Here is a 71,403-nt window from a genome sequence, read left to right as displayed (position 1 = left end):
CAGGATTCCAAAATTAATAATGTTAAGAAGACGAAGAAGAAGAAGCCACCGAGTAAGAAGAAAGATGTTAAGACTTCTGCTGCAACTGATTCAACCGATTCATCGAAAGCTGTTGGTGAAGAAGTTTCTAAAAAATCACCTTCCAAAGGGAAGAAGAAGACTAATGTAAAGGTTAGTAATTGACTACGATTCTATGAAGCATTGACACCGATACATGGCACCTGACACGACACAGACGGTAGATAATGTAGTAATTTAAGAAAATAGAAGTGATTGAATGAATGTGTCAGACACTAGAAAATTTATGTATTGTTAGTACAAGGTTTTAGATTATGGCTGCTTAGTATAGTAGTTACCATACAATCACTGAAACATGAAAAAATAATTGTTGTGGCTCCAATGCTGATGTAGTGATAACAAGTTTCGTAAAACGTTTATTATGTTTGGATATTTAATAGGGAGTGGAGTGGAATGTCAGTAAGTCTTAGCTCAACCGATACATATTGATATTGCTAGGTTGTACACTTTCACCCGGGTTCGAACTTGGGACCTTGCAGTTGTGTGTGTGAATTTCTGGTGGTAATTGCCACTTTGCATATAGAGTGGTGTGGTATTCATGTAATAAACATGTATTTTTATTGTTTGGATATTTTAATGATTGAACGGAGAACAACAAAATGCTCAATTTTATTATTTCCCTAATTAGATGGGGAGAAAAAACAAGGTATTAGATGGGATGGGGTTCGTCCCATTATATCAAATTTTAAAGCATTAAAATAAAATATATCAAATTTTAAAGCATTAAAATAAAATATGCTTTTAATGATTTAATTTCGTCCCATTTGTCAATCAAAAACATAGCCTTAGTATTGTGGCCAAATTTGTGAGGCACCATTTTTTGGGTCTTAACCCTTTGATTCCCAGGGGAAAAGGGCTCTTGTAATCCGGTTTGCAATTTGAAACACCGATATAGTGCTCAGTGTTGTTTTAATTTTAAGCGTAGATGCTAACATGGGTTTGTTCAGGAGAGTTCGGCCGTTAGCACTTCAAAAGAAATACAGGATGGTTCTGCTTCTACAAGGTCAAAGAAAAAGGACGTAAACTCTAGCCAGGTTGATCTTGAGAAGCCGCTAGGAAATTTTACGGGAAAACCACTGTATCCACCTACGGGAAAGTCTGTGATGGTCGTGGAGTCTGCTACGAAGGCAAAGGTTATTCAGAGATACCTTGGTGATATGTATGAAGTATTGCCAAGCTATGGTCATGTAAGAGACTTGGCTGCAAGGTCTGGATCTGTGCGGCCCGATGATGACTTTAGTATGGTGTGGGAAGTTCCATCATCTGCCTGGACTCAGCTGAAGAGCATCAATCTTGCCTTGAGCGGGTACATTCTCACATCTACTTACTCTAGTTTTCCAGCAGCACCGGTTCATTATATTAGTACAATTCTCCGTGGGTGCACTAATCATGGTTGATGTTCAATATTTGTTATGTTATTAAACAAATTACTTATGATTAATTGCAATGGATTGTTCACTTGCATGCTTTTATGCACAAGTGTCTGACAACCTGTCTCTTGCTTAATTCATTTTATGTTGTTTCACAGAGCAGAAAATCTTATTATTGCATCAGATCCTGATCGCGAGGGAGAGGCTATCGCTTGGCACATAATTGAGATGTTACACCAACAAGGAGCTCTGCGCGATAATGTTTTTCTGGCTAGAGTTGTCTTTCATGAAATAACCGAGCAATCTATAAAAACTGCTTTGCAAGCACCGCGAGAGATTGATGTGAATTTGGTTCATGCTTACCTTGCACGGAGGGCCCTCGATTATTTGATTGGGTTTAATATTTCACCATTACTATGGAGGAAGTTACCGGGTTGCCAATCAGCAGGAAGAGTTCAATCTGCTGCACTTTCTCTTATATGTGATAGAGAAATGGAAATTGATCAATTTAAACCCAAGGAGTATTGGACTATGGAGGCCAAGTTTGATAGGAAAGAGCGGATATCAAACAAGGACGTAACATTTCGTGGTCGCTTGACCCATTTTGATTCTAACAAGTTGACTCAATTTTCAATTACCTCTGATGGGCAGGCAAGGGATATTGAAGGCAAGGTAAACTCTGCAGAGTTTCAGGTTATTAGCATGAAAAAAAACAAAGTTCGAAGAAATCCTCCAACACCTTATATAACATCAACACTTCAGCAAGATGCTGGAAATAAATTGAAATTCTCAGCAAGTCAGACAATGAAGGTACTAATTTTAATTTATTCCTATCCTATTTTCCTACTTGACATTGACATAACAATTAAGTATTAACCATGCCTGTAATGAACAATATTTGGTTTTCCTCTGGAATTATGATTTGATTATGTTTACATTTTAGATTTTTTAGAATTACTTTTATCGTTAATCTCTATTGAATTATGAATGCAGATTGCTCAGAAACTCTACGAGGGAGTTGAATTGTCTAATGGTAAAGCAGTGGGGTTGATAACATACATGAGAACTGATGGATTCCATGTAGGTATCGCTTTGGTTGCATGAATATATGGTGAAACATTGTGAACTACTCATTGTGCATTGTATATAAATATTATATTTATTTATTATTAATTGTCCACCGAAGCCGATGTCATCTCAAAATATATCCCCCTCCTTGTGTTGTATAGTAATTATGTCATCGGCTTTGATGTCGTCGGCTTCAATGTCATCAGCTTCGATGTCATCGGCTTACCGTATTTAACATTGCGTCTCTATAATAATTATGTCATGAATTGTGGCTAATTAAATATGTAAACTAATCTCCTGTTATCTTCCACATGAGACTGCAATTTTGATTTTTACTAGTGGGTTCACACATGTGGTTGTCATTTATATTTATTTAGAAGTCTTTCTGTCAATCCAATAATTTTGTTTGTGGGTAATCGTTTCTATTTTTAACAGTTGGATTTTTCTTTCTTAGATTTCTGATGAAGCTGTTGCCAATATTCGCTCCCTGATAATTGAAAGGTGATGTGTGCATCTCCATACTTAATTCTGCTTAATGTTGCGAACGGAGCTTCAATACTACTGAATATAAAATGAGTTTATTAGCATGCACCTTACTAGAAGCTTATTTTCTTATACGGATTTTTCATGCATTTCATGCGTAAGAAAGTGGCCCGGGGATGAAAAGTGCAGTTCTGTTCTATCTACATTTAAGTCATTTATTGTTATTTTTATTTAAATTCGAATGCTTATTTTGTGTTTAAGCAAGTTTTAATATTTTTTGTGCGGTTTAAATTTACTGGGTGCAGGTATGGACAAAATTTTGTTGCACAAAGTCCACCTAAGTATTTTAAAAAGGTGAAAAATGCACAAGAAGCCCATGAAGCCATTAGACCAACTGACATACGTTATTTACCATGTAATATGAGATGTGCTTCTTTCATAAATATTTTAACTTATTGATTAACCAAGGGCTACAGCTAACAACATTAATTTTTGATGACTTGTAAGCAATGCTGGCTGGGGTGTTAGATGAAGAATCCTTGAAGCTTTACACACTTATTTGGTCAAGAACAGTTTCATGTCAGATGGAACCAGCTATTCTTGAGAAGGTTAGAATACAAAATATCCATCGGGATAAAGTATAAAATGTTTGAAGTCGTTTTTTTAACTAGCTGCTTTTTATAATTTTTGCTTGGATGATTTGGTGTAGATTTATTTAGAAGTCACACTTTCGAAGTGATGGGACTTTCTTTTCTTCTGCTTTTTAAATGGTAAAATATTTTTATTAAGGTACCACAAATTTTTATTTTATTAAAGAACCGCCAAAACAAATACTTTTATTAAGGAAGAAAAAAGTATAACGAAAGGGGATAAGACATCTTCGCAAGAAAAGGAAGCCAGACTGGAATCTAGGAAATTGGAACATGTAACAAAACCTTTTTATCTATGTTGTTAATCTGAGATAGCAGCGCGCAGCGCTGAACCCCAAAATCCCTCTGGTCACTATTATAAGTAAAAAACCACTTTGGGTTCATTGAAAAATAATTTTCCGCAATTTGTGGCTGCTACAACCACCATTGCTGAAGGAGGCGTGCAGGGAGATGGCGTCGCGCCAAACCTACCATTGCTACGCTATTGACAACATAGCTTTCTGTAAATGTATGAAATCACTAGTAGCGCTAATAGACCACGAACAGAACATGTATGGGTGGCTACAAAAAGAAACCTCTCTAAAAAAAGTCTGATATTACTTTGTGTTAGATTGTGTCTGTCCTAAATAAAGATCATTAAAATAATATATGATCTTGAAATATACTCTGTGTTCATCCACGTGCTTCAATCTGATATTATTATTCTTGATCCGATATATTTCCTAATGTATTTATGGTTCCAGATACAAGTCGATATTGGAAATGCTGATAAGTCTATCATGTTACGGTCTGCTAGCTCAAGGGTTGAGTTTCCTGGATACCAGGCAGTTTTCACGGTATAGTTAGTTCTTGCATATACGTTATATTGTGAGGTGATGTTATTTAGTCTTGTGATGGTTTGTAATCATTCATTTACCAGTATATTGTGCTTCACAAGTAATGGGTTTTATTTAGTTATTTATTAATTATGATAATTGTTAATTTCCATCAAATTAATTATTGTTGTTAATTTGTTCTCATAATTTTTATTGTTATCAACAATGGACTATAGTATTATTTTCAATTCATGTACCAGTTAGCTGCAACGGGGCAAATGTCTATTATCTGTAGATTTTAAATTTAAAGGTTGTGTAGAAATAAATTTTGAAGTTCTGCTACATGCTTCAAAGCATACATTAGCTATCCAAAATCATGTTTTGACCTTGAACATTATATCTAATATTGAATATTAAAATGTTTTGCAAAGATTTTCTGTGCTGTTTTGCTATATTTCTACCAAGTCTCCACACCCAATTTTAAATTTTTATATATTGAAGTGTAGAGATGCATGTGGTTCTATATTGTGTCGTGTGTATTACTTGATAATTTTTTTTATGTTCCTGTTAAATACCAGTGCTTTAAAATGTTTAACCTCTAGGTCTTTGAATGGTTTTGTATCTCCATCAATTTAAGCTAAAGTTGAGAATGCCCACATGTACCTGTGAAAGAGTAGGACAGTAAAACCAATGTTCCCGACTTATGTATGGTTCTTTTTCACTCCTAGGACATTGTCACTGAAGCTGGACAAGATAGAGACAGTGATGGATCCAATCATGATCTAGCTTTTGAGGTTCTAAATTCCTTGAAGGTAATATTTCTTGAAATTTATTGTTGTTTATGCTATTGAAAATAATTTCACGCCTCTCCATTTACGTGCCAGTTTGTGCCTTGTAAGTTCATTTTATACACTGCTTTTCTTGGCTTCCTTATGCTGCTCATTAGGTTTTAAAAGGACAGTCTTGGCATACAGACAAGACAGCAAGGCTCCTTGTAAAATGTAAATTGTAGCAGTTTCTTGTCTTCCACATTCTATTTTATTATTTTCCTATTTGGGCAAGCCAACTCTTCTAAAAGCTTTTGCTGGATGGTAAAATTTTTCTTCAAATATTCCTTGTGCAATAGCCCTTTGGATTTAAAGTTTGTCTATGTAGATGTCCATTTTACCTTGTGTAGAAACTAAGCTTGATTTGAAAGTGTTAAGAGTCTCACATCGGATATGAGATGGCCCGAGCATGGGTTTATAAGTAGAGGCAATCCTCATCTTACAAGCCGGTTTTGTAGGGATGAATTAGGCCCAACTCCAATTCTATGAGAAAGAATGGGGTAGCAACTATTGAACTTTGATCACTTAGTCAATAGGTTATAGGGGGAATTAGTTGCATGTCAAGGATCAACTTTAGTGGAGGCTCAATAATGTGTTTATGTCGCTGAAAATTTGCTATTCATTTTGCTAATTGTTGATACCTTGCCTTATGCTAGGTTTTTATGTATCTATTTTGTGTTTCCAATCTATGAATTCCCATTTATGGTGCAGAAAGTTGTACATATCAATCCGAAATTGGACTTGCACCATTGACAGATTAAAACTATTTCCTGATTGCATTGTTTTTTGGACATAATTACTCCTCATTTACGCTCCAATATTTATTGATGCCATAAATTATGCAACACCTTTCTCTTCATTGACTTTTTTTTATATAGACAGAGGATCTGTTACATCTTGTTGAAACTGAGGGGAGTCAGCACCATACACAACCACCACCACGTTACTCCGAAGCATCATTAGTAAGTCATTTTTTATGCTTCAGGAGTAGTATTGACCATGAATGTGCTGATTTCAGCTGTTACTACTCTTTTGTTGTACTCCCTCCGTGCCATATTATAAGCAAAAAAAATATTTTCACACTTCTTAAGAAAAGTAAAATATGGTAATTTGAAGTATGACTTTTTGTGTTTTCCTTGGAATAAGTTTCATAGGAAGATGTAAAAAGAATTTCTATTGCTTATTGATTACAGTATAGGGAAAAGAAGAAAGAGAGTAAATTAAATGCAATTTGTATTTAATTTCTTGAGAATAAGTAAAAAGTAAATCTTGAAAATGATAAAAGTTGTTTTTTTCGCTTATAATTTGGGACATTAAAAAGTGATTATTTTTGCTTATAATATGGGACGGAGGGAGTATGTAATATATGATTGATATTGGAATCCTAACTATGGGTTGTATATTTTGAATAGATAGAGATTGCATTTTAACATGCCTGGAATTATGTTATATACATACTTTGAGCAATGCTATTGTTAAGCTTCAAAATGTTGGTTTTTATGTTCCCATATATCGTAATGTCTTGAGCCAGTTCCGAAAGATGTGCAAGTCTATAAGATTTCAATTTATTTGTAGTTTAATCGTAATAGTTGGTCTTAATTGATGCTTGCTTTTTGTTTATTGGATTTTCTTTTCCTTCTAACAGTGTACTTTTATGATTACTCATTGAAACTTTCAGTAACTTGCATCTGTTAATTCATCTGAAGATAGAAAATTGTGCATAATGAGATACTGTTTTAAACATATTTATCTTGTGGTTGGCTGTTAACTAGTGACAGTCCCTCATGCCATCGACTTGTGCACAGAGAGGCTACGTTGTGTGTTTTGTTACAATGAACTTGTGCACAGATATGCATATATTGAATTCTTTATCATGTAAATATTTATGATTTATAATTTCATATTATCTTCTACGTTATGTGAAATAAATAGATCTATTGGCACATATTGAGTTCAACATGAATTGGAGCTCTTTGAAATATATATGCTTTGTTTGGCAAGGAGGAGATAGAGATATCTAATTTCTTTTACACCTTGTCTTTTTTGTTGTATCTTTTTAGCATTTCCCTTATGATATTTGCATGTCACAGGTTAAGAAGCTTGAAGAGCTTGGGATTGGAAGACCTTCAACATATGCAAGCACATTAAGAGTTTTACAGGTATTTGACTTGGGGACATTAAGTTACAAGTTGCGATCATCAATAATTATCAATGTTTTAAAAACCAGTAAGAGCTCCGGGTCATGGTTCACCCGGTTGAACTGTTGTTGGTTGAACCGGATAATTAATAAATAAGATCGAAATTTTTTGTTGTTCATTGGAAAAGGAACGTCACTAGAGACAAGGTTTTTGGAGATAGAAGTTGCATGGATGGAAGGGGAGAGAATTAAGAGAAAGTGGAGTGCGATGTTGCTCAAATGAGTTACTTATATTTCACAATGAGGTTCAAACTTATATACAAGAGAGAATCCTAAAATAAGGAAACTAAATCTATCATAATAAATAAAAATCAACACTCCACCTCAAGCTGGAGCATATATATCGTATGCATCCAGCTTGTTACATATATAATCAATACGAGGCCCCCGTAGAGATTTAGTGAGGATATAAGCTAACTGATCATTTGAGCTCACTGAAGAGGTTTTAATGATGCCAGAAAGAATCTTTTCTCTAATAAAGTGACAATCAACTTCTATATGTTTAGTCCTCTCATGAAAAACTTGATTTGAAGAAAGATACAACGCAGACTGATTATCACACATAATTTCCATAGGACCTAGTTCACAAAACTTTAGCTCTTGTAACAAATGCTTCAACCATAAGAGCTCACAAGTAGTGTGGGCCATAGCAGGGTACTCTGTCTCTGTGCTTGACCTTGCAAGAACAGTTTGCTTTTTACTTTTCCATGATTAAAACACAATAACCTGAAGTAGACCTTCTATCATTCACATCACCGGCCCAATCTGCGTCTGAATAATATCCAACAGTATCAGTAATGTATGACCTCTGTCTGAATAAACAAGTCCTTTTCCAGGTGACCCTTTAATATACCTCAAGATTTGAACTACAACATTCCAATGACTATCACAAGGTGAATTTAGGAATTGACTCACAACACTAACAGCAAACAAAATATCTGGTCTTGTCACGGTGAGATGGTTTAGTTTTCCAACTAACCTTGTATATCTACCTGGATCAGGATGTGCCCCCCCCCGATTCTTAGAAAACAGGTTGGGTTCGTTACCCATCTCTTTATTATTTTGGCTTCTCTGCCATATATCAATCTAGCATAGTGGAGTGGATGACCCTTAAAGCGTATACCCACCAGCTGAAGTTGGATGTATTACTGGATACAATTAAAGTGTATACCCACCAGCTGAAGTTGGATATATTACTGGATACAATTAAAGCGTATACCCACCAGCTGAATTTGGATATATTACTGGATACAATTAAAGCGTATACCCACCAGCTGAAGTTGGATATATTACTGGGTACAATTACAGCGTATACCCACCATCTGAAGTTGGATATATGAATCATATGACGTTATGTTGTTCTCTCAGGCTCTTTATAATTGTTTTCAATAGCCTGTTTCACAGCAGCAGAAATAGTTTCGGCATAGTCTTTATAAAACACTATGACTTCCCTATCAATGCTATCATCCTGAAAAAAAACAAAAAAGAGCCAAAATCAAATTCAACAAAAATCCATATATATTTAGATTTCAAATGATCGAAATGTTGCAGTGTAAAGTTTTTTAAATTTTAAGTATATTCAGGATAGAATTGTTAGTGGCAGGAAATGTGGTTGAATACCAACAGAAATTGGGATTCAATGGTAGAATCCCAACAGATATTAATTCAGGAATCTACCTTGCAACTTCACATAAAATCATCAGTGTTACCCTTACTAGTCCATGGTACTTCAAGTGATATGCTGTTTAAATATTGTAATCACCGAAAATTATTTTACCTCATTTTATATATGATCCAAGAGTATGATGATCCAAAAGGTCGTCATACTCCATATACAGCATCAATGAAATTGCATAAACGCATATTCTAAAACCACTATTCTAAGCCTGAGTACTTATGCATAATATTGTTTGAACCCAAAGTAAGAAACAGTAAGATTGTCATGAAGGCAAAAATTGCTGGATTTACAATAAGAAAATGTTACAATCACTAACCACAAATGTCTTCAAATAATCCAAAAGCTTCTTAGCAGCTTCACAGATCTGGTTGAACTTAGGACCATTGACTCTGCCCAAGTTCTGCAGAATTCGGAAGGAGAAATTAGATTAGAATAAATAGTTGAAAAAGTATTATAAAGTAACTTAGTTTTTAGATGTTACAATCACTAACCACAAGCTCCTCAGCAGCTTCACGGATCTGATCAGCCTTAGCCTCATGTAGAACTTCAATTCCGGGCAAGTTCTGCGGAATTCGGAAGGAGAAATTAAATTATAAATAGTTGAAAAACTATTCTACAGTTGACAGATTATGAAATAATATCAAAAGTAAATTATATTGGTTAACGAAGGAATTTATGAAATAATATATCAAAAGTAACTTAGATTTCAGATGTTACAATCACTAACCACAAACGTCTTCAAAAAATCCCCAAGCTTCTCAACAGCTTCACGGATCTGATCAACTTTATCCTTAGTTAGATCTTTGAAGTTCTGCAGTAAAATAACAACAACATTACGCAACTGATTATTGAAGTTCAGAACTTCAATAATCAGTTGCGTAATGTTGTTGTTATTTTACTGCAGAACTTCAAAGATCTAACTAAGGATAAAGTTGATCAGATCCGTGAAGCTGTTGAGAAGCTTGGGGATTTTTTGAAGACGTTTGTGGTTAGTGATTGTAACATCTGAAATCTAAGTTACTTTTGATATATTATTTCATAAATTCCTTCGTTAACCAATATAATTTACTTTTGATATTATTTCATAATCTGTCAACTGTAGAATAGTTTTTCAACTATTTATAATTTAATTTCTCCTTCCGAATTCCGCAGAACTTGCCCGGAATTGAAGTTCTACATGAGGCTAAGGCTGATCAGATCCGTGAAGCTGCTGAGGAGCTTGTGGTTAGTGATTGTAACATCTAAAAACTAAGTTACTTTATAATACTTTTTCAACTATTTATTCTAATCTAATTTCTCCTTCCGAATTCTGCAGAACTTGGGCAGAGTCAATGGTCCTAAGTTCAACCAGATCTGTGAAGCTGCTAAGAAGCTTTTGGATTATTTGAAGACATTTGTGGTTAGTGATTGTAACATTTTCTTATTGTAAATCCAGCAATTTTTGCCTTCATGACAATCTTACTGTTTCTTACTTTGGGTTCAAACAATATTATGCATAAGTACTCAGGCTTAGAATAGTGGTTTTAGAATATGCGTTTATGCAATTTCATTGATGCTGTATATGGAGTATGACGACCTTTTGGATCATCATACTCTTAGATCATATATAAAATGAGGTAAAATAATTTTCGGTGATTACAATATTTAAACAGCATATCACTTGAAGTACCATGGACTAGTAAGGGTAACACTGATGATTTTATGTGAAGTTGCAAGGTAGATTCCTGAATTAATATCTGTTGGGATTCTACCATTGAATCCCAATTTCTGTTGGTATTCAACCACATTTCCTGCCACTAACAATTCTATCCTGAATATACTTAAAATTTAAAAAACTTTACACTGCAACATTTCGATCATTTGAAATCTAAATATATATGGATTTTTGTTGAATTTGATTTTGGCTCTTTTTTGTTTTTTTTCAGGATGATAGCATTGATAGGGAAGTCATAGTGCTTTATAAAGACTATGCCGAAACTATTTCTGCTGCTGTGAAACAGGCTATTGAAAACAATTATAAAGAGCCTGAGAGAACAACATAACGTCATATGATTCATATATCCAACTTCAGATGGTGGGTATACGCTGTAATTGTACCCAGTAATATATCCAACTTCAGCTGGTGGGTATACGCTTTAATTGTATCCAGTAATATATCCAAATTCAGCTGGTGGGTATACGCTTTAATTGTATCCAGTAATATATCCAACTTCAGCTGGTGGGTATACACTTTAATTGTATCCAGTAATACATCCAACTTCAGCTGGTGGGTATACGCTTTAAGGGTCATCCACTCCACTATGCTAGATTGATATATGGCAGAGAAGCCAAAATAATAAAGAGATGGGTAACGAACCCAACCTGTTTTCTAAGAATCGGGGGGGGCACATCCTGATCCAGGTAGATATACAAGGTTAGTTGGAAAACTAAACCATCTCACCGTGACAAGACCAGATATTTTGTTTGCTGTTAGTGTTGTGAGTCAATTCCTAAATTCACCTTGTGATAGTCATTGGAATGTTGTAGTTCAAATCTTGAGGTATATTAAAGGGTCACCTGGAAAAGGACTTGTTTATTCAGACAGAGGTCATACATTACTGATACTGTTGGATATTATTCAGACGCAGATTGGGCCGGTGATGTGAATGATAGAAGGTCTACTTCAGGTTATTGTGTTTTAATCATGGAAAAGTAAAAAGCAAACTGTTCTTGCAAGGTCAAGCACAGAGACAGAGTACCCTGCTATGGCCCACACTACTTGTGAGCTCTTATGGTTGAAGCATTTGTTACAAGAGCTAAAGTTTTGTGAACTAGGTCCTATGGAAATTATGTGTGATAATCAGTCTGCGTTGTATCTTTCTTCAAATCAAGTTTTTCATGAGAGGACTAAACATATAGAAGTTGATTGTCACTTTATTAGAGAAAAGATTCTTTCTGGCATCATTAAAACCTCTTCAGTGAGCTCAAATGATCAGTTAGCTTATATCCTCACTAAATCTCTACGGGGGCCTCGTATTGATTATATATGTAACAAGCTGGATGCATACGATATATATGCTCCAGCTTGAGGTGGAGTGTTGATTTTTATTTATTATGATAGATTTAGTTTCCTTATTTTAGGATTCTCTCTTGTATATAAGTTTGAACCTCATTGTGAAATATAAGTAACTCATTTGAGCAACATCGCACTCCACTTTCTCTTAATTCTCTCCCCTTCCATCCATGCAACTTCTATCTCCAAAAACCTTGTCTCTAGTGACGTTCCTTTTCCAATGAACAACAAAAAATTTCGATCTTATTTATTAATTATCCGGTTCAACCAACAACAGTTCAACCGGGTGAACCATGACCCGGAGCTCTTACTGGTTTTTAAAACATTGATAATTATTGATGATCGCAACTTGTAACTTAATGTCCCCAAGTCAAATACCTGTAAAACTCTTAATGTGCTTGCATATGTTGAAGGTCTTCCAATCCCAAGCTCTTCAAGCTTCTTAACCTGTGACATGCAAATATCATAAGGGAAATGCTAAAAAGATACAACAAAAAAGACAAGGTGTAAAAGAAATTAGATATCTCTATCTCCTCCTTGCCAAACAAAGCATATATATTTCAAAGAGCTCCAATTCATGTTGAACTCAATATGTGCCAATAGATCTATTTATTTCACATAACGTAGAAGATAATATGAAATTATAAATCATAAATTCCACAGCAAAAGCGCATTGGGAAACGATAATTTGGACACCACGCAATTTCAGCGTGAAATCAAACATACACTTAAACCACATTGCATAACATCAATCAATTGAAACTTAAACTTCGCACACATTAGACAATCTCAATCGTCGCATTAAACTAGTATCATTTACATTTCAAACTCAAACTACATTGCAGGCATTAGACAATCTCAGCCATTAGATTAAAGTCATTAAACTATTATTTACATCAAATAAACAACAAATTTTTTTCTTCCAATTATCCAAACACTTAACATTTTTATCATTTCAATATACTTATCTTTTCCAACAAATTTTCTTCTTGCATCCAAACAAGCCTAAAAGGATAATGCACATATAAAAAATGATAAATCCAAAAAACAAAATCAACTAAAACACATTAAATAAAATTAATTAATACATTTGTTTTTAATTCAGGTTTATAATAATAATATAACAAGAACTAACTCAATTTTCAACACTACAACATCTTAATAACAATTTGAAATTACAACAAAAATTAAAAATTTGGGGAAAAATTGAAACCCTACACAATGGTAACTTTAGCACCTGCAGTTTCAAGTTGTTTCTTAGCATCATCAGCTTCATCTTTAGAAACAGCTTCTTTGAATTTCTTCGGTAAACCTTCAATCAATTCCTTAGCTTCTTTCAAACCTAAATTCGTCAAAGCTCTCACCGCTTTAATAGCTGCAATTCTAGCATTACTAGGAACTTCTTCAATTACAACATCGAATTCAGTTTTCTCTTCAACGACAGCAACTTCAGCGGCGGCAGGAGCAGCAACAGCGGCGGCGGGAGCAAATGAAACGGCGGTTACACCGAGTTTGTCTTGGAGATAATGGACTAAGTTTTTGGCTTGTTCGAGAGTTAGAGATGAGATTTCGTTACCGAGTTTTTCGACTTCGGCGGAGACGGCGGTGATTGGACGGAGACGGGTGGTGCGATGAATGAGGGGGGTTTGGGGATGAGAAATGGAGGGATGTGATTGGTTTAGAGGTGGGGATGGGAAAAGAAAGTTTGAGAGGTGAGATTGTTGTTGTTAAAGCGGTTGTTAGTGCCATCGTTGTTGTTTGTTGTTAGAGAGAAAATTGAAGTGTTCAAAGAAGAGAATGAAAGAGTGAGAGAATGAGAAAAATGAAGATAAGGGAATGGATATAATGAGTGAAATGAAAGGCTTAAGAAGATGGATAAAAAGAATATAATAAAAAAATAGAAATGAAATTTAATGTTATAATGTGACAAGAAAAATATTAGTATAAAGTTTGAAAATTAAAAATGAAATAAATATAAGAATAAAAAAGGGGCATTAGAAGAATCGAACTACGGACCTCTCGCACCCAAAGCGAGAATCATACCACTAGACCAAATGCCCAGTTATGTTTCTAATTAAGTTTAAGCATATATAATTATAGGATTTGTTCAAATGACTGACATATTTGCTATCTTAAGGTAATTTTTTTGACAATAGTATTTTTCATGGTATATTAGATTTGTGATATCCGGTGAGCTTAGCTCAGTTAGTAGGAATATCGTATTATATGTGTAGGAGTCTGAGTTCGAACCTGAGACACTCCACTTATTCATCTTTAAGGTGGATTTTCTAGACACTAAGCTACTTGACAAATTTTTTTTTTTTTTATAATTATGTTAAACTAATATTGAGATTATAGTAATAAGTAATAACCTATAAAATGGATGTTTCTTTTGAAATTAGATTCAATATTTTGCAAGCATTCTCTCTGGATATATAATGGTTGGATTAAGATTAGACAATTTAAATTTTAATGTAATTTTTAATTTGTATTACTGTAAAAAATAATAAATTAATTGCTTAAAAAATAATAATAAATTAATAATGAATTGGTCTAAGTGGTAAGTGTTTAAGACCCTTAAGTATATGGTTTGAAGCAGTGTTTTAAAAACTGAACCGGACCGGCCGGTTGAACCGTGAACCGGACACACTACCGGTCCAGTCAGGATGTTGGACCGCATATGCAATTAAACCGGTCAAAAACCGGTCAAACTCAGCAGAGAAGGGGTTCAAACTCAGCAGAGGGATTTGAACCAACATCCTCTTGATAAGAAAATGCATACTCTTACCATCACAACTGCAAGTGTATTTGTGACTTAATTCTCACGCTATAAACTATATATATAATATTTTCTTTACTACAAATAGTATATCTTATTTTCTTAATACTTAAGCTTAAAAGTGGAGTTTTACGGTATATTTAATTTTAAAGTGTGGAATTTATGTTTTCGGTATACATAGTAATAATATTTTAAATTTTCTATCATTCTATATAATTTTCGCTCGTAAAAATGTATGCATAAAGAATTTGATGACTATCTCTATAATTTGAATTTTAAAGAATAAACTTGTAAAAAATTATGTTATTTTAAAATTTTCACATTTTTTAGGTGTTTTGATTTTTTTAAAGTCCGAGTAATCTGATTTGACCGGTTTAATAACTATACATTTTTATTATAGAGACCGGTTCATTCTATCGGTTTAATTCGGTTTAATCCGATTTGACATGCGATTCGACCAATGACCCAATGGTTCGACCAATGAACCAATGACCCAGTACCCTCACCGGTTCGATGATCGGTTCGGTTTTTAAAACACTGGTTTGAAGTTTGATTTTAGATTCATGCATATATAGAAAATTCGGCTAGGAGAAGAGAACGCTCTTTGTATGCCTCACATATTTTTCGATAAAGATTAGTCACACCTAATAGTGATAGAAAAATATATCTCATCTTACTTATGGAAGAATATTTTTATAGAGAATGAGTAGATAATGCATATGATTGATATACTTTATTATAATAAAGAGATGAAAATGATTTCAGAATTTTATCTAAGCTCTATGAATTCTTCTTTCAATATCTTTTTTTGAGTCTCAAATACAGTTTAAGTGACATAGTCTTAAATATAGTTTAAGTGAGTCTGACAGAATTACAATATCATCATGATTTTGTTGAAGTTTTAGATTGTAATTTTTGACAAAATAATGGCCACATACTATAATTTGGCTAAACGTACCCACCACCAAAATGTACACCAACACTATTACTCCTTTTATTTACGTCTTGAAGTTGAAGGTAGTTGCTAACTCATTTACTCTTTTTATCTTACGGTAAGTGTAAAATAATTGATCAAGTAAATGTATAAATTGACAAAAGGAAGTTAATATAATATTGCAAATAGGGCTAATGCTATGGTGGACCACCTTCACAAGTGGTCCACCGTGGACCATTGATCTACCGAATATGAATTTTACGAAAATTCACTGTTGGATTGAAAGTTTATATCGTATAGATTATCCATAAATTTTTTAAAATTTTTTGAAAATCATTTGATATTTTATTGAAGTTTTCCCCCTAAAAATTGGATAATTTAAAAAGAATGGAGCAAGTAGTTGTTGGTGAATCAAACGTTTGAGGTATATGTTGAATGTTGATTTATTTATACCAAAAGGTCCAAAATAAATACAAACAAAGACAATATTACCCTTAAATTTTGTCTAAATGTAAGAAATGTAGGAAAATGTGACTCTAGAGAATCTAAATCCCATTTCTTCATGGGTTAATTAGTGTGCTATTAAATTTTTGGGCTTACTTAGATGAATCACACAAGTCATTGCTTCCACTTTATACAATTTTGTGATTTGTGTTAAGAGAATTCAATGACATTTTATTTTTTTCCCCGAGTTTTTTAAAAGTCCCAAAATTCATAGTATATGACCTACGAAAACTATAAAAAAAAACAATCGAAATGAATAAGTTGTTTTTCGATCTCTTTTGTTTAAAGAATCTTCTATCCAACATATATAATATGTCTTTGGGTCAATTTAGGCAAGAATTCAGTGACATTTTATTTTTTTCCCCGAAATTTGAAAAGTCCCAAAATTCGTAGTCTAACCCATGAAAACTGTAAAAAAAATATCGAAATGAATAAATTGTTTTTCGATCCCTTTTTTTAAAGCATCTTCTATTCAAAACCATATATTATGCCATTGGATCCATTTGTGAGAGAATTCAATGACATTTTATTTTTTTCCCCGAGTTTTTTAAAAGTCCCAAAATTCATAGTATATAACCTACGAAAACTGTAAAAAAAAACTATCGAAATGAATAAGTTGTTTTTCGATCTCTTTTGTTTAAAGAATCTTCTATCAAACATATATAATATGTCTTTGGATCAATTTAGGCAAGTATTCAGTGACATTTTATTTTTTTTCCCGAATTTTGAAAAAGTCCCAAAATTCGTAGTTTATAACCCATGAAAACTGTAAAAAAAATGAATAAATTGTTTTTCGATCCCTTTTTTTTAAAGAATCTTCTATTCAAAACCATATATTATGCCATTGGATCCATTTGTGACAGAATTCAATGACATTTTAATTTTTTCCACGAGTTTTTTAAAAGTCCCAAAATTCATAGTATATATAACCTACGAATACTGTAAAAAACAACTATCGAAATGAATAAGTTGTTATTCTATCTCTTTTGTTTAAAGAATTTTCTATCCAACATATATCATATGTCTTTGGATCAATTTAGGCGAGAATTCAGTGACATTTTATTTTTTTCCCCGAATTTTGAAAATGTCCCAAAATTCGTAGTCTATAACCCACGAAAACTATAAAAAAAATCTTTCGAAATGAATAAGTTGTTTTTAGGTCCTTTTTATTTGAATAATATTCTATCCAACACATATAGTGTGTCTTTTGATGCGTTTAGGCGATAACTCAATGAAGTTTTATTTTGTTTACCGAGTTTTCAAAAAACTTCAAAATTCATAGTCTAAACCCACGAAAACTGTAAAAAAAATATCGAAATGAATAAGTTGTTTTTCGATCCTTTTTTTTTAAAGAATCTTCTATCCAACACATATATTATGCCATTGGATCCATTTGTGAGAGAATTCAATGACATTTTATTTTTTTCCCCGAGTTTTTTAAAAGTCCCAAAATTCATAGTATATGACCTACGAAAACTATAAAAAAAAACAATCGAAATGAATAAGTTGTTTTTCGATCTCTTTTGTTTAAAGAATCTTCTATCCAACATATATAATATGTCTTTGGGTCAATTTAGGCAAGAATTCAGTGACATTTTATTTTTTTCCCCGAAATTTGAAAAGTCCCAAAATTCGTAGTCTAACCCATGAAAACTGTAAAAAAAATATCGAAATGAATAAATTGTTTTTCGATCCCTTTTTTTAAAGAATCTTCTATTCAAAACCATATATTATGCCATTGGATCCATTTGTGAGAGAATTCAATGACATTTTATTTTTTTCCCCGAGTTTTTTAAAAGTCCCAAAATTCATAGTATATAACCTACGAAAACTGTAAAAAAAAACTATCGAAATGAATAAGTTGTTTTTCGATCTCTTTTGTTTAAAGAATCTTCTATCCAACATATATCATATGTCTTTCGATCAATTTAGGTGAGAATTCAGTGACATTTTATTTTTTTCCCCAAATTTTGAAAAAGTCCCAAAATTCGTAGTCTATAACCCACGAAAACTATAAAAAAAATCTATCAAAATGAATAAGTTGTTTTTAGGTCCTTTTTATTTGAAGAATCTTCTATCCAACACATATAGTGTGTCTTTGGATGCGTTTAGGCGATAATTCAATGACGTTTTATTTCTTTTACCGAGTTTTGAAAAAACTCCAAAATTCGTAGTCTTACCCACAAAAACTATGAAAAAAAATCTATCGAAATGAATAAGTTGTTTTTAGGTCCTTTTTATTTGAAGAATCTTCTATCCAACACATATAGTGTGTCTTTGGATGCGTTTAGGCGATAATTCAATGACGTTTTTTTTTTTTACCGAGTTTTCAAAAAACATCAAAATTCGTAGTCTAACCCATGAAAACTGTAAAAAAAATATCGAAATGAATAAATTGTTTTTCGATCCCTTTTTTTAAAGAATCTTCTATTCAAAACCATATATTATGCCATTGGATCCATTTGTGAGAGAATTCAATGACATTTTATTTTTTTCCCCGAGTTTTTTAAAAGTCCCAAAATTCATAGTATATGACCTACGAAAACTGTAAAAAAAAACAATCGAAATGAATAAGTTGTTTTTCGATCTCTTTTGTTTAAAGAATCTTCTATCCAACATTTATAATATGTCTTTGGATCAATTTAGGCGAGAATTCAGTGACATTTTATTTTTTTTCCCCGAACTTTGAAAAAGTCCCAAAATTCGTAGTCTATAACCCACGAAAACTATAAAAAAAATCTATCGAAATGAATAAGTTGTTTTTAGGTCCTTTTTATTTGAAGAATCTTCTATCCAACACATATAGTGTGTCTTTGGATGCGTTTAGGCGATAATTCAATGACGTTTTATTTTTTTTACCGAGTTTTAAAAAAACTCCAAAATTCGTAGTCTAACCCACGAAAACTATGAAAAAAAATCTATTGAAATGAATAAGTTGTTTTTAGGTCCTTTTTATTTGAAGAATCTTCTATCCAACACATATAGTGTGTCTTTGGATGCGTTTAGGCGATAATTCAATGACGTTTTTTTTTTTTTACCGAGTTTTCAAAAAACATCAAAATTCATAGTCTATAACCCACGAAAACTGTAAAAAAAATATCGAAATGAATAAGTTGTTTTTCGATCCCTTTTTTTAAAGAATCTTCTATCCAACAGATATATTATGCCATTGGATCCATTTGTGAGAGAATTCAATGACATTTTATTTTTTTCCCCGAGTTTTTTAAAAGTCCCAAAATTCATAGTATATGACCTACGAAAACTGTAAAAAAAAACAATCGAAATGAATAAGTTGTTTTTCGATCTCTTTTGTTTAAAGAATCTTCTATCAAACATATATAATATGTCTTTGGATCAATTTAGGCAAGAATTCAGTGACATTTTATTTTTTTCCCCGAATTTTTAAAAGTCCCAAAATTCGTAGTCTAACCCATGAAAACTGTAAAAAAAATATCGAAATGAATAAATTGTTTTTCGATCCCTTTTTTTAAAGAATCTTCTATTCAAAATCATATATTATGCCATTGGATCCATTTGTGAGAGAATTCAATGACATTTTATTTTTTTTCCCTGAGTTTTTTAAAAGTCCCAAAATTCATAGTATATAACCTACGAAAACTGTAAAAAAAAACTATCGAAATGAATAAGTTGTTTTTCGATCTCTTTTGTTTAAAGAATCTTCTATCCAACATATATCATATGTCTTTCGATCAATTTAGGTGAGAATTCAGTGACATTTTATTTTTTTCCCCAAATTTTGAAAAAGTCCCAAAATTCGTAGTCTATAACCCACGAAAACTATAAAAAAAATCTATCAAAATGAATAAGTTGTTTTTAGGTCCTTTTTATTTGAAGAATCTTCTATCCAACACATATAGTGTGTCTTTGGATGCGTTTAGGCGATAATTCAATGACGTTTTATTTCTTTTACCGAGTTTTGAAAAAACTCCAAAATTCGTAGTCTTACCCACAAAAACTATGAAAAAAAATCTATCGAAATGAATAAGTTGTTTTTAGGTCCTTTTTATTTGAAGAATCTTCTATCCAACACATATAGTGTGTCTTTGGATGCGTTTAGGCGATAATTCAATGACGTTTTTTTTTTTTACCGAGTTTTCAAAAAACATCAAAATTCGTAGTCTAACCCATGAAAACTGTAAAAAAAATATCGAAATGAATAAATTGTTTTTCGATCCCTTTTTTTAAAGAATCTTCTATTCAAAACCATATATTATGCCATTGGATCCATTTGTGAGACAATTCAATGACATTTTATTTTTTTCCCCGAGTTTTTTAAAAGTCCCAAAATTCATAGTATATGACCTACGAAAACTGTAAAAAAAAACAATCGAAATGAATAAGTTGTTTTTCGATCTCTTTTGTTTAAAGAATCTTCTATCCAACATTTATAATATGTCTTTGGATCAATTTAGGCGAGAATTCAGTGACATTTTATTTTTTTTCCCCGAACTTTGAAAAAGTCCCAAAATTCGTAGTCTATAACCCACGAAAACTATAAAAAAAATCTATCGAAATGAATAAGTTGTTTTTAGGTCCTTTTTATTTGAAGAATCTTCTATCCAACACATATAGTGTGTCTTTGGATGCGTTTAGGCGATAATTCAATGACGTTTTATTTTTTTTACCGAGTTTTAAAAAAACTCCAAAATTCGTAGTCTAACCCACGAAAACTATGAAAAAAAATCTATTGAAATGAATAAGTTGTTTTTAGGTCCTTTTTATTTGAAGAATCTTCTATCCAACACATATAGTGTGTCTTTGGATGCGTTTAGGCGATAATTCAATGACGTTTTTTTTTTTTTACCGAGTTTTCAAAAAACATCAAAATTCATAGTCTATAACCCACGAAAACTGTAAAAAAAATATCGAAATGAATAAGTTGTTTTTCGATCCCTTTTTTTAAAGAATCTTCTATCCAACAGATATATTATGTCATTGGATCCATTTGTGAGAGAATTCAATGACATTTTATTTTTTTCCCCGAGTTTTTTAAAAGTCCCAAAATTCATAGTATATGACCTACGAAAACTGTAAAAAAAAACAATCGAAATGAATAAGTTGTTTTTCGATCTCTTTTGTTTAAAGAATCTTCTATCAAACATATATAATATGTCTTTGGATCAATTTAGGCAAGAATTCAGTGACATTTTATTTTTTTCCCCGAATTTTTAAAAGTCCCAAAATTCGTAGTCTAACCCATGAAAACTGTAAAAAAAATATCGAAATGAATAAATTGTTTTTCGATCCCTTTTTTTAAAGAATCTTCTATTCAAAATCATATATTATGCCATTGGATCCATTTGTGAGAGAATTCAATGACATTTTATTTTTTTCCCTGAGTTTTTTAAAAGTCCCAAAATTCATAGTATATAACCTACGAAAACTGTAAAAAAAAACTATCGAAATGAATAAGTTGTTTTTCGATCTCTTTTGTTTAAAGAATCTTCTATCCAACATATATCATATGTCTTTCGATCAATTTAGGCGAGAATTCAGTGACATTTTATTTTTTTCCCCAAATTTTGAAAAAGTCCCAAAATTCGTAGTCTATAACCCACGAAAACTATAAAAAAAATCTATCGAAATGAATAAGTTGTTTTTAGGTCCTTTTTATTTGAAGAATCTTCTATCCAACACATATAGTGTGTCTTTGGATGCGTTTAGGCGATAATTCAATGACGTTTTATTTCTTTTACCGAGTTTTGAAAAAACTCCAAAATTCGTAGTCTTACCCACAAAAACTATGAAAAAAAATCTATCGAAATGAATAAGTTGTTTTTAGGTCCTTTTTATTTGAAGAATCTTCTATCCAACACATATAGTGTGTCTTTGGATGTGTTTAGGCGATAATTCAATGACGTTTTTTTTTTTACCGAGTTTTCAAAAAACATCAAAATTCATAGTCTATAACCCACGAAAACTATAAAAAAATATCGAAATGAATAAGTTGTTTTTCGATCCCTTTCTTTAAAGAATCTTCTATCCAACACATATATTATGCCATTGGATCCATTTGTGAGAGAATTCAATGACATTTTATTTTTTTCCCCGAGTTTTTTAAAATTCCCAAAATTCATAGTATATGTCCTAAGAAAACTGTAAAAAAAAACAATCGAAATGAATAAGTTGTTTTTCGATCTCTTTTGTTTAAAGAATCATCTATCCAACATTTATAATTTGTCTTTGGATCAATTTAGGCGAGAATTCAGTGACATTTTATTTTTTTTCCCCGAACTTTGAAAAAGTCCCAAAATTCGTAGTCTTATAACCCACGAAAACTATAAAAAAAAATCTATCGAAATGAATAAGTTGTTTTTAGGTCCTTTTTATTTGAAGAATCTTCTATCCAACACATATAGTGTGTCTTTGGATGCGTTTAGGCGATAATTCAATGACGTTTTATTTTTTTTACCGAGTTTTAAAAAAACTCCAAAATTCGTAGTCTAACCCACGAAAACTATGAAAAAAAATCTATCGAAATGAATAAGTTGTTTTTAGGTCCTTTTTATTTGAAGAATCTTCTATCCAACACATATAGTGTGTCTTTGGATGCGTTTAGGCGATAATTCAATGACGTTTTATTTTTTTTGCCGAGTTTTGAAAAAACTCCAAAATTCGTAGTCTAACCCACGAAAACTATGAAAAAAAATCTATCGAAATGAATAAGTTGTTTTTAGGTCCTTTTTATTTGAAGAATCTTCTATCCAACACATATAGTGTGTCTTTGGATGCGTTTAGGCGATAATTCAATGACGTTTTTTTTTTTTACCGAGTTTTCAAAAAACATCAAAATTCATAGTCTGTAACCCACGAAAACTGTAAAAAAAATATCGAAATGAATAAGTTGTTTTTCGATCCCTTTTTTTAAAGAATCTTCTATCCAACAGATATATTATGCCATTGGATCCATTTGTGAGAGAATTCAATGACATTTTATTTTTTTCCCCGAGTTTTTTAAAAGTCCCAAAATTCATAGTATATGACCTACGAAAACTGTAAAAAAAAACAATCGAAATGAATAAGTTGTTTTTCGATCTCTTTTGTTTAAAGAATCTTCTATCAAACATATATAATATGTCTTTGGATCAATTTAGGCAAGAATTCAGTGACATTTTATTTTTTTCCCCGAATTTTGAAAAGTCCCAAAATTCGTAGTCTAACCCATGAAAACTGTAAAAAAAATATCGAAATGAATAAATTGTTTTTCGATCCCTTTTTTTAAAGAATCTTCTATTCAAAACCATATATTATGCCATTGGATCCATTTGTGAGAGAATTCAATGACATTTTATTTTTTTCCCTGAGTTTTTTAAAAGTCCCAAAATTCATAGTATATAACCTACGAAAACTGTAAAAAAAAACTATCGAAATGAATAAGTTGTTTTTCGATCTCTTTTGTTTAAAGAATCTTCTATCCAACATATATCATATGTCTTTCGATCAATTTAGGCGAGAATTCAGTGACATTTTATTTTTTTCCCCAAATTTTGAAAAAGTCCCAAAATTCGTAGTCTATAACCCACGAAAACTATAAAAAAAATCTATCGAAATGAATAAGTTGTTTTTAGGTCCTTTTTATTTGAAGAATCTTCTATCCAACACATATAGTGTGTCTTTGGATGCGTTTAGGCGATAATTCAATGACGTTTTATTTCTTTTACCGAGTTTTGAAAAAACTCCAAAATTCGTAGTCTTACCCACAAAAACTATGAAAAAAAATCTATCGAAATGAATAAGTTGTTTTTAGGTCCTTTTTATTTGAAGAATCTTCTATCCAACACATATAGTGTGTCTTTGGATGCGTTTAGGCGATAATTCAATGACGTTTTTTTTTTTTTACCGAGTTTTCAAAAAACATCAAAATTCATAGTCTGTAACCCACGAAAACTGTAAAAAAAATATCGAAATGAATAAGTTGTTTTTCGATCCCTTTTTTTAAAGAATCTTCTATCCAACAGATATATTATGCCATTGGATCCATTTGTGAGAGAATTCAATGACATTTTATTTTTTTCCCCGAGTTTTTTAAAAGTCCCAAAATTCATAGTATATGACCTACGAAAACTGTAAAAAAAAACAATCGAAATGAATAAGTTGTTTTTCGATCTCTTTTGTTTAAAGAATCTTCTATCAAACATATATAATATGTCTTTGGATCAATTTAGGCAAGAATTCAGTGACATTTTATTTTTTTCCCCGAATTTTGAAAAGTCCCAAAATTCGTAGTCTAACCCATGAAAACTGTAAAAAAAATATCGAAATGAATAAATTGTTTTTCGATCCCTTTTTTTAAAGAATCTTCTATCCAACACATATAGTGTGTCTTTGGATGCATTTAGGCGATAATTCAATGACGTTTTATTTTTTTTACCGAGTTTTAAAAAAACTCCAAAATTCGTAGTCTAACCCACGAAAACTATGAAAAAAAATCTATCGAAATGAATAAGTTGTTTTTAGGTCCTTTTTATTTGAAGAATCTTCTATCCAACACATATAGTGTGTCTTTGGATGCGTTTAGGCGATAATTCAATGACTTTTTATTTTTTTTGCCGAGTTTTGAAAAAACTCCAAAATTCGTAGTCTAACCCACGAAAACTATGAAAAAAAATCTATCGAAATGAATAAGTTGTTTTTAGGTCCTTTTTATTTGAAGAATCTTCTATCCAACACATATAGTGTGTCTTTGGATGCGTTTAGGCGATAATTCAATGACTTTTTTTTTTTTTACCGAGTTTTCAAAAAACATCAAAATTCATAGTCTGTAACCCACGAAAACTGTAAAAAAAATATCGAAATGAATAAGTTGTTTTTCGATCCCTTTTTTTAAAGAATCTTCTATCCAACAGATATATTATGCCATTGGATCCATTTGTGAGAGAATTCAATGACATTTTATTTTTTACCCCGAGTTTTTTAAAAGTCCCAAAATTCATAGTATATGACCTACGAAAACTGTAAAAAAAAACAATCGAAATGAATAAGTTGTTTTTCGATCTCTTTTGTTTAAAGAATCTTCTATCAAACATATATAATATGTCTTTGGATCAATTTAGGCAAGAATTCAGTGACATTTTATTTTTTTCCCCGAATTTTGAAAAGTCCCAAAATTCGTAGTCTAACCCATGAAAACTGTAAAAAAAATATCGAAATGAATAAATTGTTTTTCGATCCCTTTTTTTAAAGAATCTTCTATTCAAAACCATATATTATGCCATTGGATCCATTTGTGAGAGAATTCAATGACATTTTATTTTTTTCCCCGAGTTTTTTAAAAGTCCCAAAATTCATAGTATATAACCTACGAAAACTGTAAAAAAAAACTATCGAAATGAATAAGTTGTTTTTCGATCTCTTTTGTTTAAAGAATCTTCTATCCAACATATATCATATGTCTTTCGATCAATTTAGGCGAGAATTCAGTAACATTTTATTTTTTTCCCCAAATTTTGAAAAATTCCCAAAATTCGTAGTCTATAACCCACGAAAACTATAAAAAAAATCTATCGAAATGAATAAGTTGTTTTTAGGTCCTTTTTATTTGAAGAATCTTCTATCCAACACATATAGTGTGTCTTTGGATGCGTTTAGGCGATAATTCAATGACGTTTTATTTCTTTTACCGAGTTTTGAAAAAACTCCAAAATTCGTAGTCTTACCCACAAAAACTATGAAAAAAAATCTATCGAAATGAATAAGTTGTTTTTAGGTCCTTTTTATTTGAAGAATCTTCTATCCAACACATATAGTGTGTCTTTGGATGCGTTTAGGCGATAATTCAATGACGTTTTTTTTTTACCGAGTTTTCAAAAAACATCAAAATTCATAGTCTATAACCCACGAAAACTATAAAAAAATATCGAAATGAATAAGTTGTTTTTCGATCCCTTTCTTTAAAGAATCTTCTATCCAACACATATATTATGCCATTGGATCCATTTGTGAGAGAATTCAATGACATTTTATTTTTTTCCCCGAGTTTTTTAAAAGTCCCAAAATTCATAGTATATGACCTAAGAAAACTGTAAAAAAAAACAATCGAAATGAATAAGTTGTTTTTCGATCTCTTTTGTTTAAAGAATCATCTATCCAACATTTATAATATGTCTTTGGATCAATTTAGGCGAGAATTCAGTGACATTTTATTTTTTTTCCCCGAACTTTGAAAAAGTCCCAAAATTCGTAGTCTATAACCCACGAAAACTATAAAAAAAAATCTATCGAAATGAATAAGTTGTTTTTAGGTCCTTTTTATTTGAAGAATCTTCTATCCAACACATATAGTGTGTCTTTGGATGCGTTTAGGCGATAATTCAATGACGTTTTATTTTTTTTACCGAGTTTTAAAAAAACTCCAAAATTCGTAGTCTAACCCACGAAAACTATGAAAAAAAATCTATCGAAATGAATAAGTTGTTTTTAGGTCCTTTTTATTTGAAGAATCTTCTATCCAACACATATAGTGTGTCTTTGGATGCGTTTAGGCGATAATTCAATGACGTTTTTTTTTTTTACCGAGTTTTCAAAAAACATCAAAATTCATAGTCTGTAACCCACGAAAACTGTAAAAAAAATATCGAAATGAATAAGTTGTTTTTCGATCCCTTTTTTTAAAGAATCTTCTATCCAACAGATATATTATGCCATTGGATCCATTTGTGAGAGAATTCAATGACATTTTATTTTTTTCCCCGAGTTTTTTAAAAGTCCCAAAATTCATAGTATATGACCTACGAAAACTGTAAAAAAAAACAATCGAAATGAATAAGTTGTTTTTCGATCTCTTTTGTTTAAAGAATCTTCTATCAAACATATATAATATGTCTTTGGATCAATTTAGGCAAGAATTCAGTGACATTTTATTTTTTTCCCCGAATTTTGAAAAGTCCCAAAATTCGTAGTCTAACCCATGAAAACTGTAAAAAAAATATCGAAATGAATAAATTGTTTTTCGATCCCTTGTTTTAAAGAATCTTCTATTCAAAACCATATATTATGCCATTGGATCCATTTGTGAGAGTATTTAATGACATTTTATTTTTTTCCCCGAGTTTTTTAAAAGTCCCAAAATTCATAGTATATAACCTACGAAAACTGTAAAAAAAAACTATCGAAATGAATAAGTTGTTTTTCGATCTCTTTTGTTTAAAGAATCTTCTATCCAACATATATCATATGTCTTTCGATCAATTTAGGCGAGAATTCAGTGACATTTTATTTTTTTCCCCAAATTTTGAAAAAGTCCCAAAATTCGTAGTCTATAACCCACGAAAACTATAAAAAAAATCTATCGAAATGAATAAGTTGTTTTTAGGTCCTTTTTATTTGAAGAATCTTCTATCCAACACATATAGTGTGTCTTTGGATGCGCTTAGGCGATAATTCAATGACGTTTTATTTTTTTTGCCGAGTTTTGAAAAAACTCCAAAATTCGTAGTCTAACCCACGAAAACTATGAAAAAAAATCTATCGAAATGAATAAGTTGTTTTTAGGTCCTTTTTATTTGAAGAATCTTCTATCCAACACATATAGTGTGTCTTTGGATGCGTTTAGGCGATAATTCAATGACGTTTTTTTTTTTTTACCGAGTTTTCAAAAAACATCAAAATTCATAGTCTATAACCCACGAAAACTGTAAAAAAAATATCGAAATGAATAAGTTGTTTTTCGATCCCTTTTTTTAAAGAATCTTCTATCCAACAGATATATTATGCCATTGGATCCATTTGTGAGAGAATTCAATGACATTTTATTTTTTTCCCCGAGTTTTTTAAAAGTCCCAAAATTCATAGTATATGACCTACGAAAACTGTAAAAAAAACAATCGAAATGAATAAGTTGTTTTTCGATCTCTTTTGTTTAAAGAATCTTCTATCAAACATATATAATATGTCTTTGGATCAATTTAGGCAAGAATTCAGTGACATTTTATTTTTTTCCCCGAATTTTGAAAAGTCCCAAAATTCGTAGTCTAACCCATGAAAACTGTAAAAACAATATCGAAATGAATAAATTGTTTTTCGATCCCTTTTTTTAAAGAATCTTCTATTCAAAACCATATATTATGCCATTGGATCCATTTGTGAGAGAATTCAATGACATTTTATTTTTTTCCCCGAGTTTTTTAAAAGTCCCAAAATTCATAGTATATAACCTACGAAAACTGTAAAAAAAAACTATCGAAATGAATAAGTTGTTTTTCGATCTCTTTTGTTTAAAGAATCTTCTATCCAAGATATATCATATGTCTTTCGATCAATTTAGGCGAGAATTCAGTGACATTTTATTTTTTTCCCCAAATTTTGAAAAAGTCCCAAAATTCGTAGTCTATAACCCACGAAAACTATAAAAAAAATCTATCGAAATGAATAAGTTGTTTTTAGGCCCTTTTTATTTGAAGAATCTTCTATCCAACACATATAGTGTGTCTTTGGATGCGTTTAGGCGATAATTCAATGACGTTTTATTTCTTTTACCGAGTTTTGAAAAAACTCCAAAATTCGTAGTCTTACCCACAAAAACTATGAAAAAAAATCTATCGAAATGAATAAGTTGTTTTTAGGTCCTTTTTATTTGAAGAATCTTCTATCCAACACATATAGTGTGTCTTTGGATGCGTTTAGGCGATAATTCAATGACGTTTTTTTTTTTTACCGAGTTTTCAAAAAACATCAAAATTCATAGTCTGTAACCCACGAAAACTGTAAAAAAAAATATCGAAATGAATAAGTTGTTTTTCGATCCCTTTTTTTAAAGAATCATCTATCCAACAGATATATTATGCCGTTGGATCCATCTGTGAGAGAATTCAATGACATTTTATTTTTTTCCCCGAGTTTTTTAAAAGTCCCAAAATTCATAGTACTGCCTACGAAAACTGGAAAAAAAAACAATCGAAATGAATAAGTTGTTTTTCGATCTCTTTTGTTTAAAGAATCTTCTATCAAACATATATAATATGTCTTTGGATCAATTTAGGCAAGAATTCAGTGACATTTTATTTTTTTCCCCAAATTTTGAAAAAGTCCCAAAATTCGCAGTCTATAACCCACGAAAACTATAAAAAAAAACTTTCGAAATGAATAAGTTGTTTTTAGGTCCTTTTTATTTGAAGAATCTTCTATCCAACACATATAGTGTGTCTTTTGATGCGTTTAGGCGATAGTTCAATGACGATTTTTTTTTTTACCGAGTTTTGAAAAAACTCCAAAATTCGTAGTCTTACCCACGAAAACTATGAAAAAAAATCTATCGAAATGAATAAGTTGTTTTTAGGTCCTTTTTATTTGAAGAATCTTCTATCCAACACATATAGTGTGTCTTTGGATGCGTTTAGGCGATAATTTTGAAAAAGTCCCAAAATTCGTAGTCTATTGAATTATCGCCTAAACGCATCCAAAGACACACTATATGTGTTGGATAGAAGATTCTTCAAATAAAAATGACCTAAAAACAACTTATTCATTTCGAAAGTTTTTTATTATAGTTTTCGTGGGTTATAGACAACGAATTTTGGGACTTTTTCAAAATTCGGGGAAAAACATAAAATGTCACTGAATTCTCGCCTAAATTGATCCAAAGACATATTATATATGTTGGATTGAAGATTCTTTAAACAAAATAGATCGAAAAACAACTTATTCATTTCGATTGTTTTTTTTTTACAGTTTTCGTAGGTGATATACTATGAATTTTGGGACTTTTAAAAAACTCGGGGAAAAAAGTAAAATGTCATTGAATTCTCTCACAAATGGATCCAATGGCATAATATATGTGTTGGATAGAAGATTATTTAAAAAATGGGATCGAAAAACAACTTATTCATTTCAATATTTTTTTTACAGATTTCGTGGTTTATAGACTACGTATTTTGGAGTTGTTTCAAACCTTGGTAAAAAAAATAAAACGTCATTGAGTTATCGCCTAAACGCATCCAAAGACACTATATGTGTTGGATAGAAGATTCTTCAAATAAAAAGGACCTAAAAACAACTTATTCATTTCGAAAGATTTTTTTTATAGTTTTCGTGGGACTACGAATTTTGGGACTTTTTCAAAATTTGGGGAAAAAAATAAAATGTCACTGAATTCTCGCCTAAATTGATCCAAATACATATGATATATGTTGTATAGAAGATTCTTTAAATAAAAGAGATCGAAAAACAACTTATTCATTTCGATAGTTTTTTTTTACAGTTTTCGTAGGTTATATACTATGAATTTTGAGACTTTATCAAAACTATTGAAAATAAAATAAAATGTCATTGAATTCTCTCACAAATTGATCCAATGGCATAATATATGTGTTGGATAGAAGATTATTTAAAAAATGGGATCGAAAAACAACTTATTCATTTCAATATTTTTTTTTACAGATTTTGTGGTTTATAGACTACGTATTTTGGAGTTTTTTCAAAACTCGGTAAAAAAAATAAAACGTCATTGAGTTATCGCCTAAACGCATCCAAAGACACTATATGTGTTGGATAGAAGATTCTTCAAATAAAAAGGACCTAAAAACAACTTATTCATTTCGAAAGATTTTTTTTATAGTTTTCGTGGGACTACGAATTTTGGGACTTTTTCAAAATTTGGGGAAAAAAATAAAATGTCACTGAATTCTCGCCTAAATTGATCCAAAGACATATGATATATGTTGGATAGAAGATTCTTTAAACAAAAGAGATATATAAACAACTTATTCATTTCGATAGTTTTTTTTTTACAGTTTTTGTAGGTTATATACTATGAATTTATTTTTTAAATAATCTTCTAGGCAATAATTCAATGACGTTTTATTTTTTTTACCGAGTTTTGAAAAAACTCCAAAATTCGTAGTCTAACCCACGAAAACTATAAAAAAAAATCTATCGAAATGAATAAGTTGTTTTTAGGTCCTTTTTATTTGAAGAATCTTCTATCCAACACATATAGTGTGTCTTTGGATGCGTTTAGGCGATAACTCAATGACGTTTTATTTTTTTTACCGAGTTTTGAAAAAACTCCAAAATACGTAGTCTATAAACCACGAAAACTGTAAAAAAAATATTGAAATGAATAAGTTGTTTTTCGATCCCATTTTTTAAATAATCTTCTATCCAACACATATATTATGTCATTGGATCCATTTGTGAGATAATTCAATGACATTTTATTTTTTTTTCCAGAGTTTTGATAAAATCCCAAAAATCATAGTATATAACCTACGAAAACTGTAAGAAAAAACCATCGAAATGAATAAGTTGTTTTTCGATCTCTTTTGTTTAAATAATCTTCTATCCAACATATATAATATGTCTTTGGATCAATTTAGGCGAGAATTCAGTGACATTTTATTTTTTTCCCCGAATTTTGAAAAAGTCCCAAAATTCGTAGTCTATAACCCACGAAAACTATAAAAAAAATCTATCGAAATGAAAAAGTTGTTTTTAGGTCCTTTTTATTTGAAGAATCTTCTATCCAACACATATAGTGTGCCTTTGGATGCGTTTAGGCGATAATTCAATGACGTTTTATTTTTTTTACCAAATTTTGAAAAAACTCCAAAATTCGTAGTCTAATCCACGAAAACTATAAAAAAAAAATCTATCGAAATGAATAAGTTGTTTTTAGGTCCTTTTTATTTGAAGAATCTTCTATCCAACACATATAGTGTGTCTTTGGATGCGTTTAGGCGATAACTCAATGACGTTTTATTTTTTTTACCGAGTTTTGAAAAAACTCCAAAATACGTAGTCTATAAACCACGAAAACTGTAAAAGAAATATTGAAATGAATAAGTTGTTTTTCGATCCCATTTTTTAAATAATCTTCTATCCAACACATATATTATGCCATTGGATCCATTTGTGAGAGAATTCAATGACATTTTATTTTTTTTCTAGAGTTTTGATAAAGTCTCAAAATTCATAGTATATAACCTACGAAAACTGTAAGAAAAAACCATCGAAATGAATAAGTTGTTTTTCGATCTCTTTTGTTTAAAGAATCTTCTATCCAACATATATAATATGTCTTTGGATCAATTTAGGCGAGAATTCAGTGACATTTTATTTTTTTCCCCGAATTTTGAAAAAGTCCCAAAATTCGTATCCCACGAAAACTATAAAAAAAATCTATCGAAATGAATAAGTTGTTTTTAGGTCCTTTTTATTTGAAGAATCTTCTATCCAACACATATAGTGTGCCTTTGGATTCGTTTAGGAGATAATTCAATGACGTTTTATTTTTTTTACCGAGTTTTGAAAAACTCCAAAATTCGTAGTCTAACCCACGAAAACTATAAAAAAAAAATCTATCGAAATCAATAAGTTGTTTTTAGGTCCTTTTTATTTGAAGAATCTTCTATCCAAAACATATAGTGTGTCTTTGGATTCGTTTAGGCGATAACTCAATGACGTTTTATTTTTTTTATCGAGATTTGAAGAAACTCCAAAATACGTAGTCTATAAACCACGTAAATTGTAAAATAAATATTGAAATGAATAAGTTGTTTTTCGATCCCATTTTTTAAATAATCTTCTATCCAACACATATATTATGCCATTGGATCCATTTGTGAGAGAATTCAATGACATTTTATTTTTTTTCCAGAGTTTTGATAAAGTCCCAAAATTCATAGTATTATAACCTACGAAAATTGTAAAAAAAAAACCATCGAAATGAATAAGTTGTTTTTCGATCTCTTTTGTTTAAAGAATCTTCTATCAAACATATATAATATGTCTTTGGATCAATTTAGGCAAGTATTCAGTGACATTTTATTTTTTTCCCCGAATTTTGAAAAAGTCCCAAAATTCGTAGTTTATAACCCATGAAAACTGTAAAACAAATGAATAAATTGTTTTTCGATCCCTTTTTTTAAAGAATCTTCTATTCAAAACCATATATTATGCCATTGGATCCATTTGTGACAGAATTCAATGACATTTTAATTTTTTCCACGAGTTTTTTTAAAGTCCCAAAATTCATAGTATATATAACCTACGAATACTGTAAAAAACAACTATCGAAATGAATAAGTTGTTATTCTATCTCTTTTGTTTAAAGAATTTTCTATCCAACATATATCATATGTCTTTGGATCAATTTAGGCGAGAATTCAGTGACATTTTATTTTTTTCCCCGAATTTTGAAAATGTCCCAAAATTCGTAGTCTATAACCCACGAAAACTATAAAAAAAATCTTTCGAAATGAATAAGTTGTTTTTAGGTCCTTTTTATTTGAAGAATCTTCTATCCAACACATATAGTGTGTCTTTTGATGCGTTTAGGCGATAACTCAATGACGTTTTATTTTTTTTACCGAGTTTTCAAAAAACTTCAAAATTCATAGTCTAAACCCACGAAAACTGTAAAAAAAATATCGAAATGAATAAGTTGTTTTTCGATCCTTTTTTTTAAAGAATCTTCTATCCAACACATATATTATGCCATTGGATCCATTTGTGAGAGAATTCAATGACATTTTATTTTTTTCCCCGAGTTTTTTAAAAGTCCTAAAATTCATAGTATATGACCTACGAAAACTATAAAAAAAAACAATCGAAATGAATAAGTTGTTTTTCGATCTCTTTTGTTTAAAGAATCTTCTATCCAACATATATAATATGTCTTTGGGTCAATTTAGGCAAGAATTCAGTGACATTTTATTTTTTTCCCCGAATTTTGAAAAGTCCCAAAATTCGTAGTCTAACCCATGAAAACTGTAAAAAAAATATCGAAATGAATAAATTGTTTTTCGATCCCTTTTTTTAAAGAATCTTCTATTCAAAACCATATATTATGCCATTGGATCCATTTGTGAGAGAATTCAATGACATTTTATTTTTTTCCCCGAGTTTTTTAAAAGTCCCAAAATTCATAGTATATAACCTACGAAAACTGTAAAAAAAAACTATCGAAAAGAATATGTTGTTTTTCGATCTCTTTTGTTTAAAGAATTTTCTATCCAACATATATCATATGTCTTTGGATCAATTTAGGCGAGAATTCAGTGACATTTTATTTTTTTCCTCGAATTTTGAAAAAGTCCCAAAATTCGTAGTCTATAACCCACGAAAACTATAAAAAAAATCTTTTGAAATGAATAAGTTGTTTTTAGGTCCTTTTTATTTGAAGAATCTTCTATCCAACACATATAGTGTGTCTTTGGATGCGTTTAGGCGATAACTCAATGACGATTTATTTTTTTTACCGAGTTTTCAAAAAACTTCAAAATTCATAGTTTATAACCCACGAAAACTGTAAAAAAAATATTGAAATGAATAAGTTGTTTTTCGATCCAATTTTTTAAATAATCTTCTATCCAACTCATATATTATGTCATTGGATCCATTTGTGAGAGAATTCAATGACATTTTATTTTTTTCGCAGAGTTTTGATAAAGTCCCAAAATTCATAGTTTTATAACCTACGAAAACTGTAAAAAAAAAAAAAAAAACTATCGAAACGAATAAGTTGTTTTTCGATCTCTTTTGTTTAAAGAATCTTCTATCCAACATATATAATATGTCTTTGGATCAATTTAGGCGAGAATTCAGTGACATTTTTTTTTTTTACCCGAATTTTGAAAAAGTCCCAAAATTTGTAGTCTATATAACCTACGAAAACTGTAAAAAAAAACTATTGAAATGAATAAGTTGTTTTTCGATCTCTTTTGTTTAAAGAATCTTCTATCCAACATATATAATATGTCTTTGGATCAATTTAGGCGAGAATTCAGTGACATTTTATTTTTTTCCCCGAATTTTGAAAATGTCCCAAAATTCGTAGTGTCTATAACCCACGAAAACTATAAAAAAAATCTATCGAAGTGAATAAGTTGTTTTTCGGTCCTTTTTATTTGAAGAATCTTCTATCCAACACATATAATGTGTCTTTGGATGCGTTTAGGCGATAATTCAATGACGTTTTATTTTTTTTTCCGAGTTTTGAAAAAACTTCAAAATTCATAGTGTATAACCCACGAAAACTGTAAAAAAAATATCGAAATGAATAAGTTGTTTTTCGATCCCTTTTTTTAAAGAATCTTCTATACAACACATGTATTATGCCATTGGATCCATTTGTGAGAGAATTCAATGACATTTTATTTTTTTCCCCGAGTTTTTTAAAAGTCCCAAAATTCATAGTATATGACCTACGAAAACTGTAAAAAAAAACAATCGAAATGAATAAGTTGTTTTTCGATCTCTTTTGTTTAAAGAATCTTCTATCCAACATATATAATATGTCTTTGGATCAATTTAGGCATGAATTCAGTGACATTTTATTTTTTTCCCCGAATTTTGAAAAAGTCCCAAAATTCGTAGTCTATAACCCACGAAAACTGTAAAAAAAATATCGAATTGAATAAATTGTTTTTCGATCCCTTTTTTTAAATAATCTTCTATCCAACACATATATTATGCCATTGGATCCATTTGTGAGAGAATTCAATGACATATTATTTTTTTCCCCGAGTTTTTTAAAAGTCCCAAAATTCATAATATATAACCTACGAAAACAGTAAAAAAAAACTATTGAAATGAATAAGTTGTTTTTCGATCTCTTTTGTTTAAAGAATCTTCTATCCAACATATATAATAAGTCTTTGGATCAATTTAGGCGAGAATTCAGTGACATTTTATTTTTTTCCCCGAATTTTGAAAAAGTCCCAAAATTCGTAGTCTATAACCCACGAAAACCGTAAAAAAAAAAACTATCAAAATAAATAAGTTATTTTTTTATCCTGCTTTTTTTAAATAATCTACTATCCAACACATATAGTATGTCTTTGGATCCATTTGTCCGAGAATTCAATGACATTTTATTTTTTTTTCTATAGTTTTGAAAAAGTCCCAAAAATTATAGTCTATAACCCACGGAAACTGTAAACAAAACTATCGAAATGAACAAGTTATTTTTTATCCTGCTTTTTTTTAAATAATCTACTAACCAACTCATATAGTGTGTCTTTGGATGCGTTTAGACGACAATTCAATGACGTTTTATTTTTTACACCGAGTTTTAAAAAAAACTCAAAATTCATTATAACCCACGAAAATTGTAAAAAAAACTATTGAAATGGATTAGTTGTTTTTCGATCTCTTTTGTTTATAGAATCTTCTATCCAACATATATAATATGTCTTTGGATCAATTTAGGCGAGAATTCAATGACATTTTATTTTTTCCCCGAATTTTGAAAAAGTCCCAAAATTCGTAGTCTATAACCCACGAAACTATAAAAAAATCTATCGAAGTGAATAAGTTGTTTTTCAGTCCTTTTTATTTGAATAATCTTCTATCCAACACATATAGTGTGTCTTTGGATGCGTTTAGGCGATAATTCAATGACGTTTTATTTTTCTTACCAGTTTTCAAAAAACTTCAAAATTCATAGTCTGTAACCCACGAAAACTGTAAAAAAAATATCAAAATGAATAAGTTGTTTTTCGATCCCTTTTTTAAGAATCTTCTATCCAACACATGTATTATGCCATTGGATCTATTTGTGAGAGAATTCAATGACATTTTTTTTTTGTCCCCGAGTTTTTTAAAAGTCCCAAAATTCATAGTATATGACCTACGAAAACTGTAAAAAAAAAATCGAAATGAATAGTTTAGGGTTTAGGGTTTACAGGAGACACTTCTCATGGGAGACAACTCACATCTGTCCTAAGCTGTTAAAATGTCCTTCACGAAAGGTTCACTCTCCCGAAGGGGTTATCCGATATTCGTTCTCCATATTTGAAGGCGAGAATTTTAAAATTCTGGAAAACAAATGAGACATGGTCCATTGTGTCTTTAGGTAAAGGCTACTTTGAACTGCGTGGGGTTTTGAAATCTCTCAACGGGTTTACTTAAGACATTTTTTTGGTCTGCTGATTTTAATTCACATAATGTGCGACCATCTAATACTCAAACTTAGATTCGCATTCACGGGCTAGCCCATGAGTATTGGCGTCCCAATATTTTGTTTGAAATTACAGGGGCTTTAGACAGTCATTTGGCTCTTGATGAGGCAACTAAAAAGAGAACTTTTGGTCACTTTGCCAAAATCTTAATCGATGTTGATTTAAGTTCCAACCTACATGAAAGAATCCTTGTCGAAAGGAATGACTTTGATTTTTATGTGGATGTTGAATATGAAAATATCCCTCCGTTTTGCAACTCATGTCAAATTACTGGGCATTCGATAAATAACTGCAAGTATCAGACTCCTAGGGCTAATATAAGTTTTCTACATTTGTGAACAAACCCAAAGTGCGACCTAATACTTTAAATGTTAAAAGTCCACTTGAATGTTCAATTGCAAAAATTGCTGCAAACGGTAGTAGAATTATTGTAGAAATATACCCTCTTGTTAATGATATTATAAGGTCTAAAAAGGATAGGACTTGTATGTTTGTGGGAGATGTCTTAAATCATGGGAAATATATTTAGTTTTTTTTTTCTTTTTCTGTTGAAGCAATTGATGTTTGTGTTCAAGATACCTCATATTCGGGTGACGTGACTTCCCGTATTGTTGGAGATATCATGAATCTTGCGAATGAAGTTTTTTGTGAAGAGTTGCATGAGGAAGAGGAATTGGTAGCTAACTCAATTCATTTGAAAAATTAGGCTCAGTCTATAATGGTGCTATATTTTAATTTGTCAAACTTTAGTGCAAATGTGACATGCAAGTTTTAAGATTTCTAAGTGCTCCCACCGTAGCCCAACAAACTATGGATTTTTCTGAATAATTCTTGTGTTAACATGACTCAAATGGAAGAGATGGTCGATTTGGTTGGAAACGCAAATCAATAATTCCAATTGGTGGACAAACGGACAACAAACTACATCACTATCCCTATAAAATAAGAATGAAAATGGAGTTGAAGCTTATTTGAAGGTCAATAAATAAAATAATACTCACTCCAGTTCTTTTTATAAATAAAATTTGGGAAAAAATTGGTCCTTTTTTACAAGAAACAATCTATAAATTTATTCTTTATTAATTAAACAATTCTATTTTTACCCTTATTAAATTGTATCAAATGTAATTCATTCTAATGTTATACATTAATTAGAGTGACATATTATCTATACACCAAAGGTTAATTTTGGAATAGATTATAAAATTTGAGAATTTTTAATAAGAAAGATAAGATTCTTTGGCCTGTGTGTTTTTTTTCTAAATTGCTCCTTATCAAATGGACCGGATGGAGTATTTTAATAAGAAGACATTCAGTGAGCTTATTATGTGGCAAAAAATTTGGAGGAATCCGCGAAAAAATCTTTTCCCACCCCAGCATATATTTTCTGCCATTGTTTTTCATTTTTGCCCTTGTACAAAAACTCCATAATGCATTTTTTGAAGTTTTTTTGCCTTTGAAAACATCTTCATAATGTGTTATCCGAATATTTCTCGATTTTGAACTAAAAAACTCTGAAAAACGCATTCCAGTAGTTTTGATTTTTTTTTTTAAAGTGAGTTTTGTACTGTATTGGATTTTTGTTTAAAAAATTTAATAAAGTTGTTTTTTTAAAAGCTTCAAATGAAAATATTGTTTGAAGTATTTTATCATCCTGTTACAAATTTTTTTGAATCATAAAATTTCAAAAAAATCTCTAAAAAAAATTATTTTAAATAGCTTTTCATAAAAATTATTTTTTTTAAGTTATGAAATGTCAAAATCATTTTTTTAAGCTTCAAATTGTGATTTTTATTAAGTTAAAATCTATAACATCAATACTTAAGATATGAAATGTCAAAATCATTTTTTTTATTCATAAAAAAAAGGAATTTAAAAATATTTCATGCTTTCTGAGTTTCGATTTCATGTACGAATTAGGATCCACTCGGATCGATTATAATTTTCCGCTGATTATTTTTTATTCTGTTTTCATTTCACCAATTTTTATTCGTATGTGTCTGTTAGTGAAGTAAAAATATTTAAAATTATATTAATGAATTTCAATTGCAATTTTGAATCTCGGCAACAACCACAATTGTGGCTGCATTGCCAGCAGTTTCTTGCAATTTTGCTGATTGCGACAAAATTCTGAAAGTATCAATGTGAGTGAGAGGGTGAAAAGATTTGGATTCAGTTAATCAGTTTGGATTAGTTTATAGCTTACACAATTTTCTCTTAGTTTGTTTTTAGCGATGTTGCATCAAAGACTGTTTCATCGATTCAAATTTTTATATTTTCAATTTGGAAGGCTACGTGACACCTGAACATATGGTTGCAGGATGTAGCTTGGTTGAAGAAGAAAGTGGGACAGAGTTGCCTGGCGAAGGATTGAACCTCTGGTCTGTTTCCGAGTTTTGCTTGATTCTACATTTACTGTCCTGTTTTCTTCTGTGTCAACATGTTGTTTTGAAATGTTTTTATATTTAAAACTTGTTTTTTGTTTATAGTATGAATGTTGATGATTGGTTTCATATTTCTAAATTCTTTTTATTCTTTAGTAAATGTAATCTGTCTTTACATGGATATAGTAGTGGTGGTACAGTCATGCTAATGGATTGCAAATAGTATAGTACTACTTTTTTTTTCTTATTTAAAACATGTCGTGTTTGTATTTATTTCAATTCGATTTATACCCGTTCCATTTAGTTTATCATTCAATTCTGATAGTCACCTGGGATTGTTATATTAGTCACATTTTTTGCTGATACATTCTCTTATTTGAAATGAACAAGGATCTGGCACCTTCTCAAGAAAAAGGTATTAATGTCAAAGACTTTAACGTATTATCAAGGGGGAAGTAGGTGGATACAGGAGTTGCCATTTATTCTTATCTGGAGGTGATAGTTCATCTCTTAGTGTTGCTCCATCTCCTGGAAATGTAAGTTTTAAAATACTGATTTAAATAAAAAGTTCAAGTGTAACCTTTGTAATGTTAATACATGAACCAATTATATAAGATTCACTAAATAATATAATTGGGAAGCTTCAAATTTATTTTTAATTGGTTACAGTGGTTAACACAGTTTATCTTCTTTTTTTTCCTTCCCTTTTTCAAATCTGTTTATCCTCCCATAGTATTCTTTACTGAAACAAATTATTTTTATTTTAAAATATTTTCCAAAAGCTAACTGATTGCTATACAAATTGTTGTATACGGACTGATCACTTATGATGAGCATGAACTTGAAATGATGAAGAAACTACATTTAGAAGATTACTCCAGTGCTTTTTTTTTTTTCTTTTTCAATTTTTCTATTTTATGTGTTTCTATGCCCTATGACCTACACTTGCACACGTTTGAATTATTTTAGGTGTTTCTATCCTTGTGAATTGTGTTTATATATTTTATTTCCCAGAACCATGTAAATTACATGTATATTGATACAGTTTAATGACTTACGGTTTATTTGATCTCGTTATATTTTGCTGAAACAGGCATTTCAGTTTAGTCTGCATCTTTCTTCAGATGTTGATTTACTCTATTGCCCAACTCAAGATTTGTATCAATCTCATCATGCAGCTGCACTAAGTAAAGCTCTGTCGTTGCAACCTGCTCAAACTCCGTTGATTTGAGAGAGAACATGCATTCCGTGATGGATGATCATGCTTGTGAACAAGATGGGATGGCAGCATACATTCCAGAAACAACGAAAAAAGATTCTTTAGAATCTCCCGTTGATACAATTGGTTCTGTTAGACAACAGAAAGAAAAACCCAAAGTCGAATGTTTCAAAAGTGATGATATCAGCGATGCAGTTGAACTTTCAATTGCAGCATCTGATGCATTGGTCATTCATGATTTAGTGAAGACAGCGTCAGTATCAGAAAAATCGAGTAGAGCTGTACTTGAAATTGCACTTCGTGTGAAGCAGGCACGTCTTGAGGGTTCAAAAGATGGCTTCCTTTCATCAAGTGTGGAATCTGACTGTAGTGATTCTCTTTCTGATTTAAATGATTTCCTTATGGAAGATGCCTATGAAGATCTAGGCTTATCTGTTGGTGTTTCCTTTGAAGAAAATGTTTGCAATTCAGCTGAATTTCATGCAAAAGGTGTGTCCGGTGACGGTGATGAATGTTATAATGGAGGAAGTAATAAACATGATGAAAGAGAGATTACATCCCAGCTTACCAAATTTGATGATAAATCTGAACAAAAGAAGTTAGGAGTCAACGTGGAAATGGAAGTGCAGTAAAATCCAGACTTACCTCCACATTCTTTATGTGGTGAGAGGGTGATGCATTCCGATGATACTGGTTTGGGTGCTAATACTCCAAAACATTTTGTCAACAATTATCCCACATCTCATCAATACAAAGAGAAAAATACCAACGATTTAGCCCTCAACAAAGTAAGTTACCTTCTTCACCTTGCACTTGAGAAACATCTGTTTTAGCTTAGGCTGTTAAGTAAAGGTATATGGATGGTTTTCTTCTTTTATATATGTTTAACTCCACGTCACGAAATATTCCTTTGGGCTTGAAGTGTGAAATGCACAAGACCACCTGTGTGATGTTGACTTTCAACTTTTGATCAGAAGAATGGCGTCCACAATTATCGAATTCTAGACTATTGTGTAGTGTAGGTTTTGATTCTATTAGGCACTGATATATGAATGATTTCTATACTTGTATTTCTTTGACATAGGCTTTGCAAGTACAATAAAAATGAAAAAAAAATAGCATTCTCATTCTGTTTGTCTTATTCAGTTCTTTCTGGTCGGCATTGAGCATCTCACCAGTATTACTGGATTTTTTATTTTTTTTTTTTGTCTTAAAGTAATTGATGCTACATTAATTTTCACTTTCCAGACAGATGGTTTGGCTATGGCGGATCTTACTTCAATCAAGACACAAAATAGTGTCAACTCTTCACCTTTTCAGACTTCTGAAAATTTCAGTGAGTTTTAAGTACTTTCCCGGATTTTTTATTCCCTTCCGTAGTTATTAAAGCTTATGTAATTTATGAGGTTAAATTATTCAGAAGAGGAGAGAAATGAGAACCGGGCAACTTACCTAGCTCCTGCTCCAGAAAGACTTAGAAGCCGCTGGTTAGGGGGTTGGACATGTAAGGTTGGTATTTTCTTTTCCCCTCATCTTTTACTTCTTAGTCATACCAATTTTGTAATTTTCTTTTGGTATACTGTTTTGTGCATAATATATAAATGCTAATTTTTCGTATATGATAGATGAACTTTTATTTTGTTTGGTTGAAAATTTTCGTCAAATCATTTTTTTCTCCTACCAAGAGCCTACCCAATTTTTTCTTTTACTTTTTGCACACTGTCCCTACATTTGATCACTTGAGTATGTTCAATTCTCTATATAAATTTGCATTCCCTTTTCAGTCTATTTATCTTTGTCTTGCATCTGTATATTCTACTATCATGGATTTCCACATCTTCATACTTTGTTCATATTCTTGGCTGGTTTTAATTTCTGTCTCCCTCTTGGAAGGAATTAGATTCATCCTCATTGAAACAGAACAGTGCAAAAGGGATTCCAAAGTTTCATGTCAAGGAGACAAGCTTTCTTACGGAATCTGCAGATATTGTTCCAGATGAGAACTCACGTCTACTGAAACATGACCCCAAGTGTGTCAGAGAGACACGCTTTCTCACAGAATCTGCAGATGTTGTTCTAGATGAGAGCTCACGTGTGCTGAAATATGATCCCAAGTGTGTCAGAGAGACAAGCTTTCTTACAGAATCTGCCGATATTGTTCCAGATGAGAGCTCATGTGTGCTGAAGCATGATCCTAAGCATGCCATTAGTTCTCAGCTAAGTATGCATTGTGAAGGTTCACACAACAAATCTGATGAGGGTGTGTTGCATTCTCAAGATATGGTCAGATGTTCTAGTCTATCATTGATTGATCCCCTTTGTTCAGTTGTTCCATGTAGCTTTGCTTCAGAACATGACAATTACGAAACTCGTATTGGCAAAGAAAACGGTACCGAGTTTTTTCCCCGTTAATCTCTGACTTTGAGGTGGACAATTGTCAAAGGATCTCAGATAAAAATACTACATTGGACTGTAGAGATGAGAAAATCAAATCTACACTAGTTGGGAAAGATACTCCAATTACTGCAACAGAGATGGTTGAACAAATGTCTGACAAGTTAACCAGGGTCGAGCATACTTCTCTTAAGGCTTACAGCATGATTTTACCAAACCAAGATGTTAACCAAAACTGTAATTTGACACCACTTTCAACTAATCAAAGTATTGGTGTTGCTGATGCATCTTTAGGCACAAGGGTTTCAGAGTCTCCCTCTGCATCCAAGCATGAAGGTGAAAACAGAAATGAAGTGAATCATCAACATTTGATTAATCAAAAGTCAATTATACAAATAAACGATGACAAGAGTGATGAGTTGAAAGCCTCAGAATAGACACAAGAGAAGAGGTCACCTATTAATCTAAACCATAGGACACACCACCGCTTGCTGGGTCCTAAAACTGCTGTAAATGATATCAGTGTAGAGAAAAATATAAACCAATATTTAGTACCGGAAACTGTTGTTCAGCATCAACAGAACAATAATCTTTGTAAGGTACAAGTTGAGTGCAATAAATTCCCTGATGGACATGTTAGAGTCCGAAAGCAAGTACACTTCTCAGATAAAGTGGAGGAGCTTCATCAGAAAAGGAAATTGTCAATGTTGGAATCTTCACATAAAAGAGGTATGTGTTTAGTTCTGTTTAATGTATCTTTCAGTTTTATGAATTACGTGTTGTAGAAATTAATTTGTAATCGCTGCAATAATGTAGGTTCATCTATTAGAGCAAAAAGGCAACGGGTTTCAAAGTCATTGACCACTTCTGCACTTCGAGGCAGAGAGTTCCTCTTCACTGGATTATCTCGTCACAAGGAAAGGGACCTTGAAGCACTCATAAGGAATTTTGGTGGGGTGATTCTTTATGATATTCCTTCACCACCAAATTCAAAGGGCAAAAGAAGTTCAACCTTATCTTGCTTGCAGCTTCCTATTATTCTATGTAAAAGAAAGGTTTGTTCTCATGATCAATATAACCTTTTGTACCTTTTCTTAATACTCAAGCATTAAACCTTTGATAACTGTTTATCTGTCTACCACTTTGCCTTAATACTCAAGCATGGGTATATAAGTAATTCTACAAAACAATATATAGTCAAAACCATTAATTAAAATTAATTTAAAACATATATTGATTCCTTTTTTGGAATGAATGTCTTTCACAAAAAAAAAAGCATATTTCACACAATTGACTTTTTATGGATGTACATGCTAACAAAAATTATACTTTGCACCACTAATTAATACAGAAAAAGATTTTTCGAAATTTATAAAAAAAGTGAAGTACTACAAATATAAAAATAACACATATAATGTTTATTTTCGAAATTTCTATGATATATTTTATTTTTAAATTTTTTTTATTTTCGAAATAATAATTTTTATTTTATTTTTGAAATAATAATTTTTTCAATTTTTTATTTTGAAATTTATATAATTTATTTTATTTTTTAAATATTATAATCTAAGTAATATTAATGCAAGTACTACAAATAAAAATAATAATAATACATTTAATGTTTGAATTAAATATAACAAAATAATTTTCGAAATTAACTTTATTAGGTAATAAAATAGGTAAAAATAAAATAGGATTAATACATGTATGAAAAAAAATTCGAAAAAATAAAAATAGTATAATAAATGTGCACATTTATTATAGTCATAAATATTTTTTGAAAAAATTTCCTTAAATGTTTTCTTACCAAAAAATATATATATATGATCAATTTTCGGAGTTTGTTTTCTATCGTCTTTTTCTTTCGTTCTTCACCGCCCTGCCGTTTGGTAAGTTCCTCTCGTCTTGATTGATTAGCTCAAGGGTATTTATTTATTTATTTATTTCCATTCATAATTATCTTGCCTGTTCTGTGTCAATTGGGGCTTAGGGTTCGTAACTTTTTGAATTGGGGTTTCTTTTTTCTTTTGAGAAATTGATTGTTCTGATTGTTCTGAAATTTTGTGGGATTAGGGTTTTAAAACCTTTGAATTCGTTTTAGATGAAATACGGCTGCTTTCAAGAACAAACTTTGTTTCTTCTTTTATTATATTTTAATTAAGAGTTGTGTATCTATCTAGTAGTATATATAACTAACCTAGGTCACCATTGGTTCTTATTCTCAGACATCAAAAAATGGCACGTTCTCCTGCAACAAAGCCAAATCCTCCTCCTCGCCGTGGCCAGAAGTTTGCCGTTATTACTCTTAATCAGGTGGGTGTCTGTCTTTGGAAATATTTCATATTACAATTTCCTTTTATCATCTTCATGTTTCCTTCTTTGTCGTAAGTAACCCTCAACAGGTTTTTGATGCCAATTTTTCGCGAAAATACAACGTATCATTTAAGCCGGTTCTTTGTGACAATCCTTGGGAGTCTGATAGGCTAAAGAAATGTTCCGCTTTGGCCATAGCGAATTATAATATGCTAAAGGGTACACACTACCAATTTGTCAATGTTGAGATGGCTACTTATCGAGTAGTTGCTGGAACCATTTACCATATCACCTTTAAAGCCAGGAGGAATGCTGAGAATGAGAATGAATGTAGCTCTTTTCAAGCCACTGTGTTTCATGACAAATCTATGAGAGAGGTTATGTATATCAGGAAGAAAGGGAGCCGTAATTGGTAGTAATTCTTTTTTTGTTACAATTTTACAATCTATTTTAATCCTATCTCTAGATTGTTTGTCTTTTTTCCAATATGTTTCTTTGCATCTGAGATTATTATTGGATACATAGTAATGGAATGCGAGGAAGTTCGCACAATTATTCTTCGACCGATCAATATGACAAAAAATAACAGTCCAATCCTGTTTTAGAAAGTTGCAGTTCCGATTAGCCATATGTCTTTATAGATGGTCCAGACTTGAGACAGACAATGTTAACATTATCCATCTCAACCACACAATTTATTCATTTAACAATTCGACCCACATTCACCGGCCACTGAACAGTTTGGCAACAATATTCTAGTTGCCGGAATCTTCTATTGAGCTATAACACCCCATCCTTCTCTGTTTCAACTCTTGGCTTCTTCTCCATTCCACTCGTTGTTGATAGTATAATTGCGTGCTTCTGCTTGTGTTTCCTTGTCGGCGATGGGCTGCATCCTACTCAGCCATGGAATTTTCCCATGGCTTGATGCTTGGGCTGTGAATATATAATTTTTTGTTTTAGAAGGAATACCATGTAGTTTACGGTTTTTCCCTCAACTACTATACATTTTATGTGAATAGCAATTGAGTTTTTTGTCGTGAAGAAGGGGATAAGGCTAACCTCCCCTTGTAGTGGGGATGTTAACTAATTCCTAACAAAAATATTTATTTGCTTTTCTTCTATTGCATATATTTTTTTTTTTTTCCAGTTCTGTAAATTCAGTCTATATGACCTTTACCTTGATTCTTGGAGAGACTTGTATATGATTTAGCATTTATGCTCTTTTGATTCTTGTTTACATAATTATGGGTCTTTTGATTGCTTGTTTTGTTCAGGTGTGATGGGAGTCTCAGCAAGGTTGTTGAGACTCAACCTAGTGAGGAGGGGGAATCAGCTAATCCTGTTATCCACCAGGGCATGAGAGGGCCCCAGCAGCCGTTATTGGTGTATTCTAGAAGAAAGGGTAATAGGGTCCACAATGAGTAGTTGGTTAGAGTGCCAAGGAGAGAGAAGATTACATTTAATCCATATGCACAATATAAGGAGCAGAGGAGGGTAAGAGTATCTTACCTTGGATTCAGTATCATTCTAAGGAGGAATAGAAAGTAGCTATGCTCTGTGTCAGATCTGAGGATTATATTCTCAGTTGCTGTATTACTTTTATCAATAAAATCATAAATAAAGTTCTTATTTCCTTTCAATCTTCATTATTGTTTCTGTTTTTCTGTATTTCATTTTTCTGGTTTGTAACAGAGGTGGTTTAGGTTTTGGATTTCATGCAGTGATTAAGGTTGTTCTGTGTTGTTGTAGTGATTGATGTTGTTAATTTCTTATGTTTAAGATTTGTTGGTATGGATTTTGTTTGGGTTTTTATGTTGTTATGTTGAAGATGACTTTATTTATGGGGTTTTTTTCCATGAAGATTGTTGTTGTTGTTTAGGTTGTAGTTTTGGATCATTTTCTGGGAATATCATCATCACATGCCTCTTCCTTTTATGATTTTTTTAATTCATCAGGTTCCTATGTGGCTTTCTTTAATTTTTTTAATTTGAAAATTACCCATGTGACATCCTATTCACTTAAGTGAGAGGTGCCATTGATTTGGTTCAAATCAAAGGGAAGGACCACTTATGTCTTATGTAAAAGGGGACCGTATTTGTCATTTTTTTTCAATATGGGGCCTAAATTGCAAGACTAAGCATTGTTTAATTTTTTTTCCAAAGATAAACTCACAAATTTTATCGGGCATTAAAATGAGACTTGAGTCAATAAAACTCTTATTTTTAAGATGATAAAAATACATTTTATTTTAAAATAATAGGAATTATGACTTTACTTAAAAAATTCTTTTTCTTACATGTATATTTTCCATTTAAAAGAAACTAGTAAAAGACTTGTTCATCTGCAAGTGTTCGTTCATTTGTAGTTATCTCTTATATTATAAGCTTGCTCTAACGCTAACTTTAACCTAAAACTTTTTTCCTCTCTTTTTTCATGTGGTCTCATTAATATTCTTTTAATCTCAACCGTTTAACAAAATAAATCATGATCGTCCATTTAAATATATTATATTAGAATCAAATAAATTAAAAAAAAAAAAAGAGTTGTTATACTAGAATGATGCTACCATTCGTAATGCATGTTCTTCAGAGTTCTGTTCTCGATGGTTTAGGCAAAATGCATGTTTAAGTATCATATATGGGTCGGGTTAATGGTATCTTTCGTGGTATGGAGGCTGATGATTGTACTTCAGAGTTCTGTTCTCGATGGTTTAGGGTGTTTTGACCAGGTATCTGGCGGCATAGTCACTACGGTGTATTGATTTTATGATTAGGTCTGGTCTTTTCCGGCGAAGCGCCAGTAGTTTTTATGATTAGGTTGGTGTTTGACTACTGGGGTGTCATTGTGTTTGACTAGTGGTGTTTGTGTTGGCGATTATTTTGGGCGTTCCGCATATATACCGGTACGGCGCCTCTCTTATGTAGTTTCTTTTTCTCCGATCTTTGTTCATCTTGAACATAGATCTGATTAATAATATATTTGCCGTTCAAAAAAAAAAGTATCATATATGTTCACGTTTGTATCAAATAGATCATTTAAATTTTGTAAGTATAGATAAGTCCGTTAAGTTTTAAGTTTGTATCAAATACAAACATAAAACTTAATGACATGCATTTTGCCATTTTAAAATTAACATTAATAATTTTCTAATAACACGGCACACACAAAAACAGTATAGAACCTTTTTTTTTTTACGGAAGCAAACTCAATTCATTTTATTCATAATAATGTGTTCAATACAAGGTTACCTCCGAAATCAGGAGACTAGAGAAAAAACGAGCCACCTGAGCTAACTCATGGGCCACTCGATTAGCTTACCTCCGAATATAACTGACTTTACAGTTAGGAGTTAAACTTAATAAACGCCTACAATGCTCTATAACAGTACCATATTCAGTAGCATTCTTTTCCTTACTAGCAACATTGTTAACGACTTCCATGCAATCCATTTCAATTTCAACTCTTTCAATATGAAGTTGTTGGAGCCACTTCAGTGTTATTAACAATCCTTGTGCCTCTGCTTCTTTGATTTCTGGTTGTCCTTCAAAATGTGATGTGCAAGCTCTCATAAAATTGCCTTCAGCATCTCTTAGACAAGCACCAATAATTGTGAAGGAGGAGAGCTCTATTTATTGTGTTTTTGGGCTTGGGCTGCACGCACCATCGTGGCGCGATGAGATTTTTACTTGGAGAGCACGATTTTCTAATTCTGCGCAGATTTTCAGTATTTCCATCGTGGCGTGATGTAACCCATCGTGGCACGATGTCTTGCATAGTTAGATTTTTTCTCCAACAAGAAAGTTGTAGCTATTTGTCTTAGCTTTCCAACGCATGGTCATATGTATCGATCCGACACTCGTAGCTCCAGTTACAGCGTTTTTGGTACGATGTGGTTTGAGCGTATTTCTTCTTTTTTGCCCTTTTTATGCATTTTCCACTTTTCTTGCTTCTTGGTCAAATAACTTCGTAACTTTAGGTATTTGCTTGGATTTGGTCTTCAATCACTATTAAAACTACTAAAAATTATCCTAAAATACTACTAAAAACATCACATAATTGACTGTCATCGGTATACTTCAAGGAAGTTTGAGTCATTTTATGAAGAAAATGGCATTGAACATGAGGTCACAGCTCCATACACACCTCAGCACAATGGTTTGGCTGAGAGAAGGAACATAATCATACTTGACATGGCCAGATGTATGGTAAAGCATAGAAATCTGCCTAAGTCATTTTGGGGTGAAGTAGTTAACACTGCAGTTTATGTGTTGAACAGATGTCCAACAAGAAAGTTAAAGGATAAGGATCCTGAAGAGGTCTGGTGTGGCAAGAAGCCAAATGTAAGTCACTTTAGAGTTTTTGGTGCTTTGTGTTACAAGCATGTATCAGAGGTCAAGAGAAAGAATCTGGATGATAGAAGTGAGTCTATGATTCTAGTAGGCTATCATGCAACTGGTGCATACAAATTGTATGATCCTAAGTCAAAGAAAATGATATTCAGCAGAGATGTCATAGTTGATGAAGCAAAATCCTGGGATTGGATATCTGGCAGCAGTACAAGCAAGCCAGTGATGAGCTTGACTGAAGATGAAAGTAGTGACAGTGAGACAGGTGTAGAGATAGGTGTAGATACACCAGATGTTGGATCACCAGACACTCATGAGCCAAATCAACAAGGGCAAGAAGAGCTCCAACTAGATTATAAGATTGTGAGCTTGCAAATGACAATGAAGTCAATGATGATGGTGAATTAGTGCATTTTACATTATTGGCAGGTGTTGAGCCAATTAACTGTCTTGAAGCCTTAAATGACAGAAAATGGAAGAAAGCCATGGAAGAGGAGTTAAATGCTATTGAAAGAAACCAGACTTGGGAGTTAGTGAAACTTCCAGCAGAAAAGAAAGCCATAACAGTGAAATGGGTTTTCATAAAACTCAATCCAGATGGTTTAGTAGCAAAGTACAAAGCAAGATTAGTGGCAAGAGGCTTCTTATAGAAGGCAGGGTTAGATTACTCTAAAGTTTATTCACCTGTGGGTAGAATTGAAACAGTGAGGCTGGTTATAGCCATTGCAAATGCAAGAGATTGGCCTATGTACCATATGGATGTGAAGTCTGCATTTTTGAATGGACCACTTGAGGAACTAGTTTTTGTGACTCAGCCACCTGGTTGGTTTTGTGATTAAAGACAAGGAGAATATGTTATACAGGTTAAAGAAGGCTTCGTATGGATTGAAACAAGCTCCAAGAGCTTGGAACAAAAGAATTAATGGATTTCTTGCGAAACTAGGTTTCACCAAGTGTAAATCAGAATATGGAGTTTATGTGCAAAATTCAATGTTTAGCATCATTTTAATATGTTTGTATGTAGATGATCTTTTGATAACTGGAAGTGACACAGTGAAGATTAAGGAATTCAAAATTGTTATGATGACTGAGTTTGAAATGACAGATTTGGGTTCAGTCTCTTACTTCTTAGGAATTGAGTTTCTCAGAACTACAAGAGGGTTGATGCTACATCAAAGGAAGTGTGGTGGAGAGATATTGAAGAGGTTTAAAATGACAGATTGCATACCTGTTATAACTCCTATGGAAGCAAATCTCAGGTTAGAGAAGAATCAAAATGAAGAAGCAGTAGATCCTACAATGTTTAAGCAAATTGTTGGATGCTTAAGGTATATGTGCAATAGCAGGCCAGATATATGTTTTGTTGTAGGCTTGGTAAGTAGGTTCATGGAAGAGCCTAGAAAGTCATATATGAATTCAGCCAGAAGAGTGTTGAGATACATTGCAAGAACACTTGAGTTTGGAATTCTCTTTCCAACTTCAGCAAGGAATGCAAGGAAAGAGATAATTTGTTATTCAGATGTTGACTGGTGTGGTGACAAGATTGATAGAAGGTGTACCACTGGTTATTTCTTCAAGTTCATGGATGCTTCAGTTTCTTGGTGTTCAAAGAAGCAACCTGTAGTATCCCTTTCATCATGTGAAGCATAGTACATTGATGGTTCATATGCTGCTTGTCAAGCTTTATGGATTGAATCAGTTTTAAAGGAGCTAAAGGTAGATGTTGAAAGACCAATTAAGTTGCAGATTGACAACAAGTCTTCCATAAACTTAGCTAAGAATCCAGTGCGTCATGGAGCATTGTGCAACTGAGTCTCAGATTGCAGATATTTTGACAAAGAGTTTGAAAACTGGCAGGTTTTTAAGCTTGAAAAATTCACTAGGTGTTTTTCAACTTAGGAATTGATGTATAGGTTTGAAATTAAGGGAGCATGTTGTTGTTGGTGTAAGCCCTAGAGGCCAATTATTGTATTGAATAATTTACTTATCAAATAAAAGGCTTTTCTTTATTATGTTTATATGTTAAAATGATAAAGTCCCTAGAATGGTTAGTTCGCTAATGGAACGTTAAGTATGACTTAATCGTGAGAATCCATTAAACGTAAGAACACTATTCTTAAAGTATATGTAGTCAAGCTTTATTGTGAAATGGGATAACGTTAAAGCATAGAGACTATTATGCTGGTAGACTGATGATCACATCTCACGGATCATAGATAAAGAGTTATAAAGTCTTCACATATATATAAATATTAAGGGTAACATTTATATCGGATTGACCCATCATGAGAATACTACATAAAATGTTATGAAATGCCATAAGTTATTCTCATAGTGATAAATGGTGTATTACACCCATCGACCTGAAACCAATGTATACCCTAGATGTAGGAGTGTAGTACCTTGTTGTCATTCAAACGTCATCCGTAACTGGATGACTATAAAGTTGGTTGATGGGTATCCCACGAATCATGCTGAGGGACATGAATGACCTAGATGGAATTTGCTCCTCCTACATAACGACAGATGTGTCTATGGGCCTAATATTGAACTAACCAAAGGGTGACATACTATGTCTTGTGTTCAATATAGACATAAGGGCAAAAGGGTAATTATACCCACGATATTTATCACAAAAAGGTTAGTCAGATCACGTGACATTCTTGTGACTTGGGTAACAATGATGTGTTGCTAGATACCGCTCACTGCTTATAATATTAAGATTAATATTATTGCCAACGTCATAAGTACCTACAGGGTCACACACATAAGGACAGTTAAGACGGAAGAAATAAGTAAGACTTATTGTGGGGGGTGCTATTAGTGATAAGCGAGTTATTGGGTTTGTGAAGACCAATAACCGTTTGATCTGAAGACCACATAAGAAACTCTATAAATAGAGCCTTGTGTAGTTCAGTTTGTCACTCTTACACACACAACCGAATTTTGGAGAAACTCTAAAATTCTCTAAACACTAAAACCGCACAAAAATCCCTTAGCCTTCATCTTGTAGCAGCTAGCACTAAAAGTTGAAGGAATCTGTTAGTGTGGACCGAGTAGAGGTGTTGCGATCGTGCGGTGCTTGTGATCAAAATACAACCAAAGGATCTGCTCTTCAAAGGTAATAATCTAAACCTTGATCGTGTTCATTCGCAAGGATCCATTGAAGGAAAATAAAATTTTAATCCGCTGCGTTTTATATCTCTGTTTTGACAAAATGATTCTCCTTCGGTTGTTTGGTAATTGTCAAACCTATTATGTTGTACCAGATATAGTTACATCTGTCCATATTAAGGTGTAGCGACAAGTCTGTGAACATCTGTCTAGCTGATTCAGTTGGTTAGTTAGTTAGGCAGTTACACATTCTGTTAGTTTGTTACTTAGAGAGTAAGCTACTCTGTATAGTTTATAAATACATATGTATACTCAGTTTTTTTAGAAAACTTTAGTATTACTCATTGTAATTCACAATTACTCTCAAATTAATAAAGAATTCATTTTTCTCTCTTCTTCTCTATCTCTCTCAAATCACAAAGTGTGTGTGCGTGTGTCTGGTTTTGCTTCAACATTTGTTCCAACAGGCGTGTCACGCATGAGGTGTTGCGTTTCACGCAATGGTTGATGAAAAAATCCTTTAATCCCTGTTGATGGCGTGCCACGAGAGTTGTGCTGGTGTGACGCGTATGGAGTGGAGTTTTGCAGCAGCGTGGAACGCAGGGTTGGCTGCATGTGGAGCAGCAAGTCAGTTACGACCTGCGTGGCGCGTGTTGTTTGCTTCGTTTCGCGCCAGTTCAGATCGCGTGTTGCCTGTTTAAACGAAAATGAAGCTCTGTTTTGGGGTTAGACATTCGATTACGAAATTACACTTTTGGAAGGAGGTTTTGAGAGTTTCATTGAAGCTTGCGCCAAATTCCTGGAAGATTGATAATGAAGATTGGATCCATACTATCCCTTGCAAGATCCTCCTTTATTATGAATCACTAGATCTCATTGATTAGGTATTTTGAGATGACTCAATGTAATTGGATCTTAATTTGAGTAGTGATTTTATGAATTTGTATGGATGTTATGTCAATCAATAGATCTTGTGTTTAATGCTTTCATGTATTGATCATATGTGAATTGATGTTAGAATTCAATTATTCATGAGAATGGAGATTGGATTTGGACCTCTATTTGTTGTTCTTTGATGCAATTGCTTAGAGATAAGGAATTGATCCTTGTGATTATTGAATCTTGTTTAGAAAACCTCAATTAAGCTCAATTCTACCTAAGAGATTAGGAAATTGAGGATAATTGAGAGGGGTGCAAGAAATTGGACTCAAGAAATTATTGATGACCAAAATGAAATGAAAACAACTTAAGTGTTCAACCTCCATTTTTCTAAGCAATGTGAGACTTAACGCACACTTACCACATCAGCATGGCACCCCATTTGAGGGAAAGTACTAAGGTACCATTTGGCCCACCATTTTTTAGGTGTATAAACTATTTTAACCATAAAGTTAGAAATAATAGCTTTAAAACTAGCATTAAAGTTTTTTGGTTTAACCCACTTGGGGTTGGTCTAGTGGTGTTGATTTGGGTTCTTAGAGTATGTTCCTCTCAAAGTCCCCGGTTCGATTCCCCTTGGTGTCAATTTCGATGTGCTAAGTCCATAAAAAGCAAAAAACTTTGGCTTTAAATAGGACACTCGCAAGTGAACGGTGGGATTAGTCCCTCTTAGATTAGGGATTATTGGAAGGTTGGAATTTATTGAATCGTTTTCTTTACGGTCATGAAGAGATATAGGAATTGTCTCTGATTCTAATCCATCTATATTAACAAAACTTTTGTTAGTTAAATTGTCTTATGACTAACATGGAACTAACATGACACTGACACGTGTATCTTGTTAAATATGTTTGGATCTCAACCCCAAAAAAACTAGTTCAAAGGGTGAGGTTACCTTCACATATTTATACACTTCATATCCCGGGAACATAAGCAATGTGTGACTTCAAACAAACTCCAAAATCACAACTAACACATTAGCGTGGTCATGGGTCAAATGCCCACATTGCAGTCCTTAATAAGAAGGATGTTTATTACCTTGAGGACATAATTTTAATCACAATTGGTTTAAATGTCACAATTGGTTTTAATTCTCATGGTAGACATATTTCCATTTTTTTTAATAATAAAGGTATTGAAAAAATTCCCTCCAAAACTGCATATGTAAATTAGGGTTACCTAATTACATATTATAACCATTATTATATACGAGAAGGATTGTGTTACTTGCCTTTATTTGAATGATTACGCCTCCATATGAAGTAGATACAACAACTCATGAGAGCAACTGCCACCACCAACACAATGACTATGGTGATGATCAAGGTATTTGATTTTTTTGAACCTCCTTGCCCAGCTACAAGTGCAAATAACAAAGATGAACATGTCACATTTCTTACCAAATCTCATTTCATATATATATATATATAAACACAAAAATATAGGCACATTTTATTCTAATTTTCTAAATGCTTCAAAACCAGAAGAAAAAAAAAATCACAAGTTTCTAAAGAATTAGAATCATAAATTTCTGATTGATGATTTCTCACATATTAACTTAACCTCCTTATATAACATGCTTGCTTTTAACTTAAAGATGTTCTAAAAATCGCACAATCGAAAACTTAAAGATGTTCTAAAAATCGCACAATTGAACAAAAGTTTTGGACCTTTGGTGTACAAATATCTAATTAATGTATTTAATTCTATAAATGTGTGTATCTATATTTTTCATTTACTTCAAAACTATAGTATTTGAAACTTCTATTTTTTTTTTTTATTTTTTTTTTTGGTAAAAGAAAACTTTAATTTCTTTTAAAAAATGGAGATAATCTCACTATCATTTTAAGAAAAGTCATGTTAGTGCATATAGTCTTCAAAGACAGCCCAAAGTTTCACACCATATAGTCTTTGACCAAGGACAGTGGTTTAGAAGAAAATATTGTAAGTAGGAACAAGAATTTATAACAGTTTTTTGTTTCTTTTAGAGTTTGGATGCATGGTAGCAAGTAAAGTTTGGTTAAAAAATTATTTTATCGGAAATTAAACTCAAGTTCTACTAAATAATTTGTCATTTACTGAAGTTTATTAATCATCAAAATACTTATTAGTGTATTAGTAAAATAAAGGTCATTACTCTTTAACTATACACATGATAAAGAGTCATCAAAATTATTAGGCTCTGTTTGAGAAAAATAGCTTTTGCCTGAAAAGCTAGCTGATAGCTTCTGGCTTCTAACTTCTGCCTTAGAAGCTACTTGAAATAGCTTTTGAAAAAGAAGATATAAGTCAGCAAAATAAGCTAAAGGCTTTTTCTAAAAAGACTGTTACCAAACAAGTCTTTTAGCTTATAATACAAAAACTAAAAACTAGCTTCTTTGCCCTGCCAAACAGACCCTTAATCATTTGCCTAATTTGTTTTCGCCGGCAGGAAAGAGTCAAAACCCAAAAGCTTAAACATTTTTCTTTACCTTTTAAAAACTGATTATATGTTTTGGTCAAGGTTTAGAAAGTGATATATATGTTGTCTCATTTCATGACTAGACTAGAAGAACATTATATTTTTTGTTCTTTTTCTTTTGTTACAGAACATTATTATTTTTTTTCAACGATGTGCAAGTATTGACCTTTGAAAAGAGTAATATTATAGTATTTTATAAAGATGTTGTAAGTGTAAAATATCTGAATTTTGTGGATAATTAATTTTCACTAAGAAACACAACTTATATCACTTTAGTATATATAGTTTTTCTGTTTTTTTTTTTTATATATAGCTGAGGGCATAAGCCCCTCACTTTTTTTATATTCACAAAACACTCGAATTTAATATCTCAACTAATGAATCTTAAGTCAGTTTCCACTCTAATGAACATATGTAATGTTGATCTTAAGAGAGTAATTTGTTACTTAACATATAAGCTTATTTAAAAAATAAATAAATAAACTATTCTTAAAGAAAACAAATGAACTTTTCTAGATAATAATTAACTATTATAAACATTATAATGTTCACTTTTCTCATCCTTGATAACTACACATTGCTAGTCAATAAAAATTTCTGAATTCATCATAGTAGAAAAATAAACTAAGCATTTTTTTATAAGATAGAACCAATCATTTTTAATGAAGTGTTTCAACACCTTCAAGATTGAAAGACTTTGTCTTTCATATAAAAAAAGATTGAAAGACTTGTCAAATTTGCATTATATATTGACACATGCACTTGACATTAAAGGGTGTAAATGGAAGAAACACTAGTTATGTTAACCCAGTTAGGGTTGGTTTAGTGGTGTTGATTTGGCTTCTTGGAGTTTGCTCCTTTCAAAATCTCAGGTTTGATTTCTCCTGGCGCCAATTTCGGTTAAATTCATACAGAGCAAAAAAACTCTGACTTTAAATGGGGCATCCGCAAATGTGCGGTGAGATTGGTCCCCTTGAATTAGTCGGTCCTAAGACCGGATACCAAGTTTTTTTTAAAAAAAAAAACAGTAGTTATGTTTATTTTATTTTGTAATAATCTTCTTTTTTTATATTTATTTAGTGTCGGTGTTTTAAAAAATTGTTTTGTTGATTTTTATTTGTCATTTTTTAAGTTTAAATTAATATAAATTGTCAAATTTATTTCTAACTATTAATAGTAGAGAAAAGAAAAAATTAAAATAAAATAAGAAATAATAAAGAGTATGGTGTCCTTGTGGACTTAGTTCAGTTCATAGGAACACTGCATTATATAGGTAAGAGTCAGAGTTCAAATTTCGAACATCTTATTTATTCACCTTAAAGATAGGATTTCTAGTCACTAAGCTACTTGACAAAAAATTAAGAATGAGTAAAAATATACCAATAATTTACCTGGCAAAGGAGTTGATGTTTGATAAATAAGTTGATAGAACATAAAATCATCATATTTTATCAAACAACTTGGAGCAAGAACTTGCCAACCAATCTTTGTCCCACAACATTTAGGAACTTTGTCTAACATAGCCTCCAAACATTGATTACATTGCTTGTCATTAAGGTCCCTACTACACTGCACCATTCCATATCTTTTTTTATTAGTACTCAAATTGAACTCACCCATTGCATATAAATTTTTGGTATCCAAAGTAGCTTCTTTGATCAAACTTTGCATATTATCCTCAGCTTTCTCAAGTTCTTGTGGATTATTGATGTTTTTTGACCCAGATATGTTGTACCATGATGGATCTGTTGTTAGCTTTCCAAAGAAATTATGATTGGAATATCTGAATAGTGATTGATCCAGAAATTTTAAGTTATGAGAGCAATAATTGAAAAAAAAAATAATAATCAACAAACATTAGGAAAATAAAATTGGTCGATCTTCAATTTTGGCATCACTAGAACTTGCGACAAAATTAGAGACAAATTTAAGATTTTTAAATCTCTGTCGATAATTAATTCAACTTTTTCTAATACTACTAAGTTATACTGAACTGGGTTACTTCATAAATGAGTATAACTTCGAACGTGATTAGTTATCTTAATAACTTATTATGAATGTTGAATTTCACTTTCAAGCTATTTCACAAATTTTCGTAAAATTAAGAAATTATTTAATACTTCATTATATAATTTATAATTAATATATAATATATTTTTTAATATTATGAATAAATATCTTAGTAAAAAAAATCATGAATAAATATCGACCAGTTGGTAGATAACATAGCTACAGTCTTCGTGAGCTTAGTTCAGTTGTTAGAGACATCACATTATATATATAGAAATCGGAATTCGAACTTCAGACACTCAAATTATTTATTTTAATGTGAAATTCTAATCACTAAACTACTTGAAAAAAATAAAAATAAAAGATAGCTCAAAATCCAAATGTACCTGAGAATGCAAAAGTTGTACCATATAGTAACTGAGGCTCTATTAGGACAGTGTTGAGGAATATCTGAGGCAGCAGTAGAGACACAAAATTGACAAAATGAACCTGTAACATCACCCCTACAATCATAGAGACCATAAACAGCATCAACTGTGTTATCACCTATGCTTGTGTGATTATATCCTTTGCTTACAATAGCATCAGAGGAAAGCAATGACAACACTTTGTTAAGGTTTGATTTGTATGTAGCTGTAAGAGATTGTTCTGTTGAGTTTTTACAATCATCACCTACATAGTTTGCAGATTGTGCAATTGATTTTGTGAAAAGGGTCATGAAGCTAAGAAATCTAAGGATTGAAATTATGAGTGTGAGTTTTGTTGCCATTTTTTGTTTGATTTTTCATAGCAATATTTTCTTCTAGCTAGTTCAAGTTTATACCAAAATTTGAGGTTATTTATTGATATGTAGGGTACTAAAGTCAATTGTCTATTAATTATGAAAACATAAGAAAGCAACACTTTTGGACTAAACAATAAATATTTGAAGGAGATGGCCAAATGGCCAATATATATGAGAGTACTATGATTACTCGTTTACTATTCTAGAATATAAATGATTTGTTTTGGTTTGAAGTAGTTGAATTTTCAAATTTATTGATTTTTTTAGAAAGTTCATTGGATTAGAAAAAATAAAACCATTGATAAAAATAATTAATCACATTTGTACTTCATTTTAGTTAATTTGCACGTATGTCACATTTCATATTAGAATATTGCATAAAGAAAAGATGAGGTGTGCCTTGGTTGAAAGTTTGAATTTATCTAGATTAGATTAGATGAAATTTGAGTGTAAAATTGTAATGTCAATTTTTTTTTAAAAAATTTGGTATCCGGCTCTAAGAACGACTAATTCAAGGGGACCAATCTCACCGTCCACTTGTGGGGGCCCCATTTAAAGTCAGAGTTTTTTTTTTTTTTGCTCTATATAGACTTAGTCCGCCGAAAGTAATCGAACCTAAGACCTTGATAAGAGCATACTCCAAAGACTCAAGTCAACACCACTAAATCAACCCCAAGTGAGTTATTGTAATGTCAATTAGTATATCCAAGGCTGGTTTAAGGGTTAGACGAATCAAGTAAGAGGTTTAGCTTCTAAACAAAAAACAAAAAAAAAATAGTAGGGAAAATCAAGGCTTGAATTAGGCAAGTATTCATAGATAAGAAGCTTTTCATTTTGCTCAATGCAGCAAGCCAATAGTCTCACGAGGTTTCGATGTTGCAATTTGGCAATCAATATTAATTCATTTTTTAATTCCTCCACACCTTGAACGGAAGTTTTTGAAAGCCTTTTCACAGCAATTTCCCTTCCATCTGCTAAAACACCCTATTACATTTTTCAGTTTTATTTATAAGAAAGTTGTTAAGAGAATAAATCAAACAAATAAATATATATATGTATGCTATTCTAATATATTACCTTGTACACAGTTCCAAATCCACCTTTCCCCAATTTATATTCATCAGAAAAATTATTAGTACTCTTTAGAATGGTACTCAGAGGCATCATAGGTAGGTCAGTATGTCTAGTCTCCTCAATGTCAGTCTGATCTTGAGAAAACATTGGACTAAGGATTTGCATAGAATTTCTCTCTGAAAAGGTGGAAGTATTAGATATACCCAGAAAGAACAATATTTGAACAGCACAAATCTGACACCATATAAAAATACATTCAACACAATTGTCGACGTAGCTGAAAGTGAGAGAAAAGATAGATAAAAAACACAAAACTGTATCTTTATACGGTCGTCAAAATATCATTTCTGATACAGGAATAATTGATATCCTGAGGTTTAAGAACTGTTGAGATTTTGATCTTACCTTTTTTACGTTTCAAGCACCGGAAATAGTATGCGCTGAAAGCCAATAGGGCTGCGACTGCTATTCCAATTACAACAATGACTATGATAATCCATGACCTTGAGTCATCCTTTTCTTTGGCTGCAATAACAAGTCAAGAAAATGTTGAATGAAGTGGAAACACTTGTTGTTTTAGGCTTTAGGTAGATAATTTGTTATGGAGTTATGTAGTAATTTTCCATTAATAAATATAGGATAATTACATATGAATGAAAGGTAAGCAGGCAACAAGCTGTGCCGCTAAAACAATTACACCACGGTCTTATCTCAAGTGGCAAAAATCCCTTGAAACATTTGTAACCAAAACTTTAACATATTGAAACAAGTACTTTTGATAATAGTCCGACAGATAAACTTTATTTTAAATCCTAGTTACCATGCAGGTTATGTTGGTTAATATAGTTAGGTTCCCTACCTATTATACTTTAATACAAGACATTCCTTAATGTGAATTCACAAGTTTTGCTTAGTGTTGTTAAGATGTCTCTGAGTTTGGATTCATTGTCTCGTGTTCTAGGCAGGAGCTCTTGCCTAGTTTTCAAAATTTTAAGGTTGTTTTTTCGAAGACACAAGCCAACATGGTGTTGGGCCCAATTCCGACTGCATATTAAAACCATGCACCCAGTAACTATGTGTTGAAGTACAATATATTTATAAGTGGGAAGCATCCCTCATCTTACACATTGGTTTTGTGGGTTCAGTTAGGTTCACCATAAAATATTAAGAACGTCTTATAGATCTTAGCCAATTTTTTTTTTTTTTTCTTTTTTTTTTTTTTTTATCTTAGCCAATTGGCACTAGCTGCATGGTACAAATATGAAGTCAAAGACAGAAAAAAAGTCATACCTGGCTCAGAAATTGTACCATTCACAAAGAATGGTTGAGTTTCATACATCATAATACAACTTGGAGAAAATATTCTCCACACTTTCTTCTGCATACAACAATTTTCAACATCCTCAAGCAAGTTACTCAAACAAGTTCTGCATTCCTCATTAGTAATATCTCTGCTGCATTGCACCCAACCATACCTACTTTGAGTACCATTTATGTTAAACATATGTGTTCCAAACATTAAATCTGTCTGTGATCCCATTTGTATTAAACCATTCATCAAAATTCTAGCATCACTATCAAATTCACCAGCGCTAGTCAAATTCTGTTTTGCATCAAACATAGGAATCCTTGGTCTCATAGTAAGGTTACCAAAGAAATTATTGTTCGAGTACCTCACAAGACAAAAGGGGTACCACAAAACTGCTGAAGCATTATTAGGACAGTGTTGTCCGAGCAATCTGCTAGAGTTTTGAACACATGAATGACAAAGACTTGTATTAACATCGCCACGACAAAAGTAGAGTCCGTAAACCTTATTGTTTTGATCACTACCTGAAGTTCTATTTCCAAAACCATTACTTGTAGCAGAATCTGATGATAATGAAGACATTAAATTGTTGAGGTTGGTTTGGTATGTGGTGGAAGGAGCAACAGAAGATTGGTCCAAACAAGCATATCTATAATCAAGTAGCTCTTGTGTATTGCTATTGTTCTCAGATGCAGCAAAATAGAAAAGGTATATGAATTTGATGGTAAATAACCATAGATGATGCATTCTTCTGCTGCTACAGTTAATGTTTCTGATCATTATGGTTTATATGTGATGATGTGCCTTAGAAGCCTTTAAATGGACGTAACATTCACCTTATATATTATGTTCAAAGAATCATAAAATGGCTTCCTTATAGGGTAAACTTTTTGACCATTTGAGTATTAGAAAATTGAAGAATATTGCTAAACTTAAATTTAATCAAAAAAATATTGGTAAAATAAGGCAACCTAACAAGTGGTGATTTATTTAATTTAATTTAATTAACAGTATTCAAATTGAAAAAGCTTCATTCATATCAGAAAATGTGGTGGGGGTGGGCCAGGCAATAGATTATTTTATTTATTTTTTTATATTTGAAAAGTCAATAAGAACAGGTGGTTTGAACATTTTGAAGTATTATCAATTTTTGTCAACTTTTAAGCGTATAGAAAAGAAGATTAAACATTTTGGAGTCTCCATAATTTTCTTGTTAATAATAATAATTGAGTTTACTTTAATCAAATGAATTACATATGCACATTGAAATGTAGATAATCTTTGATTTTCTTTAAATTTTATTCACATTAGCTCATTAAGAAAAAATAGAGGAATTTTATAGCCAGAAGTATTGAATATGATTTTGGTGATTCAAACATTTTGTACAACTTTGTTATTTTATTTTGTTTTGATTATGACTAGAAACTGCCTCATCCAGAGAAGACAATAAAAACAACCAAACATACAATAGATGTCATCAAAGAAGTAATATACCATTTTGGTACTAAGTTTCCTTATTTTGTATAGTAAAATAACTAACTTTATTTTTTGGAGTACATATAGTAAACATAACTTAGATGATAACAGATGGGAGATATAGATTCTTTAAAATAAAATAAAAAATTGTCTTTAAAAAAAGTCATGCTAAACCGTGTCCCCGAAACACTGATTAAGCATACCAAAAAAGACAAAATTAATAATAAGAATATGACTTTTTACATTTTTTATATGTTGGATGCACAAGTTATAAGATAAAATTTATATATTGGTATGCTCAACTAGTATCCCGAGAGTATTATTTAGCATTTTCCAATATGCTTTTCCAAATTAAAACCAGTATGTGAATATTTTACAAAATAAATTAGAACTTTTAATTTTTTTTTCTTTTTTTAAATGGCAAGAAATGTTAAAGTGACATGATACATCATACACAAGGTTGCACCGTTCCTCTTAGATACTATTGTATGGTATGAGATAAGAAATCCCCAAAATATATGTAACTTAATACAATTTAAAAGCAAGATTATGTGATTTACAACATGAATGTAAATATCTATAATGTTAGGAATGCAATTCTAAAATAAAATAGTGCATGCTTCTCATATGTATAGAGGAGGCTGCCCAATTTGTTGCGACAATTGGTTCTACAATTTAGGTATTTTCAAATTATATATATTTTAAAACGATTTCGTGCAATCACTCAATGTAGTCAGTGATCTCGATTGTTGATAAAAAAATCGAACAGTTGAAATTTTGAGTTCTCGATTTACCAAAGTCATTATGTGAGTTGTCATGTGTTTATCCAACAATTTAAATATCAGACCGGTTTTACCATTTTATATCCCCTACCTAGGGAAAACATTTGATACTGTAACTTCATTAACAGAAGGATCATTGGAAGTTTTTGAAGTTGATTCATCTTCCCTTACTTTTCTTCCAACTGAAAATGCAGGATGATTAGGATTGGGAAGTGCCATTGTATCACTTGCAAGCATGACAACAACACTGGACATGGTTGGTCTATCAATTGCATCTTCTTGTACGCACAACAAACCAATGTGTATGCACCTTACAACTTCATTGGCTATGTATGTCTTTTCCAATGTTGGATCTAACAGTTCCAAACTTTTTCCTTCATGCCAAAGATTCCAACTCTGCATGCATATAGTGAATATTTAGAAACCCTACTTTAGTTCTTGTGACTAAAATCACACAATTTATATTTTAGTGACAAAAAATGATAGGTTTTTTGGGTAAGAATCAAGATCAAATTTTAATTAATTTAGAGAGATAAAAAAATATTTAATCCTAATAATTTAAAAAGTTGTAAAAACTCACATATATAAGAAGACTTTGACCGTGTTCTCCAAGATAGAATCCATTATTTCTTTGTCCACAAATTATCTCTAATAAAAGAACTCCAAAGCTGAAAACATCAGATTTCACTGAATATAACACCTCCATAGCATACTCTGGAGACATGTATCCGCTGTATAAAATCGAATATCAATCAATTTATCAAATTTTCGCAATTAAATGATTAAATCAACTTGAATAGAAAGAATTGCCATCAACAATTAACATGCACATACTATGTGCCTACAACTCTTCTTGTATTTTCTTGAGCTTGGTCTTTTTCAAATGCCCTTGCCAATCCAAAATCAGATATTTTTGGATTCATCTCTTGATCTAGCAAAACATTACTAGCCTTTAAGTCTCTATGGAAGGTTGGAATAAAATAAAATAAAATAAAATTTATTGGAAGGTTAAAAATAAAATTCCAACGATTCAATAAATTTTCAAAAATAAAATAAAATTTGGCTGACTTTTTTTATAAAAAAAAGGTTAAAAGTTGTTTTTTGTTATGAATAATATGTAATGAATGTCCATTATGTGGTAGGTTTTCTTGTCCCCTAGTGTGTCCTATAAATGACACTCTTATTTCCATGTAAACACACACTTGTGAATAAGTTTATTCCTTTCTCTTATCCCTTTCTCTTCTTCCTCTCTATTCTTCCATATTATTGTTCATGCTTAGAAATAGTTTATAACACGTTATCAGCACGATAGTCTCTCCCATTTCAAGAAAGGTATAGCAACAATGGGAAGTGACAATTTTATTTTATCTATGATTTTTTTTATTCTATTTTTTCAGATTTTTTTTCTTCTCGTTTTTTTTTTAATTCACAAACCTACGATCCAGAAGTATCGTGGTGATATATGAATCCTGTAGATTCATAGTGTGATGAAACTTTAAAATATGAATCCTGAAGATTCATAGTATGATGAAATTTTAAAATATGAATCCTGAAGATTCATAAGCATACACTTATAAAAGTACCGTAAAATATCTTTTAAAATATGAATCCCGAAGATTCATAGATATAAGTAAAATCAATATCTTGTTAATCTTTTAGAAGAATTCAAAAACATCAATCCCTGAAGGATTGGATAAATAACTGATTTGATTTGTTATACAGTTCTTGAACAATTTAAGAATCAATTTTTATTCTCCATAATTCTAAAAAATTCATTACGGATACATCTATGAAGGATCGTACAATTAGATCTATTATATAGTTCTCAAAGAACTTAAAAATTCAAATTTTGTGCTCCATGAAATCTTGATGAATTCAATTGTGACGCATCCCTGAAGGATGTAAAAAAAATAATATATTGATAAGATCTATTATAGAGGTTTTGAAGAACTTATGAATGATTCAATATATATGCATCCTAAAGGATTGTACAAATGATTATTTGTACATTATAAATATGTTATATAGTTCCTGAAGAACTTTAAAATTAAATCTATTTCTTTGTATTCATTATTATTATTATTATTATTATTATTATTATTATTATTATTGTTGTTGTTGTTGTTGTTGTTGTTAATTCATGTTCATGATCACGTTTTTTTTATTTATATTGTTACATGTTGATGAGATTATGATAATCTTGTTGAATTCCAGAAGAATTTAACATTAAAGCATCCTCGAAGGATTGCTCAAATAATAAGATTTTTGTTGTTAGTAAATATCAATTTTGATATAGTTCCCGAAGAACTAAAGAAGAAAAAGCAGACATTGATATTGAAGCATCCCTGAAGGATTGCAAGAAAAATTTTTATATTATTGTTTTGAAGATTTGGGACATAGTTCTTGGAGAACTAAAGAGTTGCGCATCCCATAAGGATTGCTAAATGAATTAATTACTCTTAAACACTATAAAGATAAATTGTAATATAGTTCCAGAAAAACCAAAAGTTTAATATTAGAGCATCTTAGAAAAATTTGCTCTGAAGCATCTTGAAATGATTTTTCATAATCGTTATCTATAAATATTAAATGGTATATATAGTTCTCTATTATGCTCCTGAAGTAGCAAATTTGAGAAATAATTTTAAGAGTATGTTGAAAGATTAATCACATATTGCTTGCATATACCTTCGATGCATATTCTTGAAGGAAAATTGATACGATAAAAGCAGCGGAATTTTAAAATTTTCCTTTTGTGATCCTTACGAATGGTCATGAATTGTGTTTAGAGTTTTACCTTTTGGTTCGAAAACTCCCTTTAAATCACGAACGGCTATCGAACACTTCGAATCACGAACAAGGTCACGAACAAGAACCTCGAACCGTCACGAACAAGGTCACCACCAAGTCACCAATGAATTTGATCACAAGCGTTAAAGGTATAACGCCTCTAGCCAGTCCACACGAACAACAACCTTCAATGGAGTGCTAGCTCCAATGGTTTGAAGGGTTAGGAGAAAGGAGGCACAAAATAAGGATTAGGGTTTTTCACAAAAACTCTAGAAAGGTGATTAGGGTTTCTCAAGAGAGGAGAGAACAAAGGCTCATGAGAATGAGTAACAAAATTGTGTAACTATTTCTCCTTACCACAAGGGTTCTATTTATAGAACCACTTGCCATGGCAAAATTACACTAAAGCCCTTTTAACTAAATGGGCTATAGTGGGCGCCATTCTCATGTAAATATGTCTAGTACATATTTGCACCCCCTTCTTGCTACATCATACCATATGATGTAATGCTCATTTTAATTACCATAATACCCTTATCATATTTCCTTATTTCTCCAAGGTGCACCGTACCTTACGGTGTTCCAATCTCACTAGATTGTTCTTATGTGTGTGACCCTGTAGGTTTCCGTAACATTGACAATTATAATAAATCACTATTTATTACAATAAACAGTGAGCGGTATCTAGCAACACATCACTGCTACTCAAGTTACGAGAAATTAACATGTGATCTAAACATAACCTCTTGTGATAATATCAGTGTGTATAATTACCCCTTTGCCCTTTATGTCTATATTGAACACAAAACATACTTGGTGTCATCTTTGTCCAGTTCAATATTGGGCCCATGACATTTATCCTGTTATGCAGGATTGGCAAATTCCATCTAGGTCACTACTGTCCCTCAGCATGCTTTGTGAAGTACCCATCAACTGCCTTTATGGTTATCCTGTTACGGACAACGTTAGATCAGCAACAAAGTACTTGACTCCACATCTAGGGTACAAAGTGGTTTCAGGTCTAAGGGCGGTTTACACCATTATCACCATGAGAGTAACTTATGACACTTTGCATAACTTTGCATGTAGTACTCTCATAGCGGGTCAATCCAGTATAAATATTACTCCTAATATTTATACCTACGTCAAGACTTGATAACTCCTTATCCCATGATCCATGAGATGTGATCATCAGTCTATCTTCATAATAGTCTTTATGCTTTAAGGTTATCCCCTTTACCTTAAAGCTCGACTACGGATACTTTAAGAATAGTGTCCTTATGTTTAATATTATCTCATGATTAAGTCACACTTAATTATTAAACGGACTTTCTATTCTAGGGACTTCATTATTTTGCAACCTTACAAATATAATAAAGAAATGCCATATTTATATTCAAACTCCTAAAGCAAATACTATGAAAATAGATTGGCTCTTAGGGCTTACTCCAACAATCTCCCACTAGCACTAAAGCCAATCTAGGTTTCTCTTAATACCTATAGACTTAGTATGCCCATCACGCTTCAACTGCGCAAGAGGCTTTGTTAGTGGATAAGGAACTATTTCCTATGTTGGTATCTTACGTATCTTCCAACGTTCTATTTCGATCTCTATCGAAATATATAAGTGTCTAAGTATATTCATGAATCGTCGGTGAGATCTATTTTCAAGTGTTCTTGCAAGATTAAACTATTACCATCACTAATGTGATTAATGTGACTTGTAACACCGGAAACATATCTTTAGCTCAATCATGAGCCAAACGATCCAATCTTAAATACTCAACTTATTTAACTGAAACAAACATATTACGAAGCTTATCTTATAGCTTTCAATGCTTGTATTCAGCCATGATATACAATACATTGGTATGGAAACTTCCTTCATTATAACTTCCTTATAATGATCCTTCCCATACCTATCTATTTCAAGAAATAGGCCTTAGTTCCTTTAAGGTCCTTAGGGATATTCTTGAAGGTAAGTTAGTGTCAAACACTAATTTCAATTTTGGTACATAGGTTATTCCTAACTCTTTAGGAATTCTTGCCTAAGTGTTTCATCAAGAGTTATTTTTGAAGTGGAAGAAATAGTCACAAGAAAGGGGGGGTTTGAATTGTGACCCTTTTAAAAATTAATCCTGCAATCTACTAAATTGATCTCAAGTGTATACTTGGATAAATGTTAGTGAATTAAAAATCAGACTGTTCTAAGAACAATCTCAGCTGCGTGAGAATTTCAAAGTAACTGTAAATGAAGTGTTTCGTGTGATGCGTGTTTACATAAAATAAAGAGATAAAGGTTAGAGAGATTCACACACAAAGATTTATACTGGTTCACCCAAATACTGGGCTAGTCCAGTCCCCACGCCTGTGAGTTTTCCACTATGATCTTGAGATACTACCGATCTCAAATACAAATCTTCTTTGATCTAAACCAAGACCAAAACCTTCTAAGCCCTACAAGCTTGATCTACCTCAGCCTTACAGAGGTGTCACTCAATCAATAGTTACGTATTGACTTGAGCCATCTTCTTTTACAAAGGAAGTTGTTCTGGATCTAAGCTTATACACAAACTCAAAACTAGTTTGAGAAGCTTATACAAAATACACTCAATACACTCAGTAATATTGTGATCCAATAGGTTGATAGAGAGCTGGAGTGTGAGTGGTAAAATTGAGAGACAAAGATATAACCACTTAAAAGTGGATTATGTTGAAAAGTGGTCTCTTGAGAAATTTGCTTGTAGAAACTCAAAGGTTGTTTGAGAAGCAAATATAAACACTCAATAAACTCAGAAGTATGATGTGAATGAAGAGCCTGAGTTTGAGTGATGAAAGAAGAGTTTTATGACTTGTAGACAAAAACAAGTAATTGATGATTTGTAGCTTGAACTCTTGCTCTTTCTCTTGGATTTGCTTGCCTTTTATAGATGCTTGCTTGAGGTTGAAGCTTGGCCTTCAAGTATATCAGTTAGAGGGCAAAAAAGAGCTGTTACTCAGTGCTCCACAAGCAGCAGACAACTTCTGCATATTTGACAGGTTCTCTGTTCAGTCTTGGAACAGTCTTGAACTTCATTTTGCTTTGATCCACAAGAGCCAAATATGTGTGAGCTGTAAGCAAGTACAAATGAGTTGTTTCCTGCATCCTTCCAATGTCAGAGGTCAGATATAGCCGTTTGGAACCTCAGTAAAAGGACTCATGACAGTTGGAGATGGTTTTGCAAAACTGTGTGCAGGAACGTTCTTGAATCAGTCTTGAACCAGTCTTGATTTCCATTTGGCTTTGATCCATAAGATCCAAATGTGTGTGAGCTGTTACCAAGTACATATGAGTTGTTTCTTACTTCCTTCCACTGTCATGTATCAGATATAGCCGTTTGGATACTCAGAAAAGGACTTATGACAGTTGGAAATGGTTTTGAAAAACTGTGTGCAGGATCAGTCTTGCATCAGTCTTGAAACAGTCTTGACTGCACCAGCCAATTGTGATGAACCTTCATCCTTCCTTCCTTGTGATGTGCAGCTGTTCAAATAGGCTTGAGGACACTTCAGAAATAGGCTTAGCTTGAGAATAAAACAGCTGGAATAGTACCATGGCATGTGAGACAAAAATGTACTTGTATGACAACACCATTGAAGAATGTTCCCACATAGTCATTTTGCAAGTACATCACAACTCATAGTTCATAATGTGTTGTTGCAATCTGATTGGCCTATGATATATGATCAGGTATTTTCATTGGATGATCAATACCATAAAAGATCATAAAAGATCAAACTTATAATTCATTGCATGAATTATGACTAGGAAAGGTATATGCTCATTTTCCATCAAAAGTGTTGATCCAAAAAGATATTATCTTCTGTAGAGATTTGATCCATATTTCCTTTGTAAAGTGCTTATTTGTTTTGTCCAAAGTTGACTTATAAAATCAGAAAGCACTTAATCCAAAATGTGCTTATATTCAAAAGTGCAGTCTGTCTGTTAAGAATGTTCTCAGATCATTCTTGAAACAGTATCTCAAGATTTTCTTAAGGAGGGATCTTCATGTTGTTGCAAAACTTTCCACAATTCCTCTTGATGTTTTGCACACATTGTTGCTTGTTCATTGAGTACTTTGAGATGCTTTTAGTGGAGGCGTGGGAGTACTCATCATGAGGATTATCATTTTCTAGCTTAGACAATGATTAAAACTTTTATGCCTTGTGGTGCATAAGCTCCTTTGTAAATTCATGGAAAATCATTCTTAGATCATTCTTGTCTTGAGAAGCTAAGATGAAACTTTGAGTAGGTTTTGAAGATCTTCAACATATGCATCATTTCCATTGATGTTAATTGTAGTAGTAAATCCTCAAAGCATGTAACAAAACTCAATGTGAGTTTTGACATGATAACATCAAATATGTTCTTGTGTAGCTTGTGATGCAAGTATTTCCATCAACTATGATCTTCATATTCTTCCTTGAATCTTTAAGCTCATTGTGAACCTTGTGGTGATGAGGAAGACTATTAACCATGAAACTTGCTTTCTTGTTTGAATCTTCAAATGAATCCTCTTATGATTCAAACAACATCCTTTAAAAATCTTCATGAAGCTTGTGATGCTTTTGTTATGATCATCTGATGCTACTCTGATTCTTTCATTGCTTGA

General features: G+C 31.8%; 6 protein-coding genes and 1 long non-coding RNA gene across 14 annotated transcripts in view; 2 read left to right on the top strand and 5 right to left on the bottom strand.

Moving 5' to 3' along the window:
* Positions 1-12,837, top strand: part of LOC123913777 (DNA topoisomerase 1-like) — a 13,441-nt gene extending 604 nt beyond the window's left edge. Inside the window, exons 2-15 of one of the 2 annotated variants that reach the window (XM_045964627.1) lie at positions 1-171; positions 1,026-1,384; positions 1,607-2,258; positions 2,442-2,528; positions 2,971-3,017; positions 3,305-3,414; positions 3,507-3,607; positions 4,393-4,485; positions 5,193-5,276; positions 6,170-6,253; positions 7,382-7,450; positions 10,319-10,390; positions 10,482-10,565; positions 11,092-12,837. The exon at positions 1-171 is cut by the window's left edge and continues 375 nt beyond it. In XM_045964627.1, the coding sequence (XP_045820583.1) occupies positions 1-171; positions 1,026-1,384; positions 1,607-2,258; positions 2,442-2,528; positions 2,971-3,017; positions 3,305-3,414; positions 3,507-3,607; positions 4,393-4,485; positions 5,193-5,276; positions 6,170-6,253; positions 7,382-7,450; positions 10,319-10,390; positions 10,482-10,565; positions 11,092-11,208 (2,130 nt within the window). In that variant the 3' untranslated portion in view covers positions 11,209-12,837. The remainder of the gene's footprint in view (positions 172-1,025; positions 1,385-1,606; positions 2,259-2,441; positions 2,529-2,970; positions 3,018-3,304; positions 3,415-3,506; positions 3,608-4,392; positions 4,486-5,192; positions 5,277-6,169; positions 6,254-7,381; positions 7,451-10,318; positions 10,391-10,481; positions 10,566-11,091) is intronic. The other variant, XM_045964628.1, reaches the window with a different exon arrangement.
* LOC123913778 overlaps positions 1-12,865 on the bottom strand; it is a 14,828-nt gene extending 1,963 nt beyond the window's left edge. Inside the window, exons 1-2 of one of the 2 annotated variants that reach the window (XR_006811707.1) lie at positions 12,597-12,665; positions 9,067-9,566 (exon numbers count right to left, since the gene is read on the bottom strand). This is a non-coding gene — a long non-coding RNA (uncharacterized LOC123913778). Of the gene's footprint in view, positions 1-9,066; positions 9,567-12,596 lie in introns of those variants that run through there. The other variant, XR_006811708.1, reaches the window with a different exon arrangement.
* Positions 12,866-13,357: 492 nt separating this feature from the next.
* LOC123915431 (50S ribosomal protein L12, chloroplastic-like) lies at positions 13,358-13,945 on the bottom strand (the record flags this gene model as incomplete). Its single annotated transcript, XM_045966542.1, has 1 exon — positions 13,358-13,945. A coding segment is annotated over one exon (513 nt), but the record flags the coding sequence as incomplete, so codon positions are not given.
* A 25,298-nt stretch (positions 13,946-39,243) lies between these two features.
* Positions 39,244-47,461, top strand: LOC123913865. Of its 4 annotated transcripts, none has more exons than XR_006811747.1 (11): positions 39,244-39,497; positions 39,674-39,734; positions 40,128-40,273; positions 40,831-41,744; positions 42,205-42,292; positions 42,380-42,465; positions 42,857-44,079; positions 44,167-44,405; positions 45,576-45,663; positions 45,753-46,075; positions 46,941-47,312. XR_006811747.1 is itself a non-coding variant. In XM_045964758.1 (5 exons), exons 2-5 carry the CDS (start codon positions 44,317-44,319, stop codon positions 47,089-47,091), a joined length of 651 nt encoding a protein of 216 aa, XP_045820714.1. In that variant the 5' UTR covers positions 42,867-44,079; positions 44,167-44,316; the 3' UTR covers positions 47,092-47,461. The 4 variants fall into 4 exon arrangements, 1 of the variants encoding a protein (XP_045820714.1); XR_006811746.1 differs by having other exon boundaries at positions 42,377-42,465; XR_006811745.1 differs by having other exon boundaries at positions 42,377-42,465; positions 42,850-44,079.
* Positions 45,376-59,355, bottom strand: LOC123913863 (cysteine-rich repeat secretory protein 38-like). Of its 2 annotated transcripts, none has more exons than XM_045964757.1 (4): positions 58,923-59,349; positions 57,918-58,309; positions 55,297-55,422; positions 45,376-46,599 (listed from the first exon to the last, which is right to left on the bottom strand). In XM_045964757.1, the coding sequence occupies exons 1-4, from the start codon at positions 59,303-59,305 to the stop codon at positions 46,469-46,471; spliced, it is 1,032 nt and encodes a 343-aa protein (XP_045820713.1). In that variant the 5' UTR covers positions 59,306-59,349; the 3' UTR covers positions 45,376-46,468. The 2 variants fall into 2 exon arrangements, with proteins under 2 accessions (XP_045820713.1, XP_045820712.1); XM_045964756.1 differs by lacking the exon at positions 45,376-46,599 and adding an exon at positions 48,839-54,827 and having other exon boundaries at positions 58,923-59,355.
* A 659-nt stretch (positions 59,356-60,014) lies between these two features.
* On the bottom strand, positions 60,015-62,036 carry LOC123916749 (cysteine-rich receptor-like protein kinase 10). Of its 2 annotated transcripts, none has more exons than XM_045968277.1 (4): positions 61,685-62,036; positions 60,800-60,919; positions 60,398-60,570; positions 60,015-60,291 (listed from the first exon to the last, which is right to left on the bottom strand). In XM_045968277.1, the coding sequence occupies exons 1-4, from the start codon at positions 62,031-62,033 to the stop codon at positions 60,271-60,273; spliced, it is 663 nt and encodes a 220-aa protein (XP_045824233.1). In that variant the 5' UTR covers positions 62,034-62,036; the 3' UTR covers positions 60,015-60,270. The 2 variants fall into 2 exon arrangements, with proteins under 2 accessions (XP_045824233.1, XP_045824232.1); XM_045968276.1 differs by having other exon boundaries at positions 60,021-60,304.
* A 2,012-nt stretch (positions 62,037-64,048) lies between these two features.
* LOC123915430 (receptor-like serine/threonine-protein kinase SD1-6) lies at positions 64,049-64,685 on the bottom strand. The gene is made up of 2 exons (XM_045966541.1): positions 64,542-64,685; positions 64,049-64,357 (listed from the first exon to the last, which is right to left on the bottom strand). The coding sequence occupies exons 1-2, from the start codon at positions 64,683-64,685 to the stop codon at positions 64,049-64,051; spliced, it is 453 nt and encodes a 150-aa protein (XP_045822497.1).
* Positions 64,686-71,403: the final 6,718 nt, after the last annotated feature.

The sequence above is a fragment of the Trifolium pratense genome, linkage group LG3 (assembly GCF_020283565.1).
Source record: "Trifolium pratense cultivar HEN17-A07 linkage group LG3, ARS_RC_1.1, whole genome shotgun sequence".
Taxonomy (NCBI): Eukaryota; Viridiplantae; Streptophyta; class Magnoliopsida; order Fabales; family Fabaceae; genus Trifolium; species Trifolium pratense.
The sequence above is the reverse complement of the archived record's forward strand: the minus strand, read 5'-3'. Positions and strand labels throughout refer to the sequence as shown.

Bases quoted from the DNA above. Each gene is read 5' to 3' on its own strand.
- LOC123913865 (XM_045964758.1), top strand. From the start codon at position 44,317: ATGATATTCCTTCACCACCAAATTCAAAGGGCAAAAGAAGTTCAACCT. The intron at 44,406-45,575 runs GTTTGTTCTCAT...TCTTATTCTCAG, and splicing joins TTATTCTATGTAAAAGAAAG to ACATCAAAAAATGGCACGTT. The intron at 45,664-45,752 runs GTGGGTGTCTGT...AACCCTCAACAG, and splicing joins CCGTTATTACTCTTAATCAG to GTTTTTGATGCCAATTTTTC.
- LOC123913863 (XM_045964756.1), bottom strand. From the start codon at position 59,305: ATGGCAACAAAACTCACACTCATAATTTCAATCCTTAGATTTCTTAGC. The intron at 55,423-57,917 runs GTAAATTATTGG...TTGCACTTGTAG, and splicing joins AACATCAACTCCTTTGCCAG to CTGGGCAAGGAGGTTCAAAA. The intron at 54,828-55,296 runs GCAAGTAACACA...TTGTTAATATAG, and splicing joins GCGTAATCATTCAAATAAAG to ATGGATTAGAATCAGAGACA.
- LOC123916749 (XM_045968276.1), bottom strand. From the start codon at position 62,033: ATGAGACCAAGGATTCCTATGTTTGATGCAAAACAGAATTTGACTAGC. The intron at 60,920-61,684 runs GTATGACTTTTT...TTGTTATTGCAG, and splicing joins TGGTACAATTTCTGAGCCAG to CCAAAGAAAAGGATGACTCA. The intron at 60,305-60,397 runs GTAATATATTAG...AAAATGTAATAG, and splicing joins GATTTGGAACTGTGTACAAG to GGTGTTTTAGCAGATGGAAG.
- LOC123915430 (XM_045966541.1), bottom strand. From the start codon at position 64,685: ATGTCTCCAGAGTATGCTATGGAGGTGTTATATTCAGTGAAATCTGAT. The intron at 64,358-64,541 runs GTGAGTTTTTAC...ATATGCATGCAG, and splicing joins GTCAAAGTCTTCTTATATAT to AGTTGGAATCTTTGGCATGA.